We start from the raw sequence: 69,486 nt of genomic DNA on the forward strand, positions 1-69,486 counted from the left end.
GTAAATAGGGATTGGGGGGGCACTTGGGGGGGTCCAGGGTCAGTTGGGGGGGTCCTGGGGGGGTAAATAGGGGTTGGGGGGGCACTTGGGGGGGTCCAGGGGCACTTGGGGGGGTCCTGGGGCAGTTTGGGGGGGTCCAGGGGCAGTTTCGGGGGGTCCTGGGGGGTAAAGAGGGGCTGGGGGGGGCAGTTTGGGGGAGTCCGGGGGTATTTGGGGGGGGCTGGGGGGGGCAAATCAAAGCCCTGGGGGGGGGGGGGCAGTTTTGGGGGGGCCCGGGGCAGTTTGGGGGGGCTGGGGGGGATTGGGGGGGGCTGGGGCAGTTTGGGGGGGCTGGGGGGGATTTGGGGGGGCCTGGGGCAGTTTGGGGGGGCTGGGGGGGGTCGGGGGTCATGACCCCTGACCCCTGACCCCCCCGGGCAGGTGCTGTTGGTCCTGCTGCTCCCTGGGGTCACAGGTGAGGGGTCACGGGGGGGTCACGGGGGGGTCACGGGGGTCATCAGGGGTCACGGGGGGGTCACGGGGGCTCATCAGGGGTCATGGGGGGTCACGGGGGGGTCATTAGGGGTCACGGGGGGTCATTAGGGGTCACGGGAGGGTCACGGGGGCTCATCAGGGGTCACGGGGGGGTCACGGGGGGGTCACGGGGGCTCATCAGGGGTCACGGGGGGGTCACGAGGGGTCATCAAGGGTCACGGGGGGGTCACGGGGGGTCACGGGGGGGTCACGAGGTCATGGGGGGTCATGGGGGGGTCATGGGGGGGGTCACGGGGGATCATGGGGGTCATCAGGGGTCATGGGGGGGTCACGAGGGGTCCTCAGGGGTCACGGGGGGGTCGTGGGGGGTCACGAGGGGTCCTCAGGGGTCACGGGGGGTCACGGGGGTCACGGGGGGTCATCAGGGGTCACGGGGGGTCATCAGGGGTCATGGGGGGGTCACGGGGGATCATGGGGGTCATCAGGGGCCGTGGGGGGGTCACGGGGGGTCATGAGGGGTCCTCGGGGGTCACGGGGGGGTCATGGGGGGGGTCACATAATTCTGGGGGTCCCAAGGGGTCGTGGGAGGGGTCACAGGGGTCGTGGGGGTTGCAGGGGTCACGGGGGGGTCACAAGGGTCATGGGGTCACAAGGGGTCACGGGGGTGGAGCCTCCCTCAGCCCCGCCCCCCCCTTCCCCCACCCCGCAGCGGGCGTGGCAGCGGCGCCGCCCTTCCTGGAGGAGCCGACCAATGGGAGCGCGGTGCTGGGGGCGGAGGCGGAGCTGCGCTGCGCTGTGCGGGGGGGCGGGGCCGTGCAGTGGGCGAGGGGCGGGCTCCTGCTCGGGACCCCGCCCACCCCCGCCCACCCCCGCTACCGATTGGCTGGAGACCCCCAGCAGGGTGGGTGGGGCTGCGAGGGGGCGGGGCTGAGGGATGAAGGGGCGGGGCTAACGCGGGGGGGTAGGGGCTGAAAGGGCGGGGCTAAGAGGGGTGTGGTGAAGAGGCGGGGCTTAAACCTGCACCCCTGGGTGCCCCCCCAGAACCCCTGGGTGCCCCCCCCCCCAGGTGCGCCCCCCCCGAACCCCTGGGTGCCCCCCCCCAGACCCCTGGGTGCCCCCCCCAAACCCCTGGGTGTCCCCCCCAGACCCCTGGGTGCCCACCCCAGGTGCCCCCCCCCCCCAGACCCCTGGGTGCCCCCCCCCATGGGTGCCCCCCCCCGAACCCCTGGGTGCCCCCCCCATGGGTGCCCCCCCCCAAACCCCTGGGTGCCCCCCCCGAAACCCCTGGGTGCCCCCCACCCAGACCCCTGGGTGCCCCCCCCCCGGGTGCCCCCCCCCCCCCAAACCCCTGGGTGCCCCCCCCCGAGACCCCTGGGTGTTCCCCACCCCTGGGTGCCCCCCCAGACCCCTGGGTGCCCCCCCCGGGTGCCCCTCCCCGGACTCCTGGGTGCCCCCCCCACCCCCCTGGGTGCCCCCCCCACCCATGGGTGCCCCCCCAGGCCAGCACCACCTGCGCATCGGGGGGGTGACGCTGGAGGACGATGACGTCTTCGAGTGCCAGGTGGGGGAGGGGAACGGCACCCAACCCCGGGCGTCCCGCCCCGCCCTGCTCACCGTGCTGGGTGAGCACTGGGAGGAGCTGGGAGAGCACTGGGAGGGACTGGGAGGAGCTGGGAGAGCACTGGGAGGAGCTGGGAGAGCACTGGGAGGGACTGGGCGGAGCTGGGTGAGCACTGGGAGGGACTGGGAGAGCACTGGGAGGGACTGGGGGGGCACTGGGAGGGACTGGGACGGACTGGGGGGGCACTGGGAGGCACTGGGAGGTATTGGGGGGGCAGTGGGAGGCACTGGGAGGGATTGGCGGGGCACTGAGAGGGACTGGGGAGGCACTGGGAGGGACTGGGGGGGCACTGAGAGGGACTGGGGGGCACTGGGAGGCACTGGGAGGGACTGGGGGGGCACTGGGAGGGACTGGGAAGCACTGGGAGCGACTGGGAGGCACTGGGAGGGACTGGGAGGGATTGGGGGAGTACTGGGAGGCACCGGGGGGGCACTGGGATGGACTGGGGGGGCACTAGGAGGCACTGGGAGGTATTGGGGAGGCACTGGGAGGCACTGGAAGGGATTGGCGGGGCACTGAGAGGGACTGGGGGGCACTGGGAGGCACTGGGAGGGACTGGGAGGGATTGGGGGGGTACTGGGAGGCACTGGGATGGACCAGGAGGTTACTGGGAGGGCACTGCGCGTTATTGGGAGGCACTGGAGGTTACTGGGATGGAGTGGGAGGGCACTGGGTGTTACTGGGAGGGCACTGGGAGGGCACTGGGTCTTACTGGGAGGTTACTGGGAGACACTGGGATGGACTGGGAGGTTACTGGGAGGGCACTGGGTGTTACTGAGAGGGCACTGGGATGGACTGGGAGGTTACTCGAAGGGTACTGCGGGTTACTGGGAGGCACTGGAGGTTACTGGAGGTTACGAGAGGCACTGGGATGGACTGGGAGGTTACTGGGAGGGCACTGGGATGGACTGGGAGGTTACTGGGAGGTTACTGGGAAGCACTGGGCGTCATTGGGATGGAGTGGGAGGGCACTGGGAGGGCACTGGGTGTTACCGGGAGGCACTGGGAGGTTACTGGGATGGAGTGGGAGGGCACTGGGAGGCACTGGGTGTTACTGGGAGGGCACTGGGAGGCACTGGGTGTTACTGGGAGATTACTGGGAGACACTGGGATGGACTGGGACATTACTAGGAGGTCACTGGGAGTTACTGGGAGGCACTGGGGAACATTACTCAGCCCCCGACGCTTACCAGGAGGGCTTCCTGGGTTACCCCCAGTCTCTAACTGGTTTATACTGGTACCCCCAGTACCACCGGGCCCCCCCACCCTGGAGCTGCCCCCGGGGGCGGAGCTTCCCTGGGTGGGCGGGGCCGAGGTGGAGGTGCGCTGCCACGCCCTCGACGCCCGCCCAGCCGCTCGCCTCACCCTCACCCTGGGTGAGATTTGGGGGGGGGGGGGGGGATTTGGGGGCGCCCCTGAGCCCGGGGGGGGGGTGGGGGAGGGTGGGGGGTGGGGGTGGGGGATGGGTGAGGGGGTGGGCGGGGTTTGGGGGAGGCTGGGGGGGGTTGGGAGGGGTTTGGGGGGGATTTAGGGAGGGGGGTTTTGGGTCATTTTGGGGGGATTTGGGGGGATTTGGGTGGTGGTTTTTGGAGGGGGGTGGGGGGGGATTTGAGGGGGGGATTTTGGGGGGGATTTGGGTCATTTTGGGGGGATTTGGGGGTGTTTTCGGGGGCAAATTCAGGGATCTTAGAATGTGGGATTTTGGGTCATTTTGGGTCGTTTTGCAGGGATTTGGGTGGTGGTTTTTGGAGGGGGTGGGGGGACTTGGGGGATGATTTTGGGGGGGGATTTGGGTCATTTTGGGGGGATTTGGGGGTGTTTTCGGGGCAAATTCAGGGATTTTAGAATGCGGGATTTTGGGTCATTTTGGGTCGTTTTATAGGGATTTGGGTGGTGGTTTTTGGAGGGGGGTGGGGGGACTTGGGGGATGATTTTGGGGGGATTTGGGTCATTTTGGGGGGATTTGGGGGTGTTTTTGGGGGGCAAATGTAGGGATTTTAGAATGCGGGATTTTGGGTCATTTTGGGTCGTTTTGGGGGGATTTGGGTGGTGGTTTTTGGAGGGGGGTGGGGGGGACTTGGGGGTGAATTTGGGGGGATTTGGGGGATTTTGGTGATTTGGGGGCTGAATTTTTGGGGGATTTTGGAGGATTTTGGGGGTGAATTTTTGGTGAATTTTGGGGTGATTTCGGGGAGATTTGGGGCTGAATTTTGGGGGTAATTTGGGGTGAATTTGGGGTGAATTTGGGGTGATTTTTGGGGTTATTTGGCGCTGATTTTTTGGGGGGATTTGGGGGATTTTGGGGAATTTTTGAAGGTAATTTTGGGGGGGAATTTGGGAGGTTTTGGGGGTGAATTTTGGGGGTGAATTCAGGTGATTTGGGGGGGGATTTAGGGCTGATTTTGGGGGGATTTGGGGGAATTTTGGGGGGATTTGGGGGTGAAAATTGGGGTGAAAATTGGGGTGAAAATTGGGGTGAAATTTTGGGTGGATTTGGGGGGATTTGGGGGCGATTTTTGGGGGGATTTCAGGGAGATTTGGGGCTGATTTGGGGGGATTTGGGGGCTGAATTTTGGGGTGACTTTGGGGTGAGTTTTGGGGTGATTTGAGGGGATTTTGGGGGGATTTTGGGGTGATTTGGGGGGATTTGGGGGGTGATTTGGGTGGCTGAATTTTGGGGGGATTTCAGGGAGATTTGGGGCTGAATTTGGGGGGATTTGGGGGATTTGGGGGTGATTCGGGCCTGATTTTTGGGGTGACTTCGGGCTGAATTTTGGGGTGGTTTGGGGTGATTTGGGGGTTGAATTTGGGGTGAATTTGGGGGGATTTTGGGGGGAATTTGGGCAATTTGGGGGGTTGAATTTTGGGTGATTTTTGGGGTGATTTGGGGCTGAATTTTGGGGTGACTTTGGGCTGAATTTTGGGGTGATTTCGGGGAGATTTGGGGCTGAATTTTGGGGGTGATTTGGGGTGAATTTGGGCTGAATTTTGGGGTGATTTCGGGGAGATTTGGGGCTGAATTTTGGGGGTGATTTGGGGTGAATTTGGGGTGAATTTTGGGGTGATTTTTGGGGTGCTTTGGCGCTGATTTTTTGGGGGGATTTGGGGGATTTGGGGGAATTTTTGAAGGTAATTTTTGGGGGGAATTTGGGGAGGTTTTGGGGGTGAATTTTGGGGTGAATTCAGGTGATTTGGGGGGGGATTTAGGGCTGATTTTGGGGGATTTGGGGGAATTTTGGGGGGATTTGGGGGGATTTGGGGGCGATTTTTGGGGGGATTTCAGGGAGATTTGGGGCTGATTTGGGGGGATTTGGGGTGCTTTGGGGGCTGAATTTTGGGGTGACTTTGGGGTGAGTTTTGGGGTGATTTGAGGGGATTTTGGGGGTGATTTGGGGGGATTTTGGGGTGAATTTTGGGTGATTTTTGGGGGGATTTGAGGGGATTTTGGGGGTGATTTGGGTGGCTGAATTTTGGGGGGATTTCAGGGAGATTTGGGGCTGAATTTGGGGGGGATTTGGGGCTGAATTTTGGGGGTGATTTGGGGCATTTTGGGGTGATTCGGGGCTGATTTTTGGGGTGACTTTGGACTGAATTTTGGGGTGGTTTGGGGTGATTTGGGGGTTGAATTTGGGGTGAATTTGGGGGGTATTTGGGGGGATTTTGGGGGTGAATTTTGGGGGGATTTTGGGGGGAATTTGGGCAATTTGGGGGGTTGAATTTTGGGTGATTTTGGGGGTGATTTGGGGCTGAATTTTGGGGTGACTTCGGGCTGAATTTTGGGGTGATTTCGGGGAGATTTGGGGCTGAATTTTGGGGGTAATTTGGGGTGAATTTCGGGTGAATTTTGGGGTGGTTTGGGGCTGTTTTTTTGGAGTGATTTTGGGGGATTTTGGGGAATTTTGAAGGTAATTTTTGGGGGGAATTTGGGAGGATTTTGGGGGTGAATTTTGGGGTGAATTCAGGTGATTTTGGGGGTGATTTAGGGCTGATTTTGGGGGGGTTTTGGGGGTGATTTGGGGCTGAATTTTGGGGTGATTTGAGAGGGATTTGGGGGTGAATTTTGGGGGTGATTTGGGGGATTTTTGGGGTGATTTTTGGGGTGATTTTTGGGGTGATTTTTGGGGTGATTTTTGGGGTGGTTTGGGGCTGGTTTTTGGGGGGATTTTGGGGGATTTTTGGGAATTTTTGAAGGTAATTTTTGGGGGGGAATTTGGGAGGATTTTGGGGGTGAATTTTGGGGTGAATTCAGGTGATTTTGGGGGTGATTTAGGGCTGATATTTTGGGGGATTTGGGGGAATTTTGGGGGGATTTGGGGGTGAAAATTTGGGTGAAATTTTGGGGTGAAATTTTGGGTGGATTTGGGGGGATTTGGGGGCGATTTTTGGGGGATTTCAGGGAGATTTGGGGCTGATTTGGGGGGATTTGGGAGGATTTTGGGGTGAAATTTGGGTGATTTTGGGGGTGATTTGGGTGGCTGAATTTTGGGGTGATTTGGGGTGATTTTGGGGTGATTTGGGGCTGATTTTTGGGGGGGATTTTGGGGTGACTTTGGGGCTGATTTTTGGGGTGATTTTTGGGGTGAATTTGGGGTGATTTTGGGGGTGATTTGCGGGTGAATTTTGGGGGGATTTTGGGGTGAATTTTGGGTGATTTTTGGGGTGATTTGGGGGGATTTTGGGGGTGATTTGGGTGGCTGAATTTTGGGGTGATTTCAGGGAGATTTGGGGCTGAATTTGGGGGGGATTTGGGGGTGATTTAGGACTGGTTTTGGGGGGATTTTTGGGGAATTTGGGGGTGAGTTTTGGGGGTGATTTGGGGGCATTTTGGGGGTGATTTAGGGCTGATTTTGGGGGGGATTTTGGGTGGTTTGGGGGGATTTTGGGTTTAATTTTGGGTGTTTTTTGGGGTGTTTGGGTGGATTTTGGGGGTGATTTGGGGTTGATTTGGGGGGATTTGGGGATGAATTTTGGGGGGGATTTGGGGGATTTTGGGGGTGACTTTGGGCTGAATTTTGGGGTGGTTTTGGGGGGATTTGGGGGTGATATTTGGGGGGATTTTGGGAGTGTTTGGGGGTATTTTGGGGTGTTTGGGGGGATTTTGGGTGATTTTGGGGGTGATTTTTGGGGTGATTTAGGGCTGAGTTTTGGGGGGGATTTTGGGCAATTTTGGGGTGATTTGGGGGGGTTTTGGGGCCGCAGGGGGGGAGCCGCTCCCCGACATCTCCAGCCGCGTCTTCGAGGGCTCCCACCCCAAACTGAGCTCCAGCGAGGTCACCGTCCGGTGAGCACCAGTACACACCAGTATGGCCCAGTACAGACCAGTGCCAGCCACTATGGCCCAGTATAGACCAGTACGGCCCAGTATAGACCAGTATGGCCCTGTATACGGCGTTACTGACCAGTATGGGCCAGTAGAGAGAAGCACAGGCTGCTACAAGGCAGTGCTGACCAGTCTAGACCAGTATGGCCCAGTATAGACTAGTATGGCCCAGTATAGACCGGTATAGCCCCATACACAGCATTACTGACCAGTATGGGCCAGTATGGCCCAGTATAGATCAGTATGGCCGCATATACATCATTACTGACCAGTATTGGCCAGTACAGAAAGTCAAAGGCTGCTACAAGACAGTGCTGACCAGTCTAGACCAGTATGGCCCAGTATAGGCCAGTATGGCCCCATACACAGCATTACTGACCAGTAGGGGCCAGTATGGCCCAGTATAGACCAGTATGGCCCCATATATGGCATCACTGACCAGTATGGGCCAGTACAGATAGGTACAGGCTGCTACAACACAGTGCTGACCAGTATGGCCCAGTATAGACAAGTATAGCCTTGTAGATATTGTTACTAAGCAGGGTGCACCAGAACAAATCAGTATGGACCAGTACAGACCAGTACAAGCCTCTATTGGCAACTATTAGCCAGTACTGGCCAACTGTGGCCCAGTATGGCCCAGTATGAGCCAGTAGTGTCCAGTATGGACCAGTATATGCCAGTAAGGCCTAGTATGAACCAATATGGACTGGTGTGGACTAGTATGGCCCAGTATAGGCCAATAAGAGCTACTATCGCCCAGTAGGGACCAGTGTGGACCAGTATGGACCAGTATAGGCCAATAGGGGCCAGTATGGCCCAGTAGGAACCAGTACGGGCTAGTATAGGCCAATAGGGACCAGTATGGGCTAGTATAGGCCAATAGGGACCAGTATGGCCCAGTAGGGACCAGTGTGGGCCAGTATAGGCCAATAGGGGCCAGTATGAGCCAGTATGGCCCAGTGTAGGCCAATAGGGGCCAGTATAGGCCAATAGGGGCCAGCATGGACCAGTAGGGACCAGTATGAGCCAGTAGGGACCAGTATGAGCCAAGGTGGACCCGTATGTACCAGTATAGGCCAATAGGGCCCAGTAAGGACCAGTATGAGTCAGTAGGGACCAGTATGAACCAATATAGGTCAATAGGGGCCAGTAAGGACCAGTATGAGCCAGTATGGACCAGTGTGGGCCAGTATAGGCCAATAGGGGCCAGTATGGCCCAGTATGAGCCAGTATGGACCAGTATACGCCAATAGGGGCCAGTATGAGCCAGTATGGCCCAGTATAGGCCAATAGGGCCCAGTTTGGCCCAGTATGACCCAGTCTGCCCCCCCTGACCCCGCCCCCCCTCCCAGCCTGACCCCGCAGAGCCACGCCCACGGGCAGCGCCTCGTTTGCTCGGCCGCTAACGAGGCCGGGCCGGCCCCGGCGGACGCCGGTGTCACCCTGGACGTCCTCTGTGAGTCGCCCCCCAATATCCCACTGGGGACCCCCCAATATCCCACTGGGGACCCCGATATCCCGTGGGGACCCCCAAATAATGCCCTGGGCACCCCAATATCCCACTGGGACCCCCCCAATATCCCACTGGGACCCCCAATACACCCCCGGGGACCCCCCAATACCCCAGGGGAACCCCAATATCCCACTGCGGACCCCTCAATACCCCCCGGGGACCCCCAAATAACACCCTGGGCACCCCAATATCCCACTGGGACCCCCCCAATATCCCACTGGGACCCCCAATATGCCGGGGGAACCCCAATATCCGCCGGAGACCCCCCAATATCCCACTGGGTCCCCCAATATCCCCCAGGGACCCCCAAATAACACCCTGGGCACCCCAATACCCCCCGGGACCCCCCAATACCTGCTGGGGACCCCAATATCCCCCTGGGGAGCCCCCCAATACTCCACTGGGACCCCAATCCCCCCCCCGGGGACCCCAAATACCACCCAGAACCCCCCAATACCCTCCTGGGGACCCCCCAATATCACCCTGGGGACCCCCCAATCCCCCCTGGACCCCCCAATACCCCCCCAGAACCCCAATACCCCCCCCGGGGACCCCAAATATTTCCTGGGACCCCAAATCCCCCCCCCCGGGGACCCCCAAATACCCTCAGGGACCCCAATACCCCCCTGGGACCCCCCAATATCCCCTGGGGACCCCACCCCCCCCCCCAAACCTGCCCCATGACTCCCCGGGACACCCCAAAACTACCCCCGTGGCCCCCAAATACCCTCCCAGTGCCTCCCAGTACCCCCCCCCAGTACTCCCAGTCCCCACCCACAGAGGCACTGGGCCCTCCCAGTGCCCCCCCAGTACCCCCCCAGCCCCTGCCCATGGAGTCCCAGTACCCCAGTGCCCCCCTAAGCCCCCCCCAGTACCCCCCAGTACTCCCAGACCCCATCCATGGAGGCACTGGGCCCTCCCAGTACCCCCCAATACCTCCCAGTACCCCCCCAGTTCCCGTCCATAGATGCACTGGGCCCTCCCAGTGCTCCCCGAGGCCCCTCCAGTACCCCCCAGTATCCCCAGACCCCACCCACAGAGACATGAGGCCCTCCCAGTGCCTCCCAGTACCCCCCCCAGTCCCCCCCCATGTAGGCACTGGGCAATCCCAGTGCCCCCCAGTGCTCCCCTAAGCCGCCCCAGTACCTCCCAGCACCCCCAGTCCCCACGCACGGAGCCGCTGGGTCCTCCCAGTGCCCTCTCAAGATCTCCCAGTGCCTCCCAGTACCCCCCCAGTACCACCCAGTCTCCACCCACACAGGCACTGGGCTCTCCCAGTGTTTCCCAGTGCCCCCCAGTACCCTCCTCAAAGGCCCCGGACCCTCCCAGTGCCTCCCAGTTCCCCCCAGTACCCTCCCATGAAGTCCCTAGTCCTTCCCAGTGCCTTCCAGTCGCCCCCAGTTGCTTTCAGTCCCCCCTCCATGGAGGCTCCGGGCCTTCCCAGTGCCTCCCAGTCTGACCAGTGCTCCCAGTTCCCCCCGGCCCCCCAACCATCGAGGGACTGGAGTCGCCCCACGTGCGGGCGGGGGACACCCTGCGACTGGTCTGCGTCGTCCGGGGGGGCAACCCCCCTCCCAGTCTGCACTGGGACAAGGTACTGGGAGGACTGGGAGCACTGAGATGGGGAAGCAGGGGCACTGGGACAAGGTACTGGGAGCACTGGGAACACTGGGATGGGGAAACAGGGGCACTGGGACAAGGTACTGGGAGCACTGGGATGGGGAAGCAGGGGCACTGGGACAAGGTACTGGGCCAAGCACTGGGAACACTGGGATGGGGAAACAGGGGCACTGGGACAAGGTACTGGGAGCACTGGGATGGGGAAGCAGGGGCACTGGGAGCACTGGGAACACTGGGATGGGGAAACAGGAACTGGGGGCACTGGACAAGGCACTGGGAGCATTGGGAGCACTGGGATGGGGAAGCTGGGGCACTGGGAGCACTGGGACAAGGTACTGGGAGCACTGGGAACATTGGGATGGGGTAGCAGGGGCACTGGGAGCACTGGGAACACTGGGATGCGGAAATGGGAACTGGGGGCACTGGGACAAGGCACTGGGAGCACTGGGATGGGGAAGCAGGGGCACTGGGAGCACTGGGAACACTGGGATGGGGAAACAGGAACTGGGGGCACTGGACAAGGCACTGGGAGCACTGGGAACACTGGGATGGGGAAGCTGGGGCACTGGGGGCACCGGGACAAGGTACTGGGAGCACTGGGAACATTGGAATGGGGTAGCAGGGGCACTGGGAGCACTGGGAACACTGGGATGCGGAAATGGGAACTGGGGGCACTGGGACAAGGCACTGGGAGCACTGGGATGGGGAAGCAGGGGCACTGGGAGCACTGGGAACACTGGGATGGGGAAACGGGAACTGGGGGCACTGAGATAAGGCACTGGGGGCCACTGGGAACACTGGGATGGGGAAGAAGGGGCACTGGGAGCACTGGGAGGGGGCACTGGGACAAGGTACTGGGGGCACTGGGAGCACTGAGAGAAGGGTCCCGGCTGGCACTGGGAGCACTGGGATGGGGAAGCAGGGGCACTGGGGGCACCGGGACAAGGTACTGGGAGCATTGGGAACATTGGGATGGGGTAGCAGGGGCACTGGGAGCACTGGGAACACTGGGATGGGGAAGTGGGAACTGGGGGCACTGGGACAAGGCACTGGGAGCACTGGGATGGGGAAGCAGGGGCACTGGGAGCACTGGGAACACTGGGATGGGGAAACGGGAACTGGGGGCACGGGACAAGGCACTGGGAGCACTGGGAACACTGGGATGGGGAAGCTGGGGCACTGGGGGCACCGGGACAAGGTACTGGGAGCACTGGGAACATTGGAATGGGGTAGCAGGGGCACTGGGAGCACTGGGAACACTGGGATGCGGAAATGGGAACTGGGGGCACTGGGACAAGGCACTGGGAGCACTGGGATGGGGAAGCAGGGGCACTGGGAGCACTGGGAACACTGGGATGGGGAAACAGGAACTGGGGGCACTGGACAAGGCACTGGGAGCACTGGGAACACTGGGATGGGGAAGCAGGGGCACTGGGGGCACCGGGACAAGGTACTGGGAGCACTGGGAACATTGGAATGGGGTAGCAGGGGCACTGGGAGCACTGGGAACACTGGGATGCGGAAATGGGAACTGGGGGCACTGGGACAAGGCACTGGGAGCACTGGGATGGGGAAGCAGGGGCACTGGGAGCACTGGGAACACTGGGATGGGGAAACGGGAACTGGGGGCACTGAGATAAGGCACTGGGGGCCACTGGGAACACTGGGATGGGGAAGAAGGGGCACTGGGAGCACTGGGAGGGGGCACTGGGACAAGGTACTGGGGGCACTGGGAGCACTGAGAGAAGGGTCCCGGCTGGCACTGGGAGCACTGGGATGGGGAAGCAGGGGCACTGGGGGCACCGGGACAAGGTACTGGGAGCACTGGGAACATTGGAATGGGGTAGCAGGGGCACTGGGAGCACTGGGAACACTGGGATGCGGAAATGGGAACTGGGGGCACTGGGACAAGGCACTGGGAGCACTGGGATGGGGAAGCAGGGGCACTGGGAGCACTGGGAACACTGGGATGGGGAAACGGGAACTGGGGGCACTGAGATAAGGCACTGGGGGCACTGGGAACACTGGGATGGGGAAGCAGGGGCACTGGGGGCACTGGGAACACTGGGATGGGGAAGCAGGGGCACTGGGGGCACTGGGAACACTGGGATGGGGAAGCAGGGGCACTGGGACAAGGTACTGGGAGCACTCGGATGGGGAAGCAGGGGCACTGGGAGCACTGGGAACACTGGGATGGGGAAACGGGAACTGGGGGCGCTGAGATAAGGCACTGGGGGCACTGGGAACACTGGGATGGGGAAGAAGGGGCACTGGGAGCACTGGGAGGGGGCACTGGGACAAGGTACTGGGGGCACTGGGAGCACTGAGAGAAGGGTCCCGGCTGGCACTGGGAGCACTGGGATGGGGAAGCAGGGGCACTGGGACAAGGTACTGGGAGCACTCGGATGGGGAAGCAGGGGCACTGGGAGCACTGGGAACACTGGGATGGGGAAACAGGAACTGGGGGCACTGGACAAGGCACTGGGAGCACTGGGAACACTGGGATGGGGAAGCAGGGGCACTGGGAGCACTGGGAACACTGGGATGGGGAAACGGGAACTGGGGGCACTGAGATAAGGCACTGGGGGCCACTGGGAACACTGGGATGGGGAAGAAGGGGCACTGGGAGCACTGGGAGGGGGCACTGGGACAAGGTACTGGGGGCACTGGGAGCACTGAGAGAAGGGTCCCGGCTGGCACTGGGAGCACTGGGGTGGGGAAGCAGGGGCACTGGGACAAGGTACTGGGAGCACTCGGATGGGGAAGCAGGGGCACTGGGAGCACTGGGAACACTGGGATGGGGAAACAGGAACTGGGGGCACTGGACAAGGCACTGGGAGCATTGGGAACACTGGGATGGGGAAGCTGGGGCACTGGGACAAGGTACTGGGAGCACTGGGAACATTGGGATGGGGTAGCAGGGGCACTGGGAGCACTGGGAACACTGGGATGCGGAAATGGGAACTGGGGGCACTGGGACAAGGCACTGGGAGCACTGGGATGGGGAAGCAGGGGCACTGGGAGCACTGGGAACACTGGGATGGGGAAACGGGAACTGGGGGCACTGAGATAAGGCACTGGGGGCCACTGGGAACACTGGGATGGGGAAGAAGGGGCACTGGGAGCACTGGGAGGGGGCACTGGGACAAGGTACTGGGGGCACTGGGAGCACTGAGAGAAGGGTCCCGGCTGGCACTGGGAGCACTGGGATGGGGAAGCAGGGGCACTGGGACAAGGTACTGGGAGCACTCGGATGGGGAAGCAGGGGCACTGGGAGCACTGGGAACACTGGGATGGGGAAACAGGAACTGGGGGCACTGGACAAGGCACTGGGAGCACTGGGAACACTGGGATGGGGAAGCAGGGGCACTGGGAGCACTGGGAACACTGGGATGGGGAAACGGGAACTGGGGGCACTGAGATAAGGCACTGGGGGCCACTGGGAACACTGGGATGGGGAAGCAGGGGCACTGGGAGCACCGGGAACACTGGGATGGGGAAACGGGAACTGGGGGCACTGAGATAAGGCACTGGGGGCACTGGGAACACTGGGATGGGGAAGAAGGGGCACTGGGAGCACTGGGAGGGGGCACTGGGACAAGGTACTGGGGGCACTGGGAGCACTGGGAGAAGGGTCCCGGCTGGCACCGGGAGCACTGGGAGCACTGGGATGGGGAAGCAGGGGCACTGGGACAAGGTACTGGGAGCACTCGGATGGGGAAGCAGGGGCACTGGGAGCACTGGGAACACTGGGATGGGGAAACAGGAACTGGGGGCACTGGACAAGGCACTGGGAGCACTGGGAACACTGGGATGGGGAAGCAGGGGCACTGGGAGCACTGGGAACACTGGGATGGGGAAACGGGAACTGGGGGCACTGAGATAAGGCACTGGGGGGCACTGGGAACACTGGGATGGGGAAGAAGGGGCACTGGGAGCACTGGGAGGGGGCACTGGGACAAGGTACTGGGGGCACTGGGAGCACTGAGAGAAGGGTCCCGGCTGGCACTGGGAGCACTGGAATGGGGAAGCAGGGGCACTGGGACAAGGTACTGGGAGCACTCGGATGGGGAAGCAGGGGCACTGGGAGCACTGGGAACACTGGGATGGGGAAACAGGAACTGGGGGCACTGGACAAGGCACTGGGAGCACTGGGAACACTGGGATGGGGAAGCAGGGGCACTGGGAGCACTGGGAACACTGGGATGGGGAAACGGGAACTGGGGGCACTGAGATAAGGCACTGGGGGCACTGGGAACACTGGGATGGGGAAGAAGGGGCACTGGGAGCACTGGGAGGGGGCACTGGGACAAGGTACTGGGAGCACTGGGAGAAGGGTCCCGGCTGGCACCGGGAGCACTGGGAGCACTGGGATGGGGGGTGCCCCTCACCCCCCCCTCCTTGGGTGCCCCCCCCCCCTCCTTGGGTGCCCCCCCCCCCTCCTTGGGTGCCCCCCCCCCCCACGGGTGCCCCCCCCCCCATGGGTGCCCCCGCCCCCCCCATGGGTGCCTCCCCCCCCCATGGGTGCCCCCCCCCCATGGGTGCCCCCCCCCCCATGGGTGCCCCCCCCACCCATGGGTGCCCCCCCCCCATGGGTGCCCCCCCCACCCATGGGTGCCCCCCCCCACCCATGGGTGCCCCTCCCACCCCCGGGTCTCCCTCACCCCCCCCCCGTGGGTGCCCCTCCCCCCCCACGCGTGCCCCTCCCCCCCCCCACGCGTGCCCCTCCCCCCCACGCGTGCCCCTCCCCCCGCAGGACGGGGAGCCGCTGGGGGGCCCCTGGGTGACGCAGGGGCACCCCGGGGTGTCGCGGAGCCGGGTGACGGTGACGGTGACGCCGGGGGACGACGGGGCCACCCTGAGGTGCCACGCCCGCACCCCCCTCCCCCCCGGGGGGGGCAGCGCCAGCGTCACCCTCAGCGTCACCTGTGGGTATACTGGGGGATACTGGGGGGGACTGGGAGGGCGGGCTGGGGGCTCTGGGGTGTGCGGGAAGGCTGGACTGGGAGCTCAGAGGTATACTGGGAGGCACTGGGGATACTGGGAGGCCAGACTGGGAGCTCTGAGTTATGCTGGGAGGCTGGACTGGGAGGTCAAAGGTATACTGGGAGGCACTGGGGATACTGGGAGGCCGGACTGGGAGCTCTGGGTTATGCTGGGAGGCTGGACTGGGAGGTCAAAGGTATACTGGGAGGCACTGGGGATACTGGGAGGCCAGACTGGGAGCTCTGAGTTATGCTGGGAGGCTGGACTGGGAGGTCAAAGGTATACTGGGAGGCACTGGGGATACTGGGAGGCCGGACTGGGAGCTCTGGGTTATGCTGGGAGGCTGGACTGGGAGGTCAAAGGTGTAATGGGAGGCACTGGGGGTACTGGGAGAGCAGGCTGGGGGCTCTGGGTTATGCTGGGAGGCTGGACTGGGAGGTCAAAGGTATACTGGGAGGCCAGCCTGGGAGCTCTGGGTTATGCTGGGAGGCTGGACTCAGAGGTCAAAGGTATACTGGGAGGCACTGGGGATACTGGGAGGCCAGCCTGGGAGCTCTGGGTTATGCTGGGAGGCTGGACTGGGAGGTCAAAGGTATACTGGGAGGCACTGGGGATACTGGGAGGCCGGACTGGGAGCTCTGGGTTATGCCGGGAGGCTGGACTGGGAGGTCAAAGGTATACTGGGAGGCACTGGGGATACTGGGAGGCCGGACTGGGAGCTCTGGGTTATGCTGGGAGGCTAGACTGGGAGGTCAAAGGTATACTGGGAGGCACTGGGGATACTGGGAGGCCAGACTGGGAGCTCTGGGTTATGCTGGGAGGCTGGACTGGGAGGTCAAAGGTATACTGGGAGGCACTGGGGATACTGGGAGGCCGGACTGGGAGCTCTGGGTTATGCCGGGAGGCTGGACTGGGAGGTCAAAGGTATACTGGGAGGCACTGGGGATACTGGGAGGCCAGACTGGGAGCTCTGGGTTATGCTGGGAGGCTGGACTGGGAGGTCAAAGGTATACTGGGAGGCACTGGGGATACTGGGAGGCCGGACTGGGAGCTCTGGGTTATGCTGGGAGGCTGGACTGGGAGGTCAAAGGTATACTGGGAGGCACTGGGGATACTGGGAGGCCGAACTGGGAGCTCTGGGTTATGCCGGGAGGCTGGACTGGGAGGTCAAAGGTATACTGGGAGGCACTGGGGATACTGGGAGGCCGGACTGGGAGCTCTGGGTTATGCCGGGAGGCTGGACTGGGAGGTCAAAGGTGTAATGGGAGGCACTGGGGATACTGGGAGGCCAGACTGGGAGCTCTGGGTTATGCTGGGAGGCTAGACTGGGAGGTCAAAGGTATACTGGGAGGCACTGGGGATACTGGGAGGCCAGCCTTGGAGCTCTGGGTTATGCTGGGAGCATGTACTGGGAGATCAAATTTATACTGGGAGCTACTGGGGATACTGGGAGGCCAGACTGGGAGCTCAAAGGTATACTGGGAGGCACTGGGGATACTGGGAGGCTGGACTGGGAGCTCAAGTGTATACCGGGAGCTACCGGGGATACTGGGAGGCCAGACTGGGAGGTCAAGAGTATACTGGGAGGCTGGACTAGGAAGTCAAAGTTATACTGGGATCTACTGGGGATGCTGGGAAGCCAGACTGGGAGATCAAATGTATACTGGGAGGCACTGGGGACACTGGGAGCCTGTACTGGGAGCTCTGGGCTATACTGGGAGGCTGGACTGGGAGGTCAAAGTTATACTGGGAGCTACGGGGGATACTTGGAGGCCAGCCTGGGAGCTCTGGGTTATACTGGGAGAGCAGGCTGGGAGCTCTGGGTTATACTGGGAGAGCGGGCTGGGGACTCTGAGGTGTACTGGGAAACTCTGGGTACACTGGAAGCCCAAATTGGGATCCCCAGCTCTACTGGGAGCCTATACTGGGATCTCCCAGCCATACTGGGGGCCTGTACTGGGAGTTCTGGGTTATACTGGGAGCCCGTACTGGGAGCACTGGTTTATACTCGGAACCTGGACTGCGAGCTCTTGGGTGTACTGGGAGACCCTGGGTACACGGGAAGCCCAAACTGGGATTCCCCCAGCTCTACTGGGAGCCCATACTGGGATCTCTGGGTTATACTGGGAGCCTATACTGTGAGTTCTGGGTTATACTGGGAGCCCATACTGGGAGCACTGGTTTATACTGGGAGCCCAGACCCGCCGGCCGAGGTGACGATCGCGGGGACCCCGGTAGTGGCGGAGAACGGGACGGTGGCGCTGACCTGCACCAGTGCTCCCAGTAACCCCCCAGTTCAGCTGCACTGGTGGCTGGGGGGGCGGGAACTGGTCCCCACCGAGACCACCCGCACCCAGGTGAGCCCGTGGGGGGGGGTCCCAGGGGTGGGGGGGTCCCAGGGGTGGGGGGGTCCCACGGGTGGGGGGGTCCCCTGGGGGGGGTCCCACGGGTGGGGGGGTCCCACGGGTGGGGTGTCCCACGGGTGGGGGGGTTCCCTGGGGGGGGTCCCACGGGTGGGGGGTTCCCGGGGGGGGGGGTCCCACGGGTGGGGGGTCCCACGGGTGGGGGGTCCCACGGGTGGGGGGTTCCGTGGGGGGGGGTGTCCCACGGGTGGGGGGTTCCGTGGGGGGGGGTGTCCCACGGGGGGGGGGTCCCACGGGTGGGGGGTTCCCGGGGGGGGGGGGTCCCACGGGTGGGGGGATCCCACGGGTGGGGTGTCCCGTGGGGGGGTCCCACGGGTGGGGTGTCCCACGGGTGGGGGGTTCCCTGGGGGGGTCCCACGGGTGGGGGGTTCCGGGGGGGGGGGGGGTGTCCCACGGGTGGGGGGGTTTCCACGGGTGGGAGTTCCACGGGTGGGGGGGTTGCATGGGTCAGGGGGTTCCCTTGGGTGGGGGGGGGTTCGCATGGATGGGGGTTCCACGGGTGGGTGGGGGGTCCCGTGGGTGGGGGGGGGTCCCACGGGTGTGGGGGGTCCGTGGGGGGGGTGACGTGGGTGGGGGGATCCCACGGGGTGGGGGGTCCCAAGGGTGTGGGTCCCACGGGGGGCGGGGTGTCCCACGGGTGGGGGGGTCCCCACGGGGGGTCCCTGGGGGGGGTCCCACGGGTGGGCGGGGGGTCCCTGGGGGGGTCCCACGGGTGGGGGGGGTCCATAGGGGGGGTCCCACGGGTGGGGGGGGGTCCATGGGGGGGTTTTCCCTGGGTGGGGATGGGGGGGGCGTCCCATGGGTGGGGGGGGTCCCACGGGTGGGGGGTCCCCGGGTGCCCCCGGTGACCCCGGGGCCCGGCAGGCGGAGGGGCGTGGCTCGGTGACGGTGTCCAACGTCACGCTGGTGGGGCGGCGCGAGGACCACGGGCGCCCCCTGGTGTGCGAGGCCGTCACCCCCGGGCTGGGCACGCGCAGCGCCACCCTCCTCCTCAGCGTCACCCGTGGGTGCCGCGTCCCGGGGGGGGGGGCACTGGGAGGGCACTGGGGAGGGCACTGGGGAGGGGTTGGGAGGGACTGGGAGGGCACTGGGAGGGGACTGGGAGGCACTGGGAGGGACTGGGGAGGGATTGGGGGGGACTGGGAGGACACTGGGAGGGGACTGGGAGGGACTGGGAGGCACTGGGGAGGGATTGGGGGGCACTGGGGAGGGCACTGGGGAGGGCACTGGGAGGGACTGGGAGGGCACTGGGAGGCACTGGGAGGGGACTGGGAGGGACTGGGGAGGGATTGGGGGGGACTGGGAGGACACTGGGAGGGGACTGGGAGGGACTGGGAGGCACTGGGGAGGGATTGGGGGGCACTGGGGAGGGCACTGGGGAGGGCACTGGGAGGGACTGGGAGGGCACTGGGAGGCACTGGGAGGGGACTGGGAGGGACTGGGGAGGGATTGGGGGGGACTGGGAAGGGATTGGGGGGGACTGAGAGGGACTGGGGAGGGATTGGGGGCGACTGGGGGGGGACTGGGAGGGACTGGGAGGGCACTGGGGAGGGATTGGGAGGGACTGGGAGGGTTGGGAGGGGATTGGGAGGGACTGGAGAGGGATTGGGGGAGACTGGGAAGGGATTGGGGGGGACTGGGAGGGACTGGAGAGGGATTGGGGGGGACTGGGAGGGACTGGGGAGGGATTGGGGCCGACTGGGAGGGACTGGGGAGGGATTGGGGGTGACTGAGAGAGATTGGGGGGCACTGGGAGAGCACTGGGGAGGGATTGGGAGGGACTGGGAGGGGATTGGGAGGGACTGGGGAGGTATTGGGGGGGACTGGGAGGGATTGGGGGGAACTGGGAGATACTGGGAGGAACTGGGAGGGGACTGGGATTGTCTGGGAGGGATTGGGAGAGCACTGGGAAGGGACTGGGGAGGGATTGGGGGGGCATTGGGAGGGGCCTGGGAGGGACTGGGAAGGGATTGGGGGGCACTGGGAGATACTGGGAGGAATTGGAGAGGGACTGGGAAGGACTAGGATGTACTGGGAGGGGGCTGGGGGGCACTGGGAAGGGACTGGGAGGACTGGGATGTACTGGGAGGGGACTGGGGGGCACTGGGAGGGGACTGGGAGGGACTGGGAAGGGATTGGGGGGCACTTGGAGAGACTGGGAGGGACTATGAGGAACTGGGAGCTCTGGAGGGGACAGGGAGGGACTGGGAGACACTGGGAGAGCACTGGGAAGGGATTGGAGAGGAGTGAGACAGATTGGGAGGATACTGGGGAGGGACTGGGAAGGGATTGGGGGGCACTGGGAGGGGACTGGAAGGGACTGAAAGGGACAGGGAAAGGATTGGGGGGCACTGGGGGGGACTGGGATGTACTGGGAGGGATTGGGATGTACTGGGATGTACTAGGCGGGGACTAGGAGGGGACTGGGATGTACTGGGAGGGCACTGGAGGGGACTGGGAGGCACTGGGAGGTGACTGGGAGGCACTGGGAGGGGACTGGGAGAGACTGGGAGGGGACTGGGAGAGACTGGGAGGCACTGGGAGGGGACTGGGAGGCACTGGGAAGGACTGAAGGGGACTGGGAGGGCACTGCCATATACTGGGAGGGCCTGGAGGGAGGCACTGGTCCATACTGGTGGAGGCTGGGCTGTCCGAACTGGTCCATCCTGGAGCTGGAAGGGGCGTGGCTGGGAATGGGGCGTGGCTGGGGATGGGGCGTGGCCTGCTGTAGCCCCACCCACCCCCTCTTGCCCCGCCCTCCTCAGACCCCCCCCAGCAGCTCTGGCTGGAGACCCCTCCCCCCAACGCCACCTTCCGGGTGGGGGAGCGCCTGCGCCTGGGGTGCCACGCCCGGGGGGGGCACCCCCCCCCCCGCCTCACCTGGACCAAGGTGGGGACCCCCACCCACGCCCCCGCCCCCACCCTCAGGGTCTCAGGTGTCCGGGACCCCCCACCCAGACCCCCCACCCCGAGGGACCCTGGTGTCCGGGACCCCCACCCCCACCCAGACCCCCACCCACCCCGAGGGACCCAGGTGTCCGGGACCCCCACCCCCACCCAGACCCCCACCCACCCTGAGGGACCCAGGTGTCCGGGACCCCCACCCACACCCCCCACCCCCACCCAGACCCCCCACCCACCCTGAGGGACCCTGGTGTCCGGGACCCCCACCCAGACCCCCACCCACCCCGAGGCACCCTGGTGTCCAGGACCCCCACCCAAACCCCACCCACCCCCACCGAGACCCCCACCCCGAGGGACCCTGGTGTCCGGGACCCCCACCCACACCCCCACCCCCACCGAGACCCCCACCCCGAGGGACCCTGGTGTCTGGGACCCCCACCCAGACCCCCACCCAGACCCCCACCCACCCCCACCCCGAGGGACCCTGGTGTCCGGGACCCCCACCCACACCCCCACCCCCACCGAGACCCCCACCCCGAGGGACCCTGGTGTCCGGGACCCCCACCCAGACCCCCCCCGAGGCACCCTGGTCTCCGGGACCCCCACCCAGACCCCCACCCACCCCGAGGCACCCTGGTGTCCAGGACCCCCACCCAAACCCCACCCACCCCCACCGAGACCCCCACCCTCAGGGACCCAGGTGTCCGGGACCCCCACCCAGACCCCCACCCACCCCCACCCCGAGGGACCCAGGTGTCCGGGACCCCCACCCCCACCCAGACCCCCACCCACCCTGAGGGACCCTGGTGTCCGGGACCCCCACCCAGACCCCCCCCGAGGCACCCAGGTCTCCGGGACCCCCACCCAGACCCCCACCCACCCCGAGGCACCCTGGTGTCCAGGACCCCCACCCAAACCCCACCCACCCCCACCGAGACCCCCACCCTCAGGGACCCAGGTGTCCGGGACCCCCACCCAGACCCCCACCCACCCCCACCCCGAGGGACCCTGGTGTCCGGGACCCCCACCCACACCCCCACCCCCACCCCGAGGGACCCTGGTGTCCGGGACCCCCACCCAAACCCCACCCACCCCCACCGAGACCCCCACCCTCAGGGACCCTGGTCTCCGGGACCCCCACCCAGACCCCCACCCACCCCCACCCCGAGGGACCCTGGTGTCCGGGACCCCCCCACACACCCCCCACCCCCACCCAGACCCCCACCCTCAGGGACCCTGGTCTCCGGGACCCCCACCCAGACCCCCCACCCACCCTGAGAAACTTGGGTGTCCAGGACCCCCACCCACACCCCCCACCCTGAGGGACCCAGGTGTCCGGGACCCCCACCCAGACCCCCACCCACCCCCACCCCGAGGGACCCAGGTGTCCGGGACCCCCACCCAGACCCCCACCCACCCCCACCCCGAGGGACCCAGGTGTCCGGGACCCCCACCCACACCCCCCACCCCCACCGAGACCCCCACCCCGAGGGACCCCGGTGTCCAGGACCCCCCCCCAGACCGCCCCCCCAAGGGGCACCCGGGTGTCCGGGACCCCCCCCCACCCCTGGGTGCCCCCCACCCACAGGAGGGGCGCCCGCTGAAGGAGGGCACCCAGGTCTCCGGGACCCCCACTCAGACCCCCCACCCACCCTGAGGGACCCTGGTGTCCAGGACCCCCCCCCAGACCCCCCCCCCAAGGGGCACCCAGGTGTCCAGGACCCCCCCCCACCCCTGGGTGCCCCCCACCCACAGGAGGGGCGCCCGCTGAAGGAGGGCACCCAGGTCTCCGGGGGTCCGGTGGTCTGGCGGGAGCTGGTGGTGACGGTGACACCCAGTGACAACGGGGCCACCTATCGCTGCGAGGCCGCCGGGGACCCCCGGGGCCCCGCCCTCAGCGCCAGCACCCGCCTCCGCGTCCTCTGTGAGCGGGGGAGGGGGCGGGGGGGGGTGGGGGGGGTGGCCATGGGGTGGTGGTGGCCATGGGGTGGTGGTGGCCATGGGGTGCTGGTGGCCATGGGGTGGCCATGGGGTGGTGGTGGCCATGGGGTGGTGGTGGCCATGGGGTGCTGTTGGCCATGGGGTGCTGGTGGCCATGGGGTGGTGGTGGCCATGGGGTTGCCATGGGGTGGTGGTGGCCATTGGGTGGTGGTGGCCATGGGGTGCTGGTGGCCATGGGGTGGCCATGGGGTGGTGGTGGCCATGGGGTGCTGGTGGCCATGGGGTGGCCATTGGGTGCTGGTGGCCATTGGGTGGTGGTGGCCATGGGGTGCTGGTGGCCATGGGGTGGCCATTGGGTGCTGGTGGCCATGGGGTGGTGGTGGCCATGGGGTTGCCATGGGGTGGTGGTGGCCATTGGGTGGTGGTGGCCACGGGGTGGCCATGGGTGGCCATGGGGTGCTGGTGGCCATGGGGCGCTGGTGGCCATGGGGTTGCCGTGGGGTGCTGGTGGCCATTGGGTGGTGGTGGCCATTGGGTGCTGGTGGCCATGGGGTGCTGGTGGCCATGGGGTGGCCATGGGGTGGTGGTGGCCATTGGGTGGTGGTGGCCATGGGGTGCTGGTGGCCATGGGGTTGCCATGGGGTGGTGGTGGCCATTGGGTGGTGGTGGCCACGGGGTGGCCATGGGTGGCCATGGGGTGCTGGTGGCCATGGGGTGGCCATTGGGTGCTGGTGGCCATGGGGTTGCCATGGGGTGCTGGTGGCCATTGGGTGGTGGTGGCCATGGGGTGCTGGTGGCCATGGGGTTGCTGTGGGGTGGTGGTGGCCATTGGGTGGTGGTGGCCATTGGGTGCTGGTGGCCATGGGGTGCTGGTGGCCATGGGGTTGCCGTGGGGTGGTGGTGGCCATTGGGTGATGGTGGCCACAGGGTGGCCATGGGTGGCCATGGGGTGCTGGTGGCCATGGGGTACTGGTGGCCATGGGGTTGCCGCGGGGTGGTGGTGGCCATTGGGTGCTGGTGGCCATGGGGTTGCCATGGGGTGGTGGTGGCCATTGGGTGGTGGTGGCCACGGGGTGGCCATGGGTGGCCATGGGATGCTGGTGGCCATGGGGTGGCCATTTGGTGCTGGTGGCCATGGGGTGGTGGTGGCCATGGGGTTGCCATGGGGTGGTGGTGGCCATTGGGTGGTGGTGGCCATTGGGTGCTGGTGGCCATGGGGTTGCCGTGGGGTGGTGGTGGCCATTGGGTGCTGGTGGCCATGGGGTGGCCATGGGGTGGTGGTGGCCATGGGGTGCTGGTGGCCATGGGGTGGCCATGGGGTGGTGGTGGCCATGGGGTGCTGGTGGCCATGGGGTGGCCATTGGGTGCTGGTGGCCATTGGGTGGTGGTGGCCATGGGGTGGTGGTGGCCATGGGGTGCTGGTGGCCATGGGGTGGCCATTGGGTGCTGGTGGCCATGGGGTGGTGGTGGCCATGGGGTTGCCATGGGGTGGTGGTGGCCATTGGGTGGTGGTGGCCACGGGGTGGCCATGGGTGGCCATGGGATGCTGGTGGCCATGGGGTGGCCATTTGGTGCTGGTGGCCATGGGGTGGTGGTGGCCATGGGGTTGCCATGGGGTGGTGGTGGCCATTGGGTGGTGGTGGCCACGGGGTGGCCATGGGTGGCCATGGGGTGGTGGTGGCCATGGGGTGGTGGTGGCCATGGGGTGGCCATGGGGTGGTGGTGGCCATTGGGTGCTGTTGGCCATGGGGTGCTGGTGGCCATTGGGTGCTGGTGGCCATGGGGTTGCCATGGGGTGGTGGTGGCCATGGGGTGGTGGTGGCCATGGGGTGCTGGTGGCCATGGGGTGGTGGTGGCCATTGGGTGCTGGTGGCCACGGGGTGGCCATGGGTGGCCATGGGGTGCTGGTGGCCATGGGGTGGCCATTGGGTGCTGGTGGCCATGGGGTGGTGGTGGCCATTGGGTGCGGGTGGCCATGGGTGGCCATGGGGTGCTGGTGGCCATGGGGTGGTGGTGGCCATGGGGTTGCCATGGGGTGGTGGTGGCCATTGGGTGGTGGTGGCCATGGGTGGCCATGGGGTGCTGGTGGCCATGGGGTGGCCATTGGGTGCTGGTGGCCATGGGATGCTGGTGGCCATGGGTGGCCATGGGGTGCTGGTGGCCATGGGGTGGTGGTGGCCATTGGGTGGTGGTGGCCATGGGGTGCTGGTGGCCATGGGGTTGCCATGGGGTGGTGGTGGCCATTGGGTGGTGGTGGCCATGGGGTGCTGGTGGCCATGGGGTTGCCATGGGGTGGTGGTGGCCATTGGGTGCTGGTGGCCACAGGGTGGCCATGGGTGGCCATGGGGTGCTGGTGGCCATGGGGTTGCCATGGGGTGGTGGTGGCCATTGGGTGCTGGTGGCCATTGGGTGCTGGTGGCCATGGGATGATGGTGGCCATGGGGTTGCCGTGGGGTGGTGGTGGCCATGGGGTGGCTGTGGGTGCTGGTGGCCATTGGGTGCTGGTGGCCATGGGGTGGCCATGGGGTGCAGGTGGCCATGGGGTGAAGCCCCCATTGGGTGCCCCCGGGGTGAGGGTGCCAGCACCCCCGTGCCCACCCGTGACCCCCCCCCGGTGTCCCCAGTCCCGCCCCTCTCGGTGGCCATCACGGCCACACCCCGGGAGGTGCGGCCCGGCCACGCCCTGCTGCTGACCTGCCTGGCCGGCCCCGCCCACCCCGCCCCCGCCCTGCGCTGGCACCGCCACGGCCACCCGTGCGTCACCTCCCCCTGTCACCCCCTGTCACCCCCACGTCCCCCCGTGTCCTCCACATCCCCCCACGTCCCCCCATCCCCGTGTCCCCCCGTGTCCCCACGTCCCCAATGTCCCCAATGTCCCCCCGTGTCCCCACGTCCCCCGTGTCCCCGTGTCCCCATGTCCCCGTGTCCCCTTGTCCTCCCACATCCCCACGTCCCTGTGTCGCCCCATGTCCCCCCGTGTCCCCACGTCCCCCCCATGTCCCCACGTCCCCTTGTCCCCCCACGTCCCCAATGTCCCCACATCCCCCCATGTCCCCGTGTCCCCCCGTCCCCCCATGTCCCTCTGTCCCCACATCACCCCCGTGTCCCCCTGTCCCCCCATGTCCCCCTGTCCCCCGTGTCCCCATGTCCCCACGTCAGCCCCGTGTCCCCATGTCCCCCTGTCCCCACATCACCCCCGTGTCCCCCTGTCCCCCCGTGTCCCCCTGTCCCCCGTGTCCCCATGTCCCCACGTCAGCCCCGTGTCCCCATGTCCCCCTGTCCCCACATCACCCCCCGTGTCCCCATGTCCCCCCACGTCCCCATGTCCCCACGTCCCCCATGTCCCCATGTCACCCCCGTGTCCCCACATCCCCCCACATCCCCCATCTCCCCGTGTCCCCCTGTGTCCCCCTGTCCCCACGTCACCCCCCATGTCCCCGTGTCCCCCCCTGTCCCCCCGTCACCCCCCGTGTCCCCATGTCCCCCCCGTCCCCATGTCCCCCCGTGTCCCCCTGTCCCCACGTCACCCCCCGTGTCCCCGTGTCCCCCCATGTCCCCGTGTCCCCCCGTGTCCCCCTGTCCCCATGTCCCCCCTGTCCCCATGTCCCCCCCGTCCCCATGTCCCCCCGTGTCCCCCTGTCCCCACGTCACCCCCCGTGTCCCCGTGTCCCCCCATGTCCCCATGTCCCCCTGTCACCCCCGTGTCCCCACATCCCCCCACATCCCCCATCTCCCCGTGTCCCCGTGTCCCCCCCTGTCCCCACGTCACCCCCCCTGTCCCCACGTCACCTCCGTGTCCCCATGTCCCCCCGTGTCCCCCTGTCCCCACGTCACCCCCGTCTCCCCGTGTCCCCCCGTGTCCCCCTGTCCCCACGTCACCCCCTGTCTCCCCGTCTCCCCAGGGTGCCGGGCGAGCCCCTCCCCCCGTCGCCGGGGCCCTTCGGGGGGGTGACGGCCGGGTCCCGCCTGCGCCTGCAGGTGACCCTGGGGGACCAGGGCCAGCGCCTCACCTGCGAGGCCACCAGCCCCGCCCTGGGCGTGGCCGTCAGCGCCGCCCACCACCTCCTCGTGCGGCGTGAGTGGGGGACTGGGAGGGGACTGGGAGGGACTGGGATATACTGGGAGGGGACTGGGGGGGACTGGGAAGGGTCTGGGAGGGACTGGGATATACTGGGAGGGGACTGGGGGGGACTGGGATATACTGGGAGGGGCTGAGTGGGGACTGGGAGGGACTGGGAAGGGTCTGGGAGGGACTGGGATATACTGGGAGGGGACTGGGGGGGACTGGGAAGGGTCTGGGAGGGACTGGGATATACTGGGAGGGGACTGGGGGGGACTGGGATATACTGGGAGGGGCTGGGTGGGGACTGGGAGGGACTGGGAGGGGACTGGGAGGGACTGGGATATACTGGGAGGGGACTGGGAGGGACTGGGATATACTGGGAGGGGCTGGGTGGGGACTGGGAGGGACTGAGATGGACTGGGAGGGACTGGGAAGGGTCTGGGAGGGGACTGGGATATACTGGGAGGAGCTGGGTGGGGACTGGGAGGGACTGGGAAGGGTCTGGGAGGGACTGGGATATACTGGGAGCGGACTGGGATATTCTGGGAGGGGACTGGGGGGGACTGGGAAGGGTCTGGGAGGGACTGGGATATACTGGGAGGGGACTGGGGGGGACTGGGAAGGGTCTGAGAGGGACTGGGATATACTGGGAGGGGCTGAGTGGGGACTGGGAGGGACTGGGAAGCGTCTGGGAGGGACTGGGATATACTGGGAGGGGACTGGGATATACTGGGAGGGGCTGGGTGGGGACTGGGGGGGACTGGGAAGGGTCTGGGAGGGACTGGGATATACTGGGAGCGGACTGGGATATTCTGGGAGGGGACTGGGGGGGACTGGGAAGGGTCTGGGAGGGACTGGGATATACTGGGAGGGGACTGGGGGGGACTGGGAAGGGTCTGAGAGGGACTGGGATATACTGGGAGGGGCTGAGTGGGGACTGGGAGGGACTGGGAAGCGTCTGGGAGGGACTGGGATATACTGGGAGGGAACTGGGATATACTGGGAGGGGACTGGGGGGGACTGGGATATACTGGGAGGGACTGGGAAGGGTCTGGGAGGGACTGGGATATACTGGGAGGGGACTGGGATATACTGGGAGGGGCTGGGTGGGGACTGGCAGGGACTGGGATGGACTGGGAGGGATGGGGAAGGGTCTGGGAGGGACTGGGATATACTGGGAGGGGACTGGGATATACTGGGAGGAGCTGGGTGGGGACTGGGAGGGACTGGGAAGGGTCTGGGAGGGACTGGGATATACTGGGAGGGGCTGGGTGGGGACTGGGAGGGACTGGGAAGGGTCTGGGAGGGACTGGGATATACTGGGAGGGGACTGGGAGGGACTGAGAGGGGATTGGGACATACTGGGAGGGACTGGGAGGGGTCTGTGGGGTTCCTGAGGGTTACTGGGAGCACTGGGAGGTGTCTGTGGGGTTCCTGGGGGTTGCTGGGAGCACTGGGATGGCACTACAAGGGCACTGGGAGTTACTGGGAGGCACTGGAAGGGCTCTGTGGGCTTACTGGAGCTTACTGGGAGGGCTCTGTGGGGTTCCTGGGAGCACTGGGAGGGCTTTGTGGGGTTCCTGGGTGTTACTGGGAGCACTGGGATGGCACTACAAGGGCACTGGGTGTTACTGGAAGGCACTGGGAGGGGTCTATGGGGTTTCTGGGGGTTAGTGGGAGGCACTGGAGGGGTCTGTGGGCTTACTGGAGCTTACTGGGAGGCACTGGGAAGGATCTGTGGGGTTCTTGGGGGCTACTGGGAGCACTGGGATAGCACTACAAAGGCACTGGGGGTTACTGGAAGGCACTGGGAGGTGTCTATGGGGTTTCTGGGGGTTACTGGGAAGCACTGGAGGGGTCTGTGGCCTTACTGGAGCTTACTGGGAGGCACTGGGAAGGCTCTGTGGGGTTCCTGGGGGCTACTGGGAGCACTGGGATAGCACTACAAGGGCACTGGGGGTTACTGGAAGGCACTGGGAGGTGTCTATGGGGTTTCTGGGGGTTACTGGGAAGCACTGGAGGGGTCTGTGGCCTTACTGGAGCTTACTGGGAGGCACTGGGAAGGCTCTGTGGGGTTCCTGGGGGCTACTGGGAGCACTGGGATAGCACTACAAAGGCACTGGGGGTTACTGGAAGGCACTGGGAGGTGTCTATGGGGTTTCTGGGGGTTACTGGGAAGCACTGGAGGGGTCTGTGGCCTTACTGGAGCTTACTGGGAGGCACTGGGAAGGCTCTGTGGGGTTCCTGGGGGCTACTGGGAGCACTGGGATAGCACTACAAGGTCACTGGGGGTTACTGGAAGGCACTGGGAGGTGTCTATGGGGTTTCTGGGGGTTACTGGGAAGCACTGGAGGGGTCTGTGGCCTTACTGGAGCTTACTGGGAGGCACTGGGAAGGCTCTGTGGGGTTCCTGGGGGCTACTGGGAGCACTGGGATAGCACTACAAAGGCACTGGGGGTTACTGGAAGGCACTGGGAGGTGTCTATGGGGTTTCTGGGGGTTACTGGGAAGCACTGGAGGGGTCTGTGGCCTTACTGGAGCTTACTGGGAGGCACTGGGAAGGCTCTGTGGGGTTCCTGGGGGCTACTGGGAGCACTGGGATAGCACTGCAAAGGCACTAGGGGTTACTGGGTGGCACTGGGAGGTGTCTATGGGGTTTCTGGGGGTTACTGGGAAGCACTGGAGGGGTCTGTGGCCTTACTGGAGCTTACTGGGAGGCACTGGGAAGGCTCTGTGGGGTTCCTGGGGGCTACTGGGAGCACTGGGATAGCACTGCAAAGGCACTAGGGGTTACTGGGTGGCACTGGGAGGTGTCTATGGGGTTTCTGGGGGTTACTGGGAGGTACTGGGAGGGGTCTGTGGGGTTACTGGGAGCCGCCCCCCCCAGATGCCCCCCAGTTCTCGGCGGGGGCGGGGGCGCTGGTGGTGGCGCGGGAGCACGGGGGGGTGCGGCTGCCCCTCGCCGTCCTCGCCCACCCCCCCGTGGAGAGCTGCGCCTGGAGCCTGGCCGGCCGCGCCCTCCTGCCCGGTGCGTACTGGGAGCACTGGGAAGCACTGGGAGGGGGAGCTGGGGCCACTGGGAGACATTGAGAGGGGATCTGGAGGCATTATGGAGGTGCTGGCAGGCACTGGGAGGGGCTAGGGGGTTACTGGGAGGCGCTGGGAGGCACTGGGAGGGGGTTAGGGGGTTACTGGGAGGCACTGGAGGCACTGGGAAGCACTGGGAGGGGGTTGGGGGTTACTGGGAAGCACTGGTGGAGGATTTAGAGGCACTGGGAGGTACTGGGAGGTATTGGGAGGGGGCTATGGGATTACTGGGAGGCACTGGGAGGGGCTAGGTGGTTACTGGGAGGCACTGGGAGGGGGTTAGGGGGTTACTGGGAGGCACTGGAGGCACTAGGAAGCACTGGGAGGGGGCTAGGGGGTTACTGGGAAGCACTGGTGGAGGATTTAGAGGCACTGGGAGGTACTGGGAGGTATTGGGAGGGGGCTATGGGATTACTGGGAGGCACTGGGAGGTACTAGAAAGCACTGGGAGGTACTGAGAGGTATTGGGAGGGGGCTATGGGATTACTGGGAGCACTGGGAGGGAGAGCTGGGGCCACTGGGAGACACTGAGAGGGGATTTGGAGGCATTATGGAGGTGCTGGGAGGCACTGGGTGGGGGCTATGGGGTTACTGGGAGCGCTGGGATGTACTAGGAGACACTAGGAAGGGTCTATGGAGTTACTGGGAGTACTGGGAGTAGTCATTGGGGTTACTGGTAGCACTGGGAGCACTGGGAGGGGTCATTGGGGTTACTGGTAGCACTGGGAGACACTGGGAAGGGCCTATAGGGTTACTCGGAGGCACTGGGAGATACTGGGAAGGGACTATGGAGTTACTGGGAGCACTGGGAGGGGTCATTGGGGTTACTGGTAGCACTGGGAGACACTGGGAAGGGCCTATAGGGTTACTCGGAGGCACTGGGAGATACTGGGAAGGGACTATGGAGTTACTGGGAGCACTGGGAGGGGTCATTGGGGTTACTGGTAGCACTGGGAGACACTGGGAAGGGCCTATAGGGTTACTCGGAGGCACTGGGAGATACTGGGAAGGGACTATGGAGTTACTGGGAGCACTGGGAGGGGTCATTGGGGTTACTGGTAGCACTGGGAGACACTGGGAAGGGCCTATAGGGTTACTCGGAGGCACTGGGAGATACTGGGAAGGGACTATGGAGTTACTGGGAGCACTGGGAGGGGTCATTGGGGTTACTGGTAGCACTGGGAGACACTGGGAAGGGCCTATAGGGTTACTCGGAGGCACTGGGAGATACTGGGAAGGGACTATGGAGTTACTGGGAGCACTGGGAGGGGTCATTGGGGTTACTGGTAGCACTGGGAGACACTGGGAAGGGCCTATAGGGTTACTCGGAGGCACTGGGAGATACTGGGAAGGGACTATGGAGTTACTGGGAGCACTGGGAGGGGTCATTGGGGTTACTGGTAGCACTGGGAGACACTGGGAAGGGCCTATAGGGTTACTCGGAGGCACTGGGAGATACTGGGAAGGGACTATGGAGTTACTGGGAGCACTGGGAGGGGTCATTGGGGTTACTGGTAGCACTGGGAGACACTGGGAAGGGCCTATAGGGTTACTCGGAGGCACTGGGAGATACTGGGAAGGGACTATGGAGTTACTGGGAGCACTGGGAGGGGTCATTGGGGTTACTGGTAGCACTGGGAGACACTGGGAAGGGCCTATAGGGTTACTCGGAGGCACTGGGAGATACTGGGAAGGGACTATGGAGTTACTGGGAGCACTGGGAGGGGTCATTGGGGTTACTGGTAGCACTGGGAGACACTGGGAAGGGCCTATAGGGTTACTCGGAGGCACTGGGAGATACTGGGAAGGGACTATGGAGTTACTGGGAGCACTGGGAGGGGTCATTGGGGTTACTGGTAGCACTGGGAGACACTGGGAAGGGCCTATAGGGTTACTCGGAGGCACTGGGAGATACTGGGAAGGGACTATGGAGTTACTGGGAGCACTGGGAGGGGTCATTGGGGTTACTGGTAGCACTGGGAGACACTGGGAAGGGCCTATAGGGTTACTCGGAGGCACTGGGAGATACTGGGAAGGGACTATGGAGTTACTGGGAGCACTGGGAGGGGTCATTGGGGTTACTGGTAGCACTGGGAGACACTGGGAAGGGCCTATAGGGTTACTCGGAGGCACTGGGAGATACTGGGAAGGGACTATGGAGTTACTGGGAGCACTGGGAGGGGTCTATACCCCCCCCGCAGACTCAGGGGGTCCCGGGGGGGGGGGTCCCTGCCCCCTGACCTCTGACCTCTGCCCCCGCAGAGGGGTCCCCCCGTCACCGGCTGGCGGAGGGGGGGGCCCTGGAGATCGGCAACGTCACCCGGGGGGACGCCGGCACCTACGGGGTGCGGTGCCGCAACGCCGAGGGGACGGCCAGCACCCACCTCACCCTCCTCGTCCACTGTCAGCACCCTATGGCTCCCTATGGCACCCTATAGCACCCTATGGCACCCTATGGCACCCCATAGCACCCTATGGCTCCCTATGGCACCCCATAGCACCCTATGGCACCCCATAGCACCCTATGGCTCCCTATGGCACCCTATAGCACCCTATGGCACCCCATAGCACCCTATGGCTCCCTATGGCACCCCATGGCACCCCATAGCACCCTATGGCTCCCTATGGCACCCTATGGCACCCCATAGCACCCCATAGCACCCCGTAGCACCCTATGGCTCCCTATGGCACCCTATAGCACCCTATGGCACCCCATAGCACCCTATGGCTCCCTATGGCACCCTATAGCACCCTATGGCACCCCATAGCACCCTATGGCTCCCTATGGCACCCTATAGCACCCTATGGCACCCCATAGCACCCTATGGCTCCCTATGGCACCCTATAGCACCCTATGGCACCCCATAGCACCCTATGGCTCCCCATGGCACACCATGGCACCCTATTGCACCCCATAGCACCCTATGGCTCCCTATGGCACCCCATAGCACCCTATGGCTCCCTATGGCACCCCATAGCACCCTATGGCTCCCTATGGCACCCTATAGCACCCTATGGCACCCCATAACACCCTATGGCTCCCTATGGCACCCTATAGCACCCTATGGCACCCCATAGCACCCTATGGCTCCCTATGGCACCCTATAGCACCCTATTGCACCCCATAGCACCCTATGGCTCCCTATGGCACCCTATAGCACCCTATGGCACCCCATAGCACCCTATGGCTCCCTATGGCACCCTATAGCACCCTATGGCACCCCATAGCAAACCTATGGCTCCCCATGGCGCACCATGGCACCCTATTGCACCCCATAGCACCCTATGGCTCCCTATGGCACCCCATAGCACCCTATGGCTCCCTATGGCTCCCTATGGCACCCTATAGCACCCCAGGGCACCCTATGGCTCCATATGGCGCCCTATAGCACCCCAGGGCACCCTAAAACACCCCCATGGCACCCCATAGCACCCTATGGCTGCCTGTGGCTCCCTATAGCACTCTATGGCTCACTATAGCACCCCATGGCACCCCATGGCACCCTATTGCACCCCATAGCACCCTATGGCTCCCTATGGCACCCCATAGAACCCTATGGCACCCAACAGCATCCTATGGCACCCTATGGCTCCCTATGGCACCCCATGGAACCCTCTGGCTCCCTATGGCACCCTATGGCACCCCATAGAACCCTCTGGCTCCCTATGGCACCCCATGGCACCCTATTGCACCCCATAGCACCCTATGGCTCCCTATGGCACCCCATGGCACCCCATAGAACCCTCTGGCTCCCTATGGCACCCCATAGAACCCTATGGCTCCCTATAGAACCCTATGGCTCCCTATGGCACCCCATAGCACCCTAAAACACCCCCACGGCACCCCATGGCACCCTATGGCACCCTAAAACACCCCTAGGGACCCCTATGGCACCCCGTGGCACCCCACAACACCCCATAGCACCCTATAGCACCCCACAGCACCCTATAGCACCTTAGACCATCCCATGACACCCATAGCACCCCACTGCACCCTATAGCACCCTATAGCACCCTATAGCACCTTAGACCACCCCACGGCACCCATGACCCCCACAGCACCCTATAGCACCCCACAGCACCCTATAGCACCCTATAGCACCTTAGACCACCCCATGACACCCATAGCACCCCACTGCACCCTATAGCACCCTATAGCACCCTATAGCACCTTAGACCATCCCATGACACCCATAGCACCCCACAGCACCCTATAGCACCCTATAGCACCTTAGACCACCCCATGGCACCCATGACCGCCACAGCACCCTATAGCACCTTAGACCACCCCACGGCACCCTATAGCACCCTATAGCACCTTAGACCACCCCATGACACCCATAGCACCCCACTGCACCCTATAGCACCCTATAGCACCTTACACCACCCCATGACACCCATAGCACCCCACTGCACCCCACAGCACCCTATAGCACCCTATAGCACCTTAGACCACCCCACAGCACCCACGACCCCCATAGCACCCCCCCGCACCCTATCGCCCCCTATAGCACTCTATAGCACTCTATAGCACCTTAGACCACCCCACAGCACCCACGACCCCCACAGCACCCTATAGTGCCCCACAGCACCCTATAGCACCTTAGACCACCCCATGACACCCATAGCACCCCACTGCACCCTATAGCACCCTATAGCACCCTATAGCACCTTAGACCACCCCATGGCACCCATGACCCCCACAGCACCCTATAGCACCCCACAGCACCCTATAGCACCCTATAGCACCTTAGACCACCCCATGGCACCCATGACCCCCACAGCACCCTATAGCACCCCACAGCACCCTATAGCACCCTATAGCACCTTAGACCACCCCATGACACCCATAGCACCCCACTGCACCCTATAGCACCCTATAGCACCCTATAGCACCTTAGACCATCCCATGACACCCATAGCACTCCACAGCACCCTATAGCACCCTATAGCACCTTAGACCACCCCATGGCACCCATGACCGCCACAGCACCCTATAGCACCTTAGACCACCCCACGGCACCCTATAGCACCCTATAGCACCTTAGACCACCCCATGACACCCATAGCACCCCACTGCACCCCACTGCACCCTATAGCACCTTACACCACCCCATGACACCCATAGCACCCCACTGCACCCCACAGCACCCTATAGCACCCTATAGCACCTTAGACCACCCCACAGCACCCACGACCCCCATAGCACCCCCCCGCACCCTATCGCCCCCTATAGCACTCTATAGCACCCTATAGCACCTTAGACCACCCCACAGCACCCACGACCCCCACAGCACCCTATAGCACCCCACAGCACCCTATAGCACCCTATAGCACCTTAGACCACCCCATGACACCCATAGCACCCCACTGCACCCTATAGCACCCTATAGCACCCTATAGCACCTTAGACCACCCCATGACACCCATAGCACCCCACTGCACCCTATAGCACCCTATAGCACCCTATAGCACCTTAGACCACCCCACAGCACCCACGACCCCCCTAGCACCCCCCCGCACCCTATCGCCCCCTATAGCACCCTATAGCACCTTAGACCACCCCATGACACCCATAGCACCCCACTGCACCCTATAGCACCCTATAGCACCCTATAGCACCTTAGACCACCCCATGGCACCCATGACCCCCACAGCACCCTATAGCACCCCACAGCACCCTATAGCAGCTTAGACCACCCCACGGCACCCTATAGCACCCTATAGCACCTTAGACCACCCCATGACACCCATAGCACCCCACTGCACCCTATAGCACCCTATAGCACCCTATAGCACCTTAGACCACCCCACAGCACCCACGACCCCCATAGCACCCCCCCGCACCCTATCGCCCCCTATAGCACCCTATCACCCCATACCATCCCTTTGCCTGTCCCCCCCCCAACCTTGACCTTTGACCTCGACCCCCCCCCCTCCCCCAGCACCCACCCTGACCTCTGACCCCCACCCAGACCCCCCGGCCATCGTGCGGGTGCTGGACCCGGTGGTGGTGGACGAGGGCGACAGCGGGGAGCTGGTGTGCGAGGCCGAAGGCAGCCCCCTGCCCCCGGGGAGCCTGCGCTGGGGACGCCTGGTGGGGACACGGGGGGACACTGGGGACATGGGGGACATTGGGGGGGTGGGGACATGGGGGGACATTGGAGACATTGGGGGACATTGGGGACATGGGGACATGGGGGGACATTGGGGGACATTGGGGGGGTAGGGACACGGGGGGACATGGGGGACATTGGGGACATTGGGGGGGTGGGGACACGGGGGGACATGGGGGACATTGGGGACATTGGGGGACATTGGGGACGTGGGGACACAGGGGGGACATGGGGGACATTGGGGGGGTGGGGACATGGGGGGACATTGGGGGACATTGGGGGACATTGGGGACATTGGGGACATTAGGGGATAGGGGGACATGGGGGGACATGGGGGGACATTGGGGATATGGGGGGACATTGGGGACGTGGGGACGTGGGGGGACATTGGGGCCATGGGGGGACATTGGGGACGTGGGGGGATATTGGGGACATGGGGGGACATTGGGGACGTGGGGACATGGGGGGACATGGGGGGACATTGGGGACATTGGGGGATGGGGGGACATTGGGGACATGGGGACACGGGGGGACATTGGGGACATTGGGGACGTGGGGACATGGGGGGACATTGGGGGACATTGGGGACATTGGGGACGTGGGGACACAGGGGGGACATGGGGGACATTGGGGGGGTGGGGACATGAGGGGACATTGGGGACACTGGGGGACATTGGGGACATTAGGGGATAGGGGGACATTGGGGACGTGGGGACATGGGGGGACATTGGGGATATGGGGGGACATTGGGGACACGGGGACATGGGGGGACATTGGGGACACAGGGACATGGGGACGTGGGGGGACATTGGGGACATGGGGGGACATTGGGGACGTGGGGGGACATTGGGGACACAGGGACATGGGGACGTGGGGGACATTAGGCACATGGGGGGACATTGGGGACACGGGGACATGGGGGGACATTGGGCACATGGGGGGACATGGGGGACATTGGGGACATGGGGACATGGGGGGGACACTGGGGGGACATTGGGGGGACATGGGGGGACGTTGGGGACATGGGGGGAGATTGGGGACATGGGGGGACATTGGGGACATGGGGACATTGGGGGGACATTGGGGATGGGGGGACATTGGGGGGACATTGAGGGGACATGGGGGGACATTGGGGACATGGGGACACGGGGGGGGTGACACTGTCCCCGTCCCCCAGGCGGAGGCGGGGCCGCTGGCCGAGGGGCTCCCGGCGGAGCTGCACCCCGAGGGGGGGCTCCCCGTGGGGCGCCTGTGGGTGCGGGGGGCGCGGCGGGAACTGGGGGGACCCTACGAGTGTCGGGTGGAGACCGGGGTGCCCCCCCCCGCCCGCGCCATCGTCCGCCTCGTCATTCGCTGTACGTGACCCCGGGGGGCGGGGCCGGACATAGCCAATGAGGGAGGTGGAAATATAAGGGGGCGGGGCGGGACGTAGCCAATGAGGGAGGTGGAAATATAAGGGGGCGGGGCGGGATGTAGCCAATGAGGGAGGTGGAAATATAAGGGGGCGGGGCGGGATGTAGCCAATGAGGGAGGTAGAAATATAAGGGGGCGGGGCGGGATGTAGCCAATGAGGGAGGTGGAAATATAAGGGGGCGGGGCGGGACGTAGCCAATGAGGGAGGTGGAAATATAAGGGGGCGGGGCGAGACGTAGCCAATGAGGGAGGTGGAAATATAAGGGGGCGGGGCGGGATATAGCCAATGAGGGAGGTGGAAATATAAGGGGGCGGGGCGAGATGTAGCCAATGAGGGAGGTGGAAATATAAGGGGGCGGGGCGGGACGTAGCCAATGAGGGAGGTGGAAATATAAGGGGGCGGGGCGGGACGTAGCCAATGAGGGAGGTGGAAATATAAGGGGGCGGGGCGGGACGTAGCCAATGAGGGAGGTGGAAATATAAGGGGGCGGGGCGGGACGTAGCCAATGAGGGAGGTGGAAATAAAAGGGGGCGGGGCGGGATATAGCCAATGAGGGAGGTGGAAATATAAGGGGGCGGGGCGGGGACAGACAACTAATGGGGGGCCAGCCAATGGGGGATGTCCATGGGTGGGGTCACCCAATGGGGGTTGTCCATGGGTGGGGCCACCCAATGGGGGACCTCTATGGGAGGGGCTACCCAATAGGGGACAGCCAATAAGGGACAGCCAATGGAGGATGTCCATGGATGGAGTCACCCAATAGGGGACAGCCAATAGAGGCCAGCCAATGGGGGATGTCCATGGGTGGGGCCAGCCAATGGGGAACAGCCAATAGGGGCCAGCCAATGGAGGATGTCCATGGGTGGGGTCACCCAATGGGGAACAGCCAATAGGGGCCAGCCAATGGGGGATGTCCATGGGTGGGGCCACCCTATGGGGACATCTATGGGAGGGGCCACCCAATGGGGGCCAATCACAGGGACGCTGAGGCCAGGGGTGGATGCCTGGGCGGCCAATCCCAGCCCTGACACCCTCTCCCCACCCCTCCCCCAAGATGGCCCCGAGCTGGAGGCGGAGTCGGAGGCGGAGCCAGTGCCGGTGCTGGTGCCTGATGGGGCGGACACGGCGCAGCTGCGGTGCCGCGCCCAGGGCGTGCCCGGGGTGTGGCTGCACTGGGAGCATCGGGGCCACGCCCTGCAGCCCGATGAGGCCAGGTACCTCAACTGGGCCCAACTGGGCCAAACTGGATCCAGTCAGGGCCAACTGGGGTCAACTGGGGCCAACTGGGCCAAACCGGACCCAACTGGATCCAGTCAGGGCCAACTGGGGTCAACTGGGGCCAACTGGGCCAAACCGGACCCAACTGGACCCAGTCAGGGCCAACTGGGATCAACCAGACCCAACTGGGCCAAACTGGATCCAACTGGACCCAGTCAGGGCCAACTGGGGTCAACCACACCCAACTGGGCCAAACTGGACCCAAAGGGTCCAATCAGGGTCAACCAGACCCAACTGGGCCAAACTGGATCCAACTGGACCCAGTCAGGGTCAACTGGGGTCAACCGGACCCAACTGGGCCAAACTGGATCCAACTGGACCCAGTCAGGGTCAACTGGGGTCAACTGGGGCCAACTGGGCCAAACCGGACCCAACTGGACCCAGTCAGGGCCAACTGGGGTCAACCACACCCAATTGGGCCAAACTGGACCCAAAAGGGTCCAATCAGGGTCAACCAGACCCAACTGGGCCAAACTGGACCCAACTGGACCCAGTCAGGGTCAACTGGGATCAACCGGACCCAACTGGGCCAAACTGGATCCAACTGGACCCAGTCAGGGTCAACTGGGGTCAACCGGGGCCAGCTGGGCCAAACTGGACCCAACTGGATCCAGTCAGGGCCAACTGGGGTCAACCACACCCAATTGGGCCAAACTGGACCCAAAAGGGTCCAATCAGGGTCAACCAGACCCAACTGGGCCAAACTGGATCCAACTGGACCCAGTCAGGGTCAACTGGGGTCAACCGGACCCAACTGGGCCAAACTGGATCCAACTGGACCCAGTCAGGGCCAACTGGGATCAACTGGGGCCAACTGGGCCAAACTGGACCCAACTGGACCCAGTCAGGGTCAACTGGGGTCAACCACACCCAACTGGGCCAAACTGGACCCAAAAGGGTCCAATCAGGGTCAACCAGACCCAAGTGGGCCAAACTGGATCCAACTGGACCCAGTCAGGGTCAACTGGGGTCAACCGGACCCAACTGGGCCAAACTGGATCCAACTGGACCCAGTCAGGATCAACTGGGCTCAACTGGGGCCAGTTGGGCCAAATCAGTCCCAGTTCCACCCCAATCCCAGTCCCAGTTTCACCCCAGTCCCAATTCCACCCCAATCCCAGTCCCAGTTCCACCCCATCCCAGTCCCTGTTCTGCCCCATCCCAGTCCCAGTTCTCCCCAGTCCCAGTTCCACCCCAATCCCAGTCCCTGTTCTGCCCCATCCCAGTCCCAGTTCTCCCTAGTCCCAGTTCTACCCCACCCCAGTCCCATTTCCGCTCCATCCCAGTCCCTGTTCCGCCCCATCCCAGTCCCAGTTCCCCTCCATCCCAGTCCCTGTTCCGCCCCATCCCAGTCCCAGTTCCCCCCCAACTGGTCCCAGTTCTACCCCAGGTTCCAGGAGCACCAGTGGCGCGAGGGTCCCTGGACCAGTAGCCTCCTCACCGTGACCAACATCACCCTGGATCGGGCCCGTCTCCGTCACCAGTACCACCGCCTAAATGGAGACCAGTACAAGAAGCCACACCAGTACCAGTACCAGAACTGGCACCAGTATCAGAACTGGGACCAGTACCAGAACTGGACCCTCGGCACCTTCGTCTGCGTTGCCCAGAACCCACTGGGCACCGTCCGGCGTCGCCTCCAGCTCCAGCTCGCCGGTACTGGGAGGGCACTGGGAGGACACCGGGGACACTGGAAGGACTTTGGGGGGCACTGGGGTGGATATTGGGAGCACTGGGATGGATATTGGGAACACTGGGACAAGCCAATGAAGCACTAGGAGGGTACTGAGAGGGACTGGGGGGCACTGGGCGGCTATTAGGGGACACTGGGAGGATACTGGGGAACACTGGAGATACTGGGACGCAGTGGGAGGATACTGGGGGGTACTGGGAGGCTATTAGGAGACACTGGGAGGATACTGGGTGGCACTGGGAGGCTATTAGGGGACACTGGGAGGATACTGGGGGGCACTGCGAGGAGATGGGGGGACACTGGGAGGATACTGGGGGGCACTGGGAGGCTATTAGGGGACACTGGGAGGATACTGGATGGCACTGGAGATACTGGGGGGCACTGGGAGGATACTGGGGGGTACTGGGAGGCTATTAGGAGACACTGGGAGGATACTAGAGAGCACTGCGAGGAGATGGGGGGACACTGGGAGGATACTGGGGGGCACTGGGAGGCTCTTAGGGGACACTGGGAGGATACTGGGTGGCACTGGAGATACTGGGGGGCACTGGGAGGATACTGGGGGGTACTGGGAGGCTATTAGGAGACACTGGGAGGATACTAGAGAGCACTGCGAGGAGATGGGGGGACACTGGGAGGATACTGGGGGGCACTGGGAGGCTATTAGGGGACACTGGGAGGATAATGGGTGGCACTGGAGATACTGGGGGGCACTGGGAGGTGATGGGGGGACACTGGGAGGGTACTAGAGGGCACTGGGAGGATACTGGGGGACACTGGAGATACTGGGGGGCACTGGGAGGAGATGGGGGTCCCCTTGACCCCCCTCCCACCCCCCCAGACCGCCCGGACCCCCCCCAAGATTTGGGGGTGTCGGGGGTCACCCCCACTTCCCTCAGCCTGGCCTGGACCCCCGGCTTCGATGGGGGGCTGCCCCAGAGCTTCCTCGTCAGGTAAAGGGGGGGATCCCCCCATGGGCACCCCAAAAACCCCATGGGCACCCCAAAAATCCATGGGGAGCCCCAAAACCCCCATGGGGACCCCCAAAACCCCATGGGGAGCCCCAAAACGCCATGGAGACCCCCAAAACCCCATGGGGAGCCCAAAAACCCATGGGGTACCCCAAAGACCCATAGGGGACCCCAAAAATCCCATGGGGACCCCCAAAACCCCATGGGGAGCCCCAAAATCCATGGGGAGCCCCCAAAACCCCATGGGGACCCCCAGAACCCCATTGGAGACCCCAAAAACCCATAGGGTACCCCAAAAACCCCATGGGGATCCCCAAAACCCCACGGGGATCCCCAAAACCTCATGGAGATCCCCAAAACCTTATGGGAGCCCCCCAACACCTTTGGTCCCCCCAAAAATCCATGAGGAACCCCAAAAACCTCATGGAGACCCCAAAAACATACAGGAGACCCCCCCAAATCCCTTGGGTCCCCCCCCAAAATCCATGAAGACCCCCCAAAAACCTCATGGAGATCCCCAAAATCTCATGGGAGCCCCCCAAACACCTCAGGTCCCCCCCAAAATCCATGAGGAACCCCAAAAAACTCATGGAGACCCCAAAAACACATAGGAGACGCTCCCAAATCCCTTGGGTCCCCCCCCAAAATCCATGAAGACCCCCCAAAAACCTCATGGAGATCCCCAAAATCTCATGGGAGCCCCCCAAACACCTCAGGTCCCCCCCAAAAATCCATGAGGAACCCCAAAAAACTCATGGAGACCCCAAAAACACATAGGAGACCCCCCCAAATCCCTTGGGTATCCCCCAAAAATCCATGAAGACCCCCAAAAACCTCATGGAGACCCCAAAACCTCATGAAGATCCCTTGGGTCCCCCCCAAAAATCCATGAAGACCCCCCAAAACCTCATAGGAGCCCCCCAAAAAGCTGGGGTCCCCCCTAAAATCCATGAGGAACCCCCAAAAACCTCATGGAGACCCCCAAAAATCTCATGGGGGCCCCCCCAAAACCTTGGGGCCCCCCAGAACCCCATTGGGACCCCCCAAAAAAACTCAGGGGACCTCCTTGGGACCCCCAAAAGCAATGGGGACCCTCAAAACCTCTTTGGGACCCCCCAAAACCCCCCCGTGGGTTCCCCCCAAACCCAGCTGGAACCCCACAGCCCCATTTCCGGGTCTCCCATTGGGTGTGGTGCGTCACTTCCGGTTCGCCCATCTCCCCTTATTTCCGGGCCTCCTCAGGGTCCCAACCACACTTCCGGGTCCCCCATGCCACGCCCCTCCCATTTCCGTTCTCCGATTGGGGCTTAGACGGAAGTTCCGGTGACGCCCAGTCCGTTTCCGGCGCGGTTCTTTCACACTTCCGGTCCGCCCACCCCCCCACTTCCGGTTTTCTCCTCCCGCCCCAGCGCGAGGGGCCCCGGCGCCCCGCCCCCCCCCGCCACCATCCTCGCGCCCGGCCCCACCCTGACGCTGGGAGGGCTCCGCCCCGCCACGCCCTATGACGTCGCCGTGAGGGCGCGCAACTCTCGCGGTGACAGCGCACCTGCCGTCATCAGAGCCGTCACTTCCGGTAACGGGGAAGGCGGGGCCGGAAGCGGGGGGGGCCGGAAATGGGTTCAAACCGGAAACGTGGCTGAGGAGGTGGAGGCGGAAATGGCGCGAGGGACCGGAAGTGGGCCGGAAATGCGTCTCCGGACCGGAAGAGGATGTGGGCGGGTGGGAATTGGAACCGGAAGTTGCACCGGAAATGAGCTGAACCGGAATGGTCTGGCGGGGGTGGGGGGGACACGCACATCTCACCCGGAAATGGGTGGGCGGCTGGCGGGACCCGGAAGCAGTTTACCGCAGAACCGGAAGTTGGGGCTGGACCGGAAGTGGGTCCATCCTGGGGACGAGCAGGGTCTCGAGGTGTGGGGATGGGCGGGACCGGAAGTAGAAGCCGAAACGGAAGTGAGGGCCCTCGGACCGGAAATAGCTTTGGCCCAGGGCATGGGTGGGAACCGGAAGTGAAGGCCGGAGGGGGCGGGGTCAGAACCGGAAGTGCCCCCCGACGCCTGCCTTCCCTCCCTCAGAGCTGCCCGAGGATTCGTCGCCGGCGGGGGCAGAGCCGGCCCCGCCCCTTACAGGTGAGCCCCGCCCCTTGCGGGGGGGGGAGTGGGTGGAAGGTGGGGGATGGGCGGGGCCTCCTGGGTTGCTCCTCCCACCCTCTCTATCCCAGCAGGCTTTGCGGTACCCCCCGCCCTCGCGGGGGGTCTCGGCGCCCTGGGGGGGCTCCTGCTGCTGGGTAACGCCGCCCTCTGGGGGGCGCTGTTGTGGAGACGTCGCATCCGGGGCGGGGCTTCGAGCATCCGGGGCGTGGCCTCAAGCACCCAGGGCGGGGCCTCAAGCATCCAGGGCGGGGCCCAGGGCCTTCGCCTCAAGGCGGGGTCCCCGAACGACTACGTCACGCCCGAGAGCGTGGAGGTGAGGGGTGGGGCAGCCTGGGGGCGGGGCGGTGGGAGGGGGTGGGGCGAGCCTGACCACGCCCCCCCCCGGAGGGTCATACAGGTGTGTCCTCCCCCTCCCCCCCAGCTGAGCTCTATGGGGTCGTGGGTGACCCCCAACGACCCGCCCCACCCGTGGGACCCCCCCGTGGGTGAGTATTGGGGGAAGGGCGGGGGGTGGGTGTGTCCCCCCCAAGCCCCTCCCCCACACTCACCCCTCCCCCCAGGTGACCTCCACCCTTACGAGGACGTGGCCGAATGGGGGGGCTACGATGAGGTGAGGAGGGGGGGGAGGGGTGCCCCTTGAGGGTGGGGGGGTGGGGGGAGGGGTCCCCCGACTCTTGGGACCCCCTGAGGATTTTGGGGGGGTGGGGGAGGGGCTCCCGGGATTTCCGGGTCCCGCCCTAAACCCCCCTCCCCCCCCCATAGGTGGCCCCCCCGGAGCTTCCTATCACCCTCCAGGGGGAGCTGGTGTGAGGTGGGGGGGGGGGCGGGACCACGCCCCCAAGAAAGCCACGCCCCCAAGAAGCCACACCCCAAGAAGCCCCACCCCTAATAAACCCCGCCCCCTCGGGGGAGGAGCTTACCTAGGTCTGTGTGTTAATGGTGGGGGCGGGAGCTTCCCCCCTTTTGGGGGACCCCCCGCCCCTTAAATGACGCTGCTCGCTTCAGCCAATCAACAGGGTTTATTTGGGGGGGGGGGGGATGACACACACGCCCCGCCCCCCCACTTTCCAGTTTCCTCCCAGTTCAGGGTCTCCCACCCCATTTTGGGGTGAAATCTCCCAATTTTGAGGTTCAGCCCTCCCCCAATTTGGGGTCCCCCTCTCAGGGGCCCCCCCCAATTTGGGGGGGGACCCCTTTAATCACACCCCTCCCCCCCAATTAACAACCTTCATTAATGAGGCCTTGGGGAGGGGGAAGGAGTATTGCGGGAGGGGCGGAGCTACACAGCAGCCCCGCCCCCCCGGGGCACTCTTAAAGGGGCAGCGCCCCTAAGGGGGGGAGGGGCAAAAGGGGGAGGGACGCCTGGGTCCCCGTTGCACCCCCTTTTTTTATACCCCTCCCCCCCCCAAACCAATATGGTTCAGAGACTCATTTCCCGGAAATGGGGGGGGTGGGGCTCTGGAGGGGCGGAGCCAGACGTCCGGGTCCCTTCTGCGAAGCTCCGCCCCCCTTTCACCCCCTCCCCAAAATGAGCGATTTCACGGAAATCAAGAAAAATGAATACGGGGGCGGGGCCCGGATGCCGGGGTTCCCCCCTCCTCTGATGTCACATCCGGGGGGGGCCCACACCCCTCTGACGTCACTTCCGCCCCTAGGAGGTGGGGGAGGGGCGGCGGGCGCCACGGCGGCTCTTCAGGAGGAGGCGGAGCTGGGGGGGAGGGAGGGAGTCAGCACGGGGGGTGTGTCCCAAAATCCTGGGGTTTCACCCCAAAAATCCTGGGGGGTGACCCCAAGTTTTGGGGGTGTCCAAAAAAATCCCGGGGTTCGCCCCCAAAATCCGAGAGTTTGACCCCAAAATCTTGGGGGGGGGACTCCAAAATGCTGTGGGTGACCCCAAAATTTTCGGGAGAGCCAAAAATCCGGGTGGGTGACCCCAAAGTTTGGGGGTGCCCCAAAAATCCTGGGGTTTGATCCCAAATTCCTGGGATTTGACCCCAAAACCCTGGGGGAGACCCCAAAATATTGGGGGGGGCGTGTGCAAGAATCCTGGGGTTTGACCCCCAAATTGGGGTGCAGCATCAAGGTTTGGGGGTTCCCAGGGTGATTTTGGGGTGTGATGGGGTTATTTTGGGGCACAACAGCAGGATTTTGGGGTGCAGCAGCAGGATTTGGGGGTTCCAGGGGCCATTTTGGGGTGCAATGGGGCCATTTTGGGGCAGAGAAGCAGGATTTTGGGGGCGCAACAGCAGGATTTGGGGGTTCCAGGGGCCATTTTGGGGTTCATCGTCAAGATTTTGGGGTCCCTCCTCAAGATTTTGGGGTTCATCATCAAGATTTTGGGGCGCAGCAGCAGGATTTTGGGATTCCAGGGGCCATTTTGGGGTGCAATGGGGCCATTTTGGGGCAGAGAAGCAGGATTTTGGGGGCGCAACAGCAGGATTTGGGGGTTCCAGGGGCCATTTTGGGGTTCATCGTCAAGATTTTGGGGTTCCTCCTCAAGATTTTGGGGTTCTTCCTCAAGATTTTGGCATTCCAGGAGGAATTCGGGGGGGGGTCCCCTCCCGTTACTTGCAGGCAGCAGCAGGAGGATTTGGGGGTGCAATGGGTGGGTTGTTTGGATTTGGGGGGGCGGGGTTGGATTTGGGGGGGCTCTTGGGGGATCCCACCTGGTCTCCGGGGGGTCCGGGGGGCAGCAGGCTGTGGGGGAGGTCATGTTCGAGGTTGCGGGTGCCGGGGTCGGCCCCCCAAGCCAGAAGAAGACGGATGAGGGGTTCCTGACTCGGGCCCCCCGGTAGCGCCGCCGCCATGTGGAGGGGGGTGTTGCCGTGGGCCTGGGGGGGGGACACGGGGGGGTGAGGGGTCCCCCAAAATTCCCACCGCCCCATAGACACCTTCAAACCCCATAGATGCCCCATAAGTACCTCAAAGCACCTATAGAACCCCATAGATCTCCCCATAGATCTGCCATAGACATCTCGAACCCCCCCTAGATCCACCACAAAGCCCCCATAGATCCCCCCATAGAGCCCCATAGATCCCCAAAGCCTCATAGCTCCACCGTAGACATCTCCAACCCCCCCTAGATGACCCATAAGTACCTCAAGCACCTATAGAACCCCATAGATCTCCCCATAGATCCACCATAGACATCTCCAACCCACCCTAGATCCACCACAGGTACCCCAAAGCCCCCATAGATCCCCCCATAGACCCCCCCATAGAGCCCCATAGATCCCCAAAGCCCCATAGCTCCACCATAGACGTCTCCAACCCCCCATAGATGACCCATAAGTACCTCAAAGCACCTATAGAACCCCATAGATCTCCCCATAGATCCACCATAGACATCTCCAACCCCCCCTAGATCCACCATAGGCACCCCAAAGCCCCCCCTAGCTCCCCAAAGCCCCCCTTAGACCCCATCATTCCTCCCCAGCACCCCGTAGATCCCCCCCCCAAGCCCCATAGGTGCCCCATAAGTGCCGGAGGAACCTCGTTTACCTTCATGTTAACGAGGCGAGGGGCCACCCCAGGTTGACGGAGGAGGAGGTGGGTCAAGGCCAAGTTCCCGCCCCTCACGGCCAAGTGTAGGACGGTCTGGCTGCTCTTCATGTCCTGCCGGGGGCACCCAGGTGTTGGGTGGGGGTCCCATCACCCCATTGACCCCCCCCAAGGCACCCATGTGATCAGGAAGGGGTCCCACCACCCCATTGACCCCCCCCAAGGCACCCATGTGACCAGGAAGGGGTCCCACCACCCCATTGACCCCCCCCAAGGCACCCATGTGACCAGGAAAGGGTCCCACCACCCCATTGACCGCCCCTCAAGGCACCCATGGGACCAGGAGGGGGTCCCACCACCCCATTGACCCCCCCCAAGGCACCCATGTGACCAGGAAGGGGTCCCACCACCCAATTGACCCCCCCCAAGGCACCCATGGGACCAGGAAGGGGTCCCTCCACCCCATTGACCCCCCCCAAGGCACCCATGTGACCAGGAGGGGGTCCCTCCACCCCATTGACCCCCCCCAAGGCACCCATGTGACCAGGAAGGGGTCCCACCACCCCATTGACCCCCCCCAAGGCACCCATGGGACCAGGAAGGGGTCCCACCACCCCATTGACCCCCCCCAAGGCACCCATGTGACCAGGAGGGGGTCCCACCACCCCATTGACCCCCCCCAAGGCACCCATGGGACCAGGAAGGGGTCCCACCACCCCATTGACCCCCCCCAAGGCACCCATGGGACCAGGAAGGGGTCCCACCACCCCATTGACCCCCCCCAAGGCACCCATGTGACCAGGGGGCACCCATACATTGAGGGGGGCACCCATGGGTCCGGGGGGGGGCACCCATACGTTGAGGGGGGCACCCATGGGTGGGGGTACCTGGCTGCCGCAGTCGGCCCCCATACGCAGCAGCAGCTCCACGCAGAGGAGTCGTTCTTGGAGGGTGGAAGTGGGGGGACCCCCCCCCCCAAAACCCCCCCCTCGCAGCGAGGCATTATGGGATAGGACGGCGCAGTGGAGGGGGGTCTGGCCTGGGGGGGGGGGAGGGGAGAGCAAATTGGGGGGGGTATCCCCAAAATAGGGACCCCTGCCAAATTGGGGGCCCCCCTGAGGGACAGCCCGGGGGACCCCAAAGACCACCCCCCAAATTGGGGACCCCCCCAATGGACCCCTCCCGGGGGACCCCCAAGACCACCCCCCAAATTGGGAACCCCTCAACTGAGACCCCCCCCCCAGGGACTCCCCCAAACCAGGGACCCCCAAGATCCCCCCCAAACTGGGGAACCCCCCAGGGGACCTCCAAGACCACCCCCCAAATTGGGGACCCCTCAACTGAGACCCCCCCCCAGGGCCCCCCCCCAAACCAGGGACCCCCAAGACCCCCCCAAATTGGGGACCCCCCCCATGGACCACCTCCAGGGGACCCACATGACCCCCCCCCAAATTGGGGACCCCTCAACTGAGACCCCCCCAGAGACCCCCCCCAAACCAGGGACCCCCAAGACCCCCCCCAAATTGGGGACCCCCCCATGGACCCCCCCCAGAGGACCCCCAAGACCCCCCCAAAATTGGGGACGCCGCAAAACCCCTCCCCCAAAACCCCACCCCATAGACACGCCCCCACCCCAAACCACGCCCCTCCCCCCGGAGCCCCTCCCCCCCCCTCTTGGGGGCCCCCCCCAAATTTTCTGACCTTCGAAATTTCGGGCTTCCACGTTCACGGGGACCCCCGATGACATCACGGCCTGGAAGGGGGGGGAGGGGTGAGCCCCCGGGTGTTTTGGCCACCCGTGGGGGGGGGGGGGTGCCTGGGTCCCCCGTGGGGGGGGTTTGGGGTGCCACCCGGGTGCCTGGGTCCCCCGTGGGGGGTTTTGGGGTGCCACCCACATGCCAGGGTCCCCCGTGGGGGGTTTTGGGGTGCTACTCGGATGCCTTGGTCCCCCGTGGGTGGTTTTGGGGTGCCACCCGGGTGCCTGTGTCCCCCGTGGCAGAGTTTTGGGGTGCTACTCGGATGCCTTGGTCCCCCGTGGGGGGTTTTGGGGTGCCACCTGCGTGCCAGGGTCCCCCGTGGGGGGTTTTGGGGTGCCACCCGCGTGCCAGGGTCCCCCATCACAGAGTTTTGGGGTGCCACCCGAGTGCCTGGGTCCCCCATGGGGGGTTTTGGGGTGCCACCCGGGTGCCAGGGTCCCCCGTGGGGGGTTTTGGGGTGCCACCTGCGTGCCTGGGTCCCCCGTGGGGGGTTTTGGGGTGCCACCCGCGTGCCAGGGTCCCCCATGGCAGAGTTTTGGGGTGCCACCTGCGTGCCAGGGTCCCCCATCGCAGAGTTTTGGGGTGCCACCCGGGTGCCAGGGTCCCCCGTGGGGGGTTTTGGGGTGCCACCCGGGTGCCAGGGTCCCCCGTGGGGGGTTTTGGGGTGCCACCTGCGTGCCTGGGTCCCCCGTGGGGGGTTTTGGGGTGCCACCCGCGTGCCAGGGTCCCCCATGGCAGAGTTTTGGGGTGCCACCTGCGTGCCAGGGTCCCCCATGGCAGAGTTTTGGGGTGCCACCCGGGTGCCTTGGTCCCCCGTGGGGGGTTTTGGGGTGCCACCCGCGTGCCTGGGTCCCCCGTGGGGGGTTTTGGGGTGCCACCCTGGTGCCAGGGTCCCCCGTGGGTGGTTTTGGGGTGCCACTCGGGTGCCAGGGTCCCCCGTGGGGGGTTTTGGGGTGCCACCCGCGTGCCAGGGTCCCCCATCGCAGAGTTTTGGGGTGCCACCCGAGTGCCTGGGTCCCCCATGGGGGGTTTTGGGGTGCCACCCGCGTGCCTGGGTCCCCCGTGGGGGGTTTTGGGGTGCCACCTGCGTGCCAGGGTCCCCCGTGGGGGGTTTTGGGGTGCCACCCGCGTGCCTGGGTCCCCCGTGGGGGGTTTTGGGGTGCCACCCGGGTGCCTGGGTCCCCCGTGGGGGGTTTTGGGGTGCCACCTGCGTGCCTGGGTCCCCCGTGGGGGGTTTTGGGGTGCCACCCGGGTGCCTGGGTCCCCCGTGGGGGGTTTTGGGGTGCCCCCCCGCCACTCGGGTCCTACCTGGAGGACGCGGGGGAGTCCGTAGGTGGCGGCGAGGTGCAGCGCAGTGCGACCCCATTGGTCGGCGGCGTCGGGATCCGCCCCCAGGGTCAGCAGGTCCCCGACCACGCCCGGCGCCGCCGCCGCCGCCGCCACCAGCAGCGGCGTCTGGGGGGGGGGGAGGGGCAAGGGTCAGAGGTCACCGGACACCCCCAAACCCCCAGCCCCTACGCCCCACCCCCCGGACCCCAAAACTGACTCGAGAGCCCAAATTATTACCTCGTTATTACCCCATTAATTACCCCTTATTACCCCCTTATTAATTAGCCCCTTATTAATTAGCCCCTTATTAATTAGCCCCTTATTAATTAGCCCATTAATTCGCCCCTATTAATTACCCTTTATTACCACTTACTAATCCCCACTTATTAATTCCCCCTTATTAATTACCCCTTATTATGCTCTTATTAATCTCCCCTTATTAATCGCCCCTTATTAATCTCCCCTTATTAATTACCCTTTATTACCCCTTATTACCCCTTATTACCCCTTAATTCCCCTGTATTAATTACCCCTTATTAACCCCCTAAAATCTCTCACTTATTAATTACCCTCTTATTAATTACCCCTTATTATACTCTCATTAGTCTTATTATTCCCTTATTACCCCCGATTACCTCGTTATTACCCCATTCACCCCCATAACCCCATTATTACCCCATTATTACCCTATTATTACCCCATTATTACCCTGTTATTACCCCATTAATACCCCAGTCACCCCGATAACCCCCTTATTACCCCCTTATTACCCCGTTATTAGCCCGTTACTACCCCGTTTTTACCCCGTTACTACCCCGTTCACCCCCATAACCCCATTATTACCCCATTATTACCCCGTTATTAGCCCCTTATTACCCCATTACTACCCCGTTCACCCCCATAACCCCATTATCACCCCGTTATTACCCCGTTATTACCCTGTTACTACCCCATTACTACCCCGCTCACCCCCATAACCCCATTATTACCCCGTTATTAGCCCCTTATTACCCTGTTACTACCCAGTTCACCCCCATAACCCCATTATTACCCCCTTATTTCCCCGTTATTAGCCCCTTATTACCCCGTTACTACCTCGTTCACCCCCATAACCCCCTTATTACCCCGTTATTATCCTGTTATTACCCCGTTACTACCCCACTCACCCCCATAACCCCCTTATTACCCCGTTATTACCCCGTTATTACCCTGTTACTACCCAGTTCACCCCCATAACCCCATTATTACCCCCTTATTACCCCATTATTAGCCCCTTATTACCCCGTTACTACCCCGTTCACCCCCATAACCCCCTTATTACCCCGTTATTATCCTGTTATTACCCCGTTACTACCCCATTCACCCCCATAACCCCCTTATTACCCCGTTATTACCCCGTTATTACCCTGTTACTACCCAGTTCACCCCCATAACCCCATTATTACCCCCTTATTTCCCTGTTATTAGCCCCTTATTACCCCGTTACTACCCCGTTCACCCCATAACCCCCTTATTACCCCGTTATTACCCCGTTATTACCCCGTTACTACCCCGTTACTACCCAGTTCACCCCCGTAACCCCATTATTACCCCGTTATTACCCCGTTACTGCGCCGTTCACCCCCATAACCCCCTTATTTCCCCGTTATTAGCCCGTTATTACCCCGTTACTGCCCCGTTCACCCCCATAACCCCCTTATTTCCCCGTTATTAGCCCGTTATTAGCCCGTTATCGCCCCGTTATCGCCCCGTTACCTTCCCGCGGTGCTCCCGCAGCTCCAGCTGCCCCAACGCCTTGAAGACCTCGGCGGCCGCCCGGGCCGGGGCCCGCAGCCCCCGCGCACACAGCACGTGTAACAGCCTGGGGGGAGGGGCGAGGGGGGGTCAGGGTGGGGACCCCCCCCCCCCACCCCAGCACCCTCAGCTACCCCCAGCACCCATAACTACCCCCACCCAGGAAGTCTTGCCCCGTTGACCCCTCCCATCACCATCCCAATTGCCCCCCCCCTCCCCCCGGTGACTTCCCGTCGCCCTCCTTGCCCCCCTTCACCCTATTGGCCCCCCATTGACCCCGTTGACCCCCCCATTGACCCCGTTGACCCCCCATGGCCTCCATTGACCCCCTCATTGAACCTGTTGACCCCCCATTGACCCCGTTGACCCCCCCATTGACCCCATTGACCCCCCATTGACCCCGTTGACCCCCCCATTGACCCCATTGACCCCTCATTGACCCCGTTGACCCCCCATGGCCTCCATTGACCCCCCCATTGACCCCATTGACCCCCGTTGACCACATTGACCCCCCCATTGACCCCATTGACCCCCCATTGACCCCGTTGACCCCCCATGGCCTCCATTGACCCCCTCATTGACCCCATTGACCCCCCATTGACCCCGTTGACCCCCCATTGACCCCATTGACCCCCCATGGCCTCCATTGAACCCCCATGGGTCCTATTGCCCCACATCCTGCCCCATTGACCCCTATAGATCTCCCACTGATCCTACTGACCCCCATGTCCCCTATAGACTCCCCTATGGGCCCTATTGACCCCCATGACCCCTATAGACCCCCTCCATGGGCCCCATTGCCCCCACATTTTGCCCCATTGACCCCAATTGGTCTCCCATTGTTCCTATGGACCCCCATGTCCCCTATAGACCCCTCCCATTGACCCCACATCTTGCCCTATTGATCCTGATTGGTCTCCCATTGATCCTATGGACCCCCGTGACCCCTATAGAGTCCCCTATGGGGCCCATTGCCCCCACATCTTGCCCCATTGACCCCTACTGATCTCCCATTGACCCTGTTGACCCCCATGTCCCCTATAGACTCCTCTATGGGTCCTATTGACCCCCATGACCCCTATAGACCCCCTCCATGGGCCCCATTGCCCCCACATCTTGCCCCATTGACCCCAATTGGTCTCCTATTGTTCCTATGGACCCCCATGTCCCCTATAGACCCCTCCCATTGGCCCCACATCTTGCCCCATTGATCCTGATTGGTCTCACATTGATCCTATTGACCCCCACGTCCTCTATAGACTCCCCTATGGGCCCTATTGACCCCCATGACCCCTATAGAACCCTCCATGGGTACCATTGTCCCCACATCTTGCCCCATTGATCCCTATAGATCTCCCACTGATCCTACTGACCCCCATGTCCCCTATAGACTCCCCTATGGGTCCTATTGACCCCCATGACCCCTATAGACCTTCCCATGGGTCCTATTGCCTCACATCCTGCCCCATTGACCCCTATAGATCTCCCATTGATCCTATTGACCCCCACGTCCCCTATAGACCCCCTCCATGGGCCCCATTGCCCCCACACCTTGCCCCATTGACTGATCTCCCGTTGACCCCATCGACCCCTATGTCCCCTATAGACCCCTCCTATGGGCCCCACATCTTGCCCCATTGATCCTAATGACGCCCCCCCCCCTCCTCCCCCATTTCCCCTCCCCCGCCCCCAGCCCCCCCAAGTTGACCCCGCCTCACGTGTCACCCTCCTCGTCCTGGCGCAGGAGGTCCCGGGGGTCCATGGCGCGGACGGCGGCGCGGGCGGCTGCCAGCTCGCCGGGGTCAGGCTCGGGGTCAGGTTCGGGGTCAGAGGTCAACCCCCCCAGGCCACCTCCCATAATCCCCCCTGCCACCAGCGGTTGGGCCCAAGAGGGGCCTGGGGGAGCAAAGGGGGCTGCGGCCTGGGGGGGGGTGGGTGGGGTGGGGGGTACTGGGGTCAGAGGTCAAGGGGTGGGGCGCCGTGACCTTTAGTACCGCCCCCCATTGCTCCAGTTGCCCCCATGTCCTGCCCCATTGATCCCATTGACCCCCCATTGACCCCCATTGACCCCATTGACCCCCATTGACCCCCCTTGACCCCCCATTGCCCCCATTGACCCCCCCATTGACCCCCACTGACCCCATTGACCCCATTGACCCCCATTGACCCCCCTTGACCCCCCATTGCCCCATTGACCCCATTGACCCCCCCATTGACCCCCCTTGACCCCCATTGACCCCCCTTGACCCCCCATTGCCCCATTGACCCCATTGACCCCCCCGTTGACCCCCCTTGACCCCCCATTGACCCCCATTGACCCCCCAAAGTCCCCATTGACCCCCCTTGACCCCCCTTGACCCCCATCGACCCCCCATGAACCCCCATTGGCCCCCCAATGCCCCCATTGACCCCCTTGACCCCCCTTGACCGCCATCGCCCCCCCATTTCCCACCCATTGACCCCCATTGACTCCCCTATGCCCCCCATAGACCCCCATTGACCCCCCATGAACCCCCATTGACCCCCCATTTCCCACCCATTGACCCCCATCAACCCCCCATGAACCCCCATTGACCCCCCAATGCCCCCATTGACCCCCTTGACCCCCCTTGACCGCCATCGCCCCCCCATTTCCCACCCATTGACCCCCATTGACCCCCCTATGCCCCCCATAGACCCCCATTGACCCCCCATGAACCCCCATTGACCCCCCATTTCCCACCCATTGACCCCCATCGACCCCCCACTGGCCCCCATTGACCCCCCAATGCTCCCATTGACCCTATTGACCCCCCTTAAACCCCCTTGACCCCCATTGCCCCCCAATTTCCCACCCATTGACCCCCCAATGCCCCCCATAGACCCCATTGACCCCCCATGAACCCCCATTGACCCCCCATTTCCCACCCATTGACCCCCATCGACCCCTCACTGGCCCCCATTGACCCCCCAATGCTCCCATTGACCCTATTGACCCCCCTTAAACCCCCTTGACCCCCATTGCCCCCCAATTTCCCACCCATTGACGCCCCAATGCCCCCCATAGACCCCATTGACCCCCATTCACCCCCCATTAACCCCCATTGACCCCCAATGCCCCCATTGACCCCCCTTGACCCCCATCGCCCCCCCATTTCCCACCCATTGACCCCCATTGACCCCCCCATGCCCCCCATAGACCCCCATTGACCCCCATTGACCCCCCAATGCCCCCATTGACCCCCTTGACCCCCATCACCCCCCCATTTCCCACCCATTGACCCCCATTGACCCCCCCAAAGCCCCCAATGCCCCCATTGACCCCCATTAACCCCCCATTGACCCCCCATTGACCCCACTGACCCCCATTATCCCCCCCCATTGACCCCATTAACCCCCCATTGACCCCCAGTTGCCCTTCCCCTCCCCCCACCGGGTCCCCCCTCACCTGGCAGCCCCCCAAGTTGGGGGCTCCTCCCCCATAGGCCCCGCCCGGGCCACCGTGGGGCACAGGAGGGACCCCAGAGGGGTTGGGGGGCGCGGTGGGGGGGCGGGGCCAGGGGGCAGGCGGGGCCGGGGGCGGGACCAGGGGACCTGAGGGGGAGACAGGGTGAGGAGGGGGGGACGTTGGGGACATGGGGGACATTGGGGACATGGGGGGAACATGGGGGGACATGGGGGGACACTGGGGACATGGGGGGGACATGGGGGGACATGGGGGATGTTGGGGGACATGGGGGACAGGGGGGACATTGGGGACATGGGGGACATGGGGACATGGGGGGAACATGGGGGGACATGGGGGGACATGGGGGGACATGGGGGATGTTGGGGGACAGGGGGGACATTGGGGACATTGGGGACATGGGGGGACATGGGGGGACATGGGGGGGACACTGGGGACATTGGGGGGACATGGGGGGACATGGGGGATGTTGGGGGACATGGGGGACAGTGGGGACATTGGGGACATGGGGGACATGGGGGACATTGGGGACATGGGGGGACGTGGGGGGACGTGGGGGGACATGGGGGACATTGGGGGGACATGGGGGACATGGGGGGACATTGGGGACATGGGGGGACATGGGGGGACATGGGGGACATGGGGGGACACGGGGACACGAGGGGACATTGGGGACATGGGGGGACATGGGGGGACATTGGGGACATTGGGGACATGGTGGACATGGGGGGACATGGGGGGACATTGGGGACATGGGGGACATGGGGGGCACGGGGGACATGGGGGGACATGGGGGACATGGGGGGATATGGGGGACACGGGGGGACGTGGGGGGACATTGGGGACGTGGGGGACATGGGGGGACATTGGGGACATGGGGGGACACGGGGGGACATTGGGGACATGGGGGGACATGGGGGGACATGGGGGACATTGGAGACACGGGGGGACACGGGGACACGGGGGGACATGGGGACACGGGGGGACACGGGGGTCAGAGGTCACTCACCAGCGGGGGGGCGCAGGGGGGGCCCAGCCGAACCCTGGGGGGAGGGGGCGGGGGGGGGGAGGGGAGGTCAACTCAGCCTGGGGGGGGGGGGGAGGGGACACACAGCCCCTGAGTGGGGGGGTGTCCCCGGGGGGGGGGGGGGATGCCCCCTGGGCGGGGGGGGAGGGGCAGGCTGGGTCCCCTGTGGGGGAGGGGTGGGGGGGGTGGGGGAGGGGCACTCACCGGGGGTCTCCCCTCCCCCCTCTGCTGCTGTCTCAGCACCTTCAGAAGCTCCTTCACCGTTTGGGGGGGGGACGCGGGGGGGCGGCCACCTTGGGGGGGGGGTGGGGGAGGGGTGGGGGGGGGGAGGGGTCACCCAGACACCTTGGGTGGGGGTGGGGTCCCCCCCAAAGTCTTGGGTGCCCCCCAAAACTCCTGCCCCCGCCTCCCTTCCCCTGCTCCATGGCGGGGGAATCCTCGGGGAATCCCCTCCCTTCCCCGCCCCCCCCCCCCGTCGCTACGTCACGGGGATTCCCACGACGTCATCGGCCGCCCCCGCTGGCCCCGCCCACCTCCCCTGGGGGGGCGCGTGGAGAATCCCGCGGGGGAGGAGGCAAGGGGTCGGGGAAACCCCCCCACCTCCCGCGCTCTTAAAGGGCCAGCGTCCACTAAAAGCGGGTCTTAAAGGGCCAGCATCCCCCTCCCCAGCTCTCTTAAAGGGCCAGCGCCCAAAAAAGCGGGTCTTAAAGGGCCAGCATCCCCCTCCCCAGCTTTCTTAAAGGGCCGGCATCCCCCTCCCCAGCTCTCTTAAAGGGCCGGCATCCCCCTCCCCAGCTCTCTTAAAGGGCCAGCGCCCAAAAAAGCGGGTCTTAAAGGGCCAGCATCCCCCTCCCAGCTCTCTTAAAGGGCCAGCATCCCCTCCCAGGTCTCTTAAAGGACCAGCATCCCCCTCCCCAGCTCTCTTAAAGGGCCGGCATCCCCCTCCCCAGCTCTCTTAAAGGGCCAGCGCCCCGAAAAGCGGGTCTTAAAGGGCCAGCATCCCCCTCCCCAGCTCTCTTAAAGGGCCGGCATCCCCCTCCCCAGCTCTCTTAAAGGGCTAGCGCCCCGAAAAGCGGGTCTTAAAGGGCCAGCGTCCCCCTCCCCAGCTCTCTTAAAGGGCCGGCATCCCCCTCCCCAGCTCTCTTAAAGGGCCAGCATCCCCTCCCAGGTCTCTTAAAGGACCAGCATCCCCCTCCCCAGCTCTCTTAAAGGGCCAGCATCCCCTCCCAGGTCTCTTAAAGGGCCAGCATCCCCCTCCCCAGCTCTCTTAAAGGGCCGGCATCCCCCTCCCCAGCTCTCTTAAAGGGCCAGCGCCCCGAAAAGCAGGTCTTAAAGGGCCAGCGTCCCCCTCCCCAGCTCTCTTAAAGGGCCAGCATCCCCTCCCAGGTCTCTTAAAGGACCAGCATCCCCCTCCCCAGCTCTCTTAAAGGGCCGGCATCCCCCTCCCCAGCTCTCTTAAAGGGCCAGCGCCCAAAAAAGCGAGTCTTAAAGGACCAGCATCCCCCTCCCCAGCTCTCTTAAAGGGCCGGCATCCCCCTCCCCAGCTCTCTTAAAGGGCCAGCGCCCAAAAAAGCGGGTCTTAAAGGACCAGCATCCCCCTCCCCAGCTCTCTTAAAGGGCCGGCATCCCCCTCCCCAGCTCTCTTAAAGGGCCAGCATCCCCTCCCAGGTCTCTTAAAGGCCCAGCATCCCCCTCCCCAGCTCTCTTAAAGGCCCAGCGCCCCGAAAAGCGGGTCTTAAAGGGCCAGCGTCCCCCTCCCAGCTCTCTTAAAGGGCCAGCGCCCCACCTACCTCTCTGGGGGCGCATCCCGCCGGGGCCCGAGGTGGAAATGGGGCCAGGCCGGGATCGGGGCCCGTTATAGGCGGGGGAGGGGGAGGGAGGCCCCGCCCCGGAGGGAAATGTCACGGGTGTCGCGGCGGTGACCTAGGATGAGGGCGGGGCTTCGGGGTGCCTCTGGGCCTCCCGGGGGTGGGGGGGTGGGGGTGGGGTGGGTGTCGTGTCACGGGCAGCTGCGAGTGACGCTCGGGTTCACCCCCGTATGACATCATCTGCCCCATGGGACCCCCATCTTCTGCCCCATGGATCCCCCCGACTTCTGCCCCATGGGACCCCCATCTCCTGCCCCATGGGACCCCCATCTTCTGCCCCATGGGACCCCCCGACTTCTGCCCCATGGGACCCCCATCTCCTGCCCCATGGGACCCCCATCTTCTGCCCCATGGATCCCCATCTCCTGCCCCATGGGACCCCCATCTCCTGCCCCATAGATCCCCCCCCATCTTCTGCCCCATGGGACCCCCATCTCCCACCCAAACCCAGAAGAACCTCAGACCCACCACCACCTTGACGTCCCCGTGGAGACCCACCAAGACAACCAAGCTTTATTGGGGGGCTGGCACCCGATTAGAGGGGTCCTCAAGGCCCCGCCCACCCCAGAACCGCCATCTTGGGGGGCATCTGCCCCATGGGACCCCCATCTCCCACCCAAACCCAGAAGAACCTCAGACCCACCACCACCTTGACGTCCCCGTGGAGACCCACCAAGACAACCAAGCTTTATTGGGGGGCTGGCACCCAATTAGAGGGGTCCTCAAGGCCCCGCCCACCCCACAACGGCCATCTTGGGGGCGGGGTCACTCCTCCCCTTGCCACCAATGGTAGAGCTGATCGGTGAAGATGCCGGTGTAGGTCATCACCGCCGCCGACCCCTTCTCGTAGACGTCCCTTAGGGAGACGGGGGGGATCTTGGGGTCACCCATGGGTGGGCACCCCATGGGTGGGGGAGGGGTGGGGGGGAGGGGAAGCACCCAACTTACCGGATCTTCTCCTGGGTGGAGGGAAGTTTGAGGCGATCCAAGAGGCCACCGGCCACCGAACCCGCCTGGCCCAGGTAGCCGGCGGCAACGGTGCGGAGCTGGGTGAGGGTGCTGGGGGGGTCGGGGTGCTGGGTGGGGGCGGGGGTGGCGGCGGTGGTGGCTGTGGGGGAAGGGTGAGATGGGTGGGGGGTGGTTTGGGTTGGGGGGTCTGGGTGGGATTGGGGGTGCGGTGGGTGGGGGTCTGGGTGCTGGGTGGGGTCTGGGTGGGATTGGGGGTGCAATGGGTGGGGGTCTGGGTGGGATTGGGGGTGCGGTGGGTGGGGGTCTGGGTGCTGGGTGGGGTCTGGGTGGGATTGGGGTGCCATGGGTGGGGGTCTGGGTGCTGGGTGGGGTCTGGGTGGGATTGGGGTGCAATGGGGGGGTCTGGGTGGGATTGGGGTGCAATGGGTGGGGGTTTGGGTGCTGGGTGGGGTCTGGGTGGGATTGGGGTGCAATGGGTGGGGTCTGGGTGGGATTGGGGTGCGGTGGGTGGGGGTCTGGGTGCTGGGTGGGGTCTGGGTGGGATTGGGGTGCAATGGGGGGGTCTGGGTGGGATTGGGGTGCGGTGGGTGGGGGTCTGGGTGCTGGGTGGGGTCTGGGTGGGATTGGGGTGCAATGGGTGGGGTCTGGGTGGGATTGGGGTGCGGTGGGTGGGGGTCTGGGTGCTGGGTGGGGTCTGGGTGGGATTGGGGTGCAATGGGGGGGTCTGGGTGGGATTGGGGTGCGGTGGGTGGGGGTCTGGGTGCTGGGTGGGGTCTGGGTGGGATTGGGGTGCAATGGGTGGGGTCTGGGTGGGATTGGGGTGCGGTGGGTGGGGGCTGGGTGCTGGGGGGGGGTCTCACCCGAGCAGAGCAGCAGCAGGAGCAGGAGCGAAGCCGCCATCGTTTCGGGGTGTCCCCGGGCCATGCTCTGCCCTGGAGGGGGACCCCAAAACTGACGGGGGCACCCCAAAACCCCCCCAGCCCCTCCCCCACCGGTTTTGGGGTTCAACCCTCCCCAAGAACCCCCCAAAACCCCTTCCCCACCCCGCAGCCCCTCCCCCACCGATTTGGGGGTTCAGCCGCCCCCAAGAGCCCCCCAAAACCCCTCCCCCACCCCCCAACCCCCTCGATTTTGGGGTTCACTCCCCCAAGAGCCTCCAAAAACCCCTCCCCCACCGATTTTGGGGTTCACCCCCCTCCCCAAAAGCCCCCCCAAACCCCTCCTCCACCTCCCCCCAACCCCTCCCCCACCAATTTTGGGGGTCACCCCCACCCGAGAACCCCCCAAAACCTCCCTCCCCTCCCCTCCCCCCCAGCACCCACCCGTGGTGGCGGCCGCTCCGTTCCCCTCCCCCACCCGGGGTCCCCCCCTTTATAGGGGCCGGGTGGGGGGAGGGGGGCAAAGTCCGGGTAAACAGAGCGGGGGGCGAGGCCGGGGGTGGGGGGAGGGGCGGGGCGGGGGAGGGGCGCAAGCGCTGCCTGTGCAAGGGGGGGGGGTGCAAAAGTGGGGTGCAAGGAGGGGGGGGGTGCCCCCCCCCCCCCGCGCGTGCAAAAGCGGGGTGCAAGGTGTTGGGGTGCTCCCCCCCCCCTCGCCCCCTCCCCCTCCCTGCGGCTGGGGGGGGGAGGGGAGGTGTTGCGTCACGCCCCCACCCCTCTCCCCGCCCCCACCCCCCGGGCATTGCGTCACCCGTCCGGGGATTGCGTCACAGTCCCGTGGAGTGCCCCCTCCCCCCCCCCCCCCCGGGCATTGCACCCCAAAATCCACCGCACCCCAATATCCCCTGCACCCCAAAATCCATTGCACCCCCCTGCTTTGCACCCCAAAATCCACCGCACCCCAATATCCCCTGCACCCCAATATCCATTGCACCCCCCTGCCTTGCACCCCCAAGTCCACGGCACCCCCGAGCATTGCACCCCAAAATCCACCGCACCCCAACATCCACCGCACCCCAACATCCCTTGCACCCCAAAATCCACCGCACCCCAAAATCCACCGCATCCCTTGCACCCCCAAATCCACGGCACCCCCGAGCATTGCACCCCAAAATCCACCGCACCCCAACATCCATTGCAGCCCCGAGCATTGCACCCCAAAACCCACCGCACCCCACCAGTCCTTGCACCCCAAAATCCTTTGCACCCCCAAATCCACGGCACCCCCAAGCATTGCACCCCAAAATCCATTGCAACCCCATGCTTTGCACCCCAAAATCCACCGCACCCCAAAAGCCATTGCAGCCCCGAGCATTGCACCCCAAAACTCACCGCACCCCAATATCCCTTGCACCCCCAAAATCCAGTGCACCCCAAAACCCACCACATCCCAACATCCATTGCACCCCGACATCCCTTGCACCCCAAAATCCACGGCAGCCCCTTTGCAGTGCACCCCAAAATCCACTGCACCCCAAAATCCATTGCACCCCCGAGCATTGCACCCCAAAATCCACCAAACCCCAACACCCTTTGCACCCCAACACCCTTTGCACCCCAACATCCACTGCACCCCAACATCCACTGCACCCCAAAACCCATTGCACCCCCATTTCCAGCAGCCCGGGGGCACCCGGAGCTGGTTATCGGGGTGCACTGAGCCCTTTTGGGGTGCACTGCGTCCTTTTGGGGTGCAGGGTGTGGTATTGGGGTGCGGGGTGTGATATTGGGGTGCACAGAGGTCTATTGGGGTGCTGGGTGTCCTTTCGGGGTGCTGGGTGTCTTTTTGGGGTGCAGGGGTGATATCGGGGTGCACAGAGGTCTATTGGGGTGCGGGGTGTGATATTGGGGTGCACTGAGACCTTTTGGGGTGCAGGGTGTCCCTATGGGGTGCGGGGTGTGATATTGGGGTGCACTGAGACCTTTTGGGGTGCAGGGTGTCCCTATGGGGTGCGGAGTGTGATATTGGGGTGCGGGGTGTGATATTGGGGTGCACAGAGGTCTATTGGGGTGCAGGGTGTCCTTTCGGGGTGCTGGGTGTGATATTGGGGTGCTGGGTGTCCTTTTGGGGTGCGGGGTGTGATATTGGGGTGCACAGAGGTCTATTGGGGTGCGGGGTGTGATATCGGGGTGCAGGGTGTACTTTTGGGGTGCACAGAGGTCTGTTGAGGTGCGGGGTGTGATATTGGGGTGCAGGGTGTGATATTGGGGTGCACTGAGACCTTTTGGGGTGCAGGGTGTCCCTATGGGGTGCGGGGTGTGATATTGGGGTGCGGGGTGTGATATTGGGGTGCACAGAGGTCTATTGGGGTGCTGGGTGTCCTTTCGGGGTGCGGGGTGTGATATTGGGGTGCAGGGTGTGATATTGGGGTGCACAGAGGTCTGTTGAGGTGCGGGGTGTGATATTGGGGTGCGGGGTGTGATATTGGGGTGCACTGAGTCCTTTTGGGGTGCGGGGTGTCCTTTCGGGGTGCTGGGTGTCCTTTCGGGGTGCAGGGTGTGATATTGGGGTGCTGGGTGTCCTTTTGGGGTGCACTGAGTCCTTTTGGGGTGCGGGGTGTGATATTGGGGTGCACAGAGGTCTATTGGGGTGCACTGGCTCCTTTTGGGGTACTGGGTGTCCTTTTGGGGTGCAGGGTGTGATATGGGGGTGCTGGGTGTCCCTATGGGGTGCTGGGTGTCCTTTTGGGGTGCGGGGTGTGATATTGGGGTGCGGGGTGTGATATTGGGGTGCCCCCCCATAACTCAGAGCCACAGAGCCAGGAGTCTCCCCTCATTATTTATTGGGGCGCAGGGGGGGGCGAACCCCCATCTCCAGCAGCCTTGGGGTGCCCAGCCCTAATTATTGAGGTGCACCCCAACCCCACCCATCACCACCAGCCATTTTTTGGGGGTGCAACCCCTCCCCCCCCCCAACCACCACCACCACCATCGAAGCCGCCTCAATCTTCCAAGCTTTGGGGGACCTCGGGGTCCCCCCAAATCCCCCCTCGAGCCCCCCAACTCTGGCGCAGGGCGGCCGCCCTCTCCCCTATGGATTGGCCGTAGGCGTCCCAACGCCGTCGCAATTCTTCTCCGTCCCGATTCCAACGTTTCCGAAGTTTCCGGGCGTAGGTGGCCCCCCGATTTTTTAACTCCCCCCAACTCAATTCCAAAGCCGTCCGAGCTTCCACCCCGTATTCCGTCACCCTCCCCCAGGCGTCCGCCGCCTCCGTCTCCAGGGTGGTCCTCAGGGCGCTCACTTGGTTCTCCAGTTCCGTCACCAAGGATCTGCGGGGACAGGTTTTTGGGGGGGGGGGGGGAGTCATTTTGGAGACCGTAGAGGAGCCATGGAGACCTTATGGAGTCTGTGGTGTCCCCTTGGGGTGCATCAAGTCCCCATGGGGTCCATCAAGTCCCTATGGGGTCCATCAAGTCTCCATGGGGTCCATCAAGTCCCTATGGGGTCCACCAAGAGCTTTTGGGATCCACCAAGTCCCCATGGGGTCCACCAAGAGCTTTTTGGGGTCCCTATGGGGTCCACCAAGAGCTTTTGGGATCCACCAAGTCCCCATGGGGTCCACCAAGAGCTTTTTGGGGTCCCTATGGGGTCCACCAAGAGCTTTTGGGATCCACCAAGTCCCCATGGGGTCCACCAAGAGCTTTTTGGGGTCCCTATGGGGTCCATCAAGTCTCCATGGGGTCCACCAAGACACCTTGAGGTGCACCAAGTCCCCATAGGGTCCATGGTGTCCCCTTGAGGTGCATCAAGTTCCTATGGGGTCCACCAAGACATCTTGAGGTGCACCAAGTCCCCATGGGGTCCATCAAGTCCCTATGGGGTCCATGGTGTCCCTATGGGGTCCATAGTGTCCCCTTGGGGTCCACCAAGTCCCTATGGGGTCCATCAAGTCTCTATGGGGTCCACCAAGACACCTTGAGGTGCACCAAGTCCCTATGGGGTCCACCAAGACATTTTGGGGTCCACCAAGTCCCCATGGGGTCCACCAAGAGCTTTTGGGGTCCACCAAGTCTCCATGGGGTCCACCAAGACACCTTGAGGTGCACTAAGTCCCTATGGGGTCCATCAAGACCCTTTGGAGTCCACCAAGTCCCTATGGGGTCCACCAAGTCTCCGTGGGGTCCACCAGGTCCCCATGGGGTCCACCAAGACCCTATGGGGTCCACCAAGTCTCCATGGGGTCCACCAAGTCCCTATGGGGTCCACCAAGACCTTTTGGGGTTCACCAAGACCCTTTGGGGTCCACCAAGTCCCTATGGGGTCCACCAAGATCTTTTGGGGTCCATGGTGTCCTCATGGGGTCCACCAGGTCCCCATGGGGTCCACCAAGTCCCTATAGGTTCCACCAAGACCCTATGGAGTCCATGGTGTCCCCTTGGGATGCACCCCCAAATTTTGGGGTGCCCCCCCAGATCCCCTCCCCCTTTTTAGGGGTGCTCCCCCCTCCCCCAAGTCATGGGGTGCCAAGACCCTTCCCCAATCCCCTCCCCATTTTTTGGGGTGCCAGCCCTCCCCCAAGTTTTGGGGTACCTCCCCAAGTTTTGGGGTGCCCCCCCCAGATCCCCTCCCCATTTTTAGGGGTGCTCCCCCCTCCCCCAAGTTATGGAGTACCAAGACCCTTCCCCAATCCCCTCCCCATTTTTTTGGGGTGCCAGCCGCCCCCCCCAAGTTTTGGGGTGACCCCTCCCAAGTTTTGGGGTGCCCCCCCACCCCCCCAAAAAAAAACTCACTGCAGCTTCTGGATGAGGGGGAAGCGCCGCGGCCAGGCCGTCGCGTTCTCCGCCGCCTGCCCCAGCACCCCCAGGTACCCCCAAATTTTTCGGGGGGGGGGCGTGGTGGGGTTGGGGGGGGCCAGCTCAGCCCCACAGCCTGGCAGAATTTTGGGGGGGGGGTATTATTGGGGGGGGGGGTCACCCCAAATGGGTAAGGGGGGGCACCCCAAAACGCCTCTTCTCACTTTTGGGGTGACCTCCCCCAAAAGCCCTCCCTCAATTTGGGGTGGCCCCCCCTCCCCCCAATCAGCCCCCCCCCCCTTTGGGATGCACCCTCAGCACCCCAAAACCCCTCCCCAGTTTGGGGTGCCCCCCCCCCCAAATCAGCCTCCCTCAATTTGGGGTGCCCCCCCCAAAACCCCTTCCCAATTTGGGGTGCCCCCCCCAAATCACCCTCCCCCAATTTGGGGTGCCCCCTCCAGCACCCCAAAATCCCCCCTCCCCATTTTGGGGTTCCCCCCCCAAATCAGCCTCCACCCCTTTTGGGGTGCCCCCTCCCAAAACCCCTCCCCATTTTGGGGTGCTCCCCCCCAATTCAGCCCCCTCCCACTTTTTGGGGTCCCCCTCCCAAAACCCCTCCCCATTTTGGGGTGCTCCCCCCCAATTCAGCCCCCTCCCACTTTTTGGGGTCCCCCCCCAAAAACCCCTCCCCATTTTGGGGTCCCCCCCCCAAACCCCTCCCCAATTTGGGGTGCCCCCCCAAATCAGCACCCTCCTTTTGGGGTGCCCACCCAGCACCCCAAAATCTGCGCGCCCCCCCCCCCCCCCCGCGGGGGGGGACACACTGGAGGGGGGGTCCCAGTTTGGGGGGTGGTGACACTGGGGGCACTGGGGGGGTCCCAGTTTGGGGGGGGTGACGCTGGGGGTGGTGACACTGGGGGGGTCCCAGTTTGGGGGAGGGTGTGACACTGGGGGGGTCCCAGTTTGGGGGGGTGACGCTGGGGGGGTGACACTGGGGGGGTCCCAGTTTGGGGGGGGGTGACACTGGGGGGGTGACAGTGGGGGGGGGTGACACTGAGGGGGGGCGACACTGGGGGGGGTCCCAGTTTGGGGGGGGTTACACTGGGGGCACTGGGGGGGTCCCAGTTTGGGGGGGGTGACGCTGGGGGGGTGACACTGGGGGGGTCCCAGTTTGGGGGGGGTGACACTGGGGGGGTGACAGTGGGGGGGGGCGACACTGGGGGGGGGGGGTGACACTGAGGGGGGTCCCAGTTTGGGGGGGGGTGACACTGGGACGGTGACACTGGGGGCACTGGAGGGGGTCCCAGTTGGAGGGGGTGACACTGGGACGGTGACACTGGGGGGGGGTGACACTGGGGGGGGTCCCAGTTTGGGGGGGGTGACACTGGGGGGGTGACACTGGGGGGGGGTCCCAGTTTGGGGGGGGTGACACTGGGGAGGGTGACACTGGGGGGGTTGTCACTGGGGGGGTGACACTGGGGGCAACGACACTGGGGGGGGGGTCCCAGTTGGGGGGGTGACACTGGGAGGGGGTCCCAGTTGGGGGGGGTGACACTGGGGGGGGGGTCACTCACCCGCCAGCAGCGTCGCTGCCACCAGCAGGACCCAGAGCTTCATGGTGGCACCTAAGGGGGGGACAGGGACGGGTTGGGGTCCCCAATGTCCCCAAAGTGTCCCCAATGTCCCCAACGTTTGTCCCCAAAGTGTCCCCAACGTCCCCAACCTGTCCCCTTGACCCAAAATTGTCCCCTTTGTCCCCAAACCTCCCTGTCCCCAATGTCCCCAACCCGTCCCTTGTCCCCAACCTGTCCCCAATGTCCCCAACGTCCCCAACCTGTCCCCTTGTCCCAAAATTGTCCCCTTTGTCCCCAAACCTCCCTGTCCCCAAAGTGTCCCCAACCCGTCCCTTGTCCCCAACTTGTCCCCAATGTCCCCAACCTGTCCCCGATGTCCCCAACATCCCCAAGCTGTCCCCTGCCCCAATGTCCCCAACTTGTCCCCAACGTCCCCAACCTGTCCCCTGCCCCAATGTCCCCAACTTGTCCCCAATGTCCCCAACCTGTCCCCAATGTCCCCAACCCATCCCCAACGTCCCCAACCTGTCCCCTGCCCCAACGTCCCCAACCTGTCCCTTGTCCCCAACTTGTCCCCAATGTCCCCAACCTGTCCTCGATGTCCCCAACGTCCCCAAGCTGTCCCCTGCCCCAATGTCCCCAACTTGTCCCCAATGTCCCCAACGTCCCCAACCTGTCCCCTGCCCCGATGTCCCCAACTTGTCCCCAACCTGTCCCTTGTCCCCAACTTGTCCCCAATGTCCCCAACCTGTCCCCGATGTCCCCAATGTCCCCAAGCTGTCCCCTGCCCCAATGTCCCCAACTTGTCCCCAATGTCCCCAACCTGTCCCCAATGTCCCCAACCCGTCCCTTGTCCCCAACTTGTCCCCAATGTCCCCAACCTGTCCTCAATGTCCCCAATGTCCCCAACCTGTCCCCTGCCCCAATGTCCCCAACTTGTCCCCAATGTCCCCAACGTCCCCAACCTGTCCCCTGCCCCGATGTCCCCAACTTGTCCCCAATGTCCCCAACCTGTCCCTTGTCCCCAACCTGTCCCCTGTCCCCATGACGTCCCCAATGTCCCCAAAGTGACCCCTAAACTGTCCCCACTGTCCCCAACCTGTGTCCCCGTCCCCAAACTGTCCCCAAACGGTCCCCTCCCTGTTGTCCCCAACCTGGATCCCCATGTCCCTAAACTGTCCCAAATGTCCCCAACCTGTCCCCTAAACTGTCCCAATTGTCCCCAACCTGTGTCCCCGTCCCTAAAGTGTCCCCAATGTCCCCAACCTGTCCCTTGTCCCCAATTTGTCCCCAATGTCCCCAACCTGTCCCCAAATGTCCCCAAAGTGTCCCCAATGTCCCCAAAAAGTGCCCCCAACCTGTCCCCATGTCCCCAAACTGTCCCCAATGTCCCCAAAAAGTGTCCCCAACCTGTCCCGTGTCCCCAGAAAAGTGTCCCCAACTTGTCCCCCTGTCCCCAAACTGTCCCAAATGTCCCCAGAAGTGTCCCCAATTTGTCCCCCATGTCCCCAATCTGTCCCCAAATGGTCTCTGAAGTGTCCCCAACTTGTCCTCTGTCCCCAAAGTGTCCCCAATGTCCCCAAAACGTGTCCCCAACCTGTCCCTGTGTCCCCAAACTGTCCCCAATGTCCCCAAAAAGTGTCCCCAACTTGTCCCCTTGTCCCAAAACTGTGCCAAATGTCCCCAAAAACTGTCCCCAACTTGTCCCCAATGTCCCCAAAGTGTCCCAAATGTCCCCAAAAAGTGTCCCCAACCTGTCCCGTCCCCAAAGTGTCTCCGATGTCCCCAAAGTGTCCCCAATGTCCCCCAAAAAGTCTCCCCAACTTGTCCCCGTGTCCCCAGAAGTGTCCCCAATTTGTCCCCCATGTCCCCAATCTGTCCCCAAATGTCCCCAACTGGTCCCTGAAGTGTCCCCAATTTGTCCCCTGTCCCCAAAGTGTCCCCAATGTCCCCAAAAAGTGTCCCCAACTTGTCCCCTTGTCCCAAAACTGTGCCAAATGTCCCCAAAACGTGTCCCCAACTTGTCCCCAATGTCCCCAAAGTGTTCCCAATGTCCCCCAAAAAGTCTCCCCAACTTGTCCCTGTGTCCCCAAAGTGTCCCCGATGTCCGCAAAGTGTCCCCAACCTGTCCCCTGTCCCCAAAGTGTCCCCAATGTCCCCAAAGTGTCCCCAATGTCCCCCAAAACATGTCCCCAACTTGTCCCCGTGTCCCCAAACTGTCCCCAATGTCCCCAAAACGTGTCCCCAACTTGTCCCCAATGTCCCCAAAGTGTCCCCGATGTCCCCAGTGTCCCCAATATCCCCCAAAACGTGTCCCCAACTTGTCCCCAATCTGTCCCCAAATGTCCCCGACGTACCTCCCCCACCCCCAACCCACCCCTGTCCCCAACGTCCCCCCCCCCCCCCCCCCACCCCGTGTCCCTGTCACCTGTGGGGCGCGCGGGGTCCCTTCGCCTTGGCACCCGCCCTGGGGGCCCCTTAAATCCCCCCCCCCGGGAATGGGGCGGGGCTGGGGGGGGGGAGGGGCCGTGCCGGGGGGGAGGGGAGGGGGCAAAGGTCACCCCCACCCCCCCTCCACCCCCCACCCCTCCCTCCTCCACCCCCCCCCACCAAAGCAATGGGGGGCACCCCAAAACCCCTCCCCTCCCCCCAGCAGCACCCCAAAATTGGGGTGGGGGAGGGGGGCATGGGGGGTGTGGGGGGGTGTCCCCCCCATCCCCGTGATGTCATGTGTGTGTCATGTCCCCCCCTCCCCCCCCCGGGCACCGCCCACGCCGCACTTTGCCCCCGCGGCCGTGGCACCCCGACGTGGCGGGGGGGGGGTCAAGGTCCAAGGGGGGGGGGGGAAGGGGGGAGGGGCCATGGGGGGGAGGGGCACCCCGCAATTGGGGTCAAGGCTCTAAATTGGGGGGGGTGGGGGTGGGGGGAGCTTGAAATGGGGGGGGCGAACCCGCAAAATGGGGAGGTGAACCC

The 69,486-nt window shown here is 64.0% G+C and overlaps 3 protein-coding genes across 3 annotated transcripts; 1 reads left to right on the forward strand and 2 right to left on the reverse strand.

Annotated features, from left to right (window-relative positions):
• The first annotated feature begins 8,049 nt into the window (after positions 1 to 8,049).
• Positions 8,050 to 43,440, forward strand: LOC142074372 (nephrin-like). The gene is made up of 18 exons (XM_075134970.1): positions 8,050 to 8,177; positions 8,771 to 8,874; positions 10,404 to 10,525; positions 15,308 to 15,479; positions 17,737 to 17,894; positions 18,825 to 18,963; positions 20,726 to 20,850; positions 22,620 to 22,788; positions 25,430 to 25,559; positions 26,708 to 26,880; positions 29,756 to 29,896; positions 32,218 to 32,358; positions 35,901 to 36,052; positions 37,255 to 37,426; positions 38,540 to 38,699; positions 40,154 to 40,419; positions 41,298 to 41,409; positions 42,837 to 43,440. Exons 1-18 carry the CDS (start codon positions 8,050 to 8,052, stop codon positions 43,438 to 43,440), a joined length of 3,168 nt encoding a protein of 1,055 aa, XP_074991071.1.
• A 1,508-nt stretch (positions 43,441 to 44,948) lies between these two features.
• On the reverse strand, positions 44,949 to 55,511 carry LOC142074362 (NF-kappa-B inhibitor delta-like). Its single transcript, XM_075134959.1, has 9 exons — positions 55,389 to 55,511; positions 53,680 to 53,882; positions 51,923 to 52,028; positions 50,147 to 50,293; positions 48,783 to 48,834; positions 47,969 to 48,120; positions 47,082 to 47,195; positions 46,247 to 46,411; positions 44,949 to 45,288 (listed from the first exon to the last, which is right to left on the reverse strand). The coding sequence occupies exons 2-9, from the start codon at positions 53,817 to 53,819 to the stop codon at positions 45,232 to 45,234; spliced, it is 933 nt and encodes a 310-aa protein (XP_074991060.1). The 5' UTR covers positions 53,820 to 53,882; positions 55,389 to 55,511; the 3' UTR covers positions 44,949 to 45,231.
• Positions 55,512 to 58,963: 3,452 nt separating this feature from the next.
• LOC142074393 (apolipoprotein C-II-like) lies at positions 58,964 to 60,679 on the reverse strand. The gene is made up of 4 exons (XM_075134992.1): positions 60,593 to 60,679; positions 60,131 to 60,202; positions 59,250 to 59,409; positions 58,964 to 59,157 (listed from the first exon to the last, which is right to left on the reverse strand). The coding sequence occupies exons 2-4, from the start codon at positions 60,192 to 60,194 to the stop codon at positions 59,067 to 59,069; spliced, it is 315 nt and encodes a 104-aa protein (XP_074991093.1). The 5' UTR covers positions 60,195 to 60,202; positions 60,593 to 60,679; the 3' UTR covers positions 58,964 to 59,066.
• Positions 60,680 to 69,486: the final 8,807 nt, after the last annotated feature.

This window comes from Calonectris borealis, chromosome 35 (assembly GCF_964195595.1).
Source record: "Calonectris borealis chromosome 35, bCalBor7.hap1.2, whole genome shotgun sequence".
NCBI classification, from domain to species: Eukaryota; Metazoa; Chordata; class Aves; order Procellariiformes; family Procellariidae; genus Calonectris; species Calonectris borealis.

Coding starts and splice junctions, on each gene's coding strand:
- LOC142074372 (XM_075134970.1), top strand. CDS start 8,050: ATGGCCCAGTATGAGCCAGTAGTGTCCAGTATGGACCAGTATATGCCA. Junction 17,895..18,824: donor CCGAGACCACCCGCACCCAG/GTGAGCCCGTGG, acceptor GGGGCCCGGCAG/GCGGAGGGGCGTGGCTCGGT. Junction 36,053..37,254: donor GCCTGCGCTGGGGACGCCTG/GTGGGGACACGG, acceptor CCCCAGGCGGAG/GCGGGGCCGCTGGCCGAGGG.
- LOC142074362 (XM_075134959.1), bottom strand. CDS start 53,819: ATGGGAGGTGGCCTGGGGGGGTTGACCTCTGACCCCGAACCTGACCCC. Junction 48,121..48,782: donor GGAAGCCCGAAATTTCGAAG/GTCAGAAAATTT, acceptor CCCCCCCCCCAG/GCCAGACCCCCCTCCACTGC. Junction 46,412..47,081: donor CTCGCCTCGTTAACATGAAG/GTAAACGAGGTT, acceptor TCCCCCCCCCAG/GCCCACGGCAACACCCCCCT.
- LOC142074393 (XM_075134992.1), bottom strand. CDS start 60,194: ATGGCCCGGGGACACCCCGAAACGATGGCGGCTTCGCTCCTGCTCCTG. Junction 59,410..60,130: donor CCTGCTGCTGCTCTGCTCGG/GTGAGACCCCCC, acceptor CTTCCCCCACAG/CCACCACCGCCGCCACCCCC. Junction 59,158..59,249: donor TCCACCCAGGAGAAGATCCG/GTAAGTTGGGTG, acceptor CGTCTCCCTAAG/GGACGTCTACGAGAAGGGGT.